General features: G+C 45.0%; 1 protein-coding gene across 2 annotated transcripts; it reads right to left on the minus strand.

Annotated features, from left to right (window-relative positions):
- Positions 1-1,545: 1,545 nt before the first annotated feature.
- LOC120917044 (tumor necrosis factor receptor superfamily member 5-like) lies at positions 1,546-50,588 on the minus strand. Of its 2 annotated transcripts, XM_040328041.1 has the most exons (14): positions 50,382-50,586; positions 26,877-27,018; positions 23,366-23,497; positions 23,164-23,275; positions 21,435-21,553; positions 17,360-17,401; positions 17,217-17,252; positions 14,922-14,957; positions 11,564-11,668; positions 8,733-8,752; positions 8,401-8,529; positions 4,799-4,933; positions 4,633-4,672; positions 1,546-2,749 (listed from the first exon to the last, which is right to left on the minus strand). In XM_040328041.1, exons 1-14 carry the CDS (start codon positions 50,424-50,426, stop codon positions 2,463-2,465), a joined length of 1,380 nt encoding a protein of 459 aa, XP_040183975.1. In that variant the 5' UTR covers positions 50,427-50,586; the 3' UTR covers positions 1,546-2,462. The 2 variants fall into 2 exon arrangements, with proteins under 2 accessions (XP_040183975.1, XP_040183976.1); XM_040328042.1 differs by lacking the exon at positions 17,217-17,252 and having other exon boundaries at positions 50,382-50,588.
- Positions 50,589-72,089: the final 21,501 nt, after the last annotated feature.

Below are 72,089 nucleotides of genomic sequence, written 5' to 3' on the forward strand. Positions count from 1 at the left end.
CTCTTCATTTCCAATTTTATTCCATTCTCATTGGAGATGGAACCAACATGCCACATTCTTCATAGCCGCATTTGCCACCGTCCTATTGACTTCAATGAGCAAGTTTGACAGGCAGCGCCACCTGTCAAACTCGACATGCCAAATTTAAAATCGACAATGTAAACAGAAATGAGCAACTGCTATCTTGAATTCCAGTTTTATTTTCCATATCATTGTAGATTTTACAACGAACAAACAAACCACAACTACCATAGCCGTGTTCGGCATGTAGTTGCGGCGCTGTCCCATTAAATTCAATAGGTGAGTTTGACAGTCATTGCCACCTATCAAACTTAAAATGTTGAGTTACAATTCTGTAAACAGAACTGAGCCATCCCCAATCGTGACTTCCAGTTTTTTTCAACCTCATTGTAGATTTTACAACGAACTAACAAACCACAACTACCATAGCCGTGTTCGGCATGTGGTTGCGGCGCTGTCCCATTGAATTCAATAGGTGAGTTTGACAGTCATTGCCACCTATCAAACTTAAAATGTTGAGTTACAATTCTGTAAACAGAACTGAGCCATCGCCAATCGTGACTTCCAGTTTTTTTCAACCTCATTGGAGATTTTACATTGAACTGCCACACAACAACCACAATAGCCCTGTTTGGCCAATGATTGCAGTGCTGTCCCATTGATTTTACTAGGTGAGATTGATAGGTAATGCCTCCTGTCAAACTCAACACGTTGAGTTACAATTGCCGCTGCACAATGTAAACAGAACTGAGCAATCGCCATCGTGACTTCCAGTTTTTTTCAATCCCAGTGGAGGTTTTGCATTGAATTACAACTACCGTAGTCATGTTTGGCACGTGGTTGCGGTGCTGTCCCATTGACTTTAATAGGGCGAAATTGCCTGTCAAACGCAACAGGCCAATTTAAAATTGTGGAATCATTTTAGCCGTGGCAATGTTAAAAGAATCGAGCAGCCGCCATTTTGAATTCCAATTTTTTTTCCAATCACATTCGTGATTTTTACAGTGAACTACTGCGCCAAAACAGCCATGGCCATGTTTGGCACATGATTGCAATGCTGTTCTATTGACTTTAATAGGAAAAGTCAAACTCGACATATCAAGTACATATTGTGGTCCCGCGAGTCATTTTAGGCTATCACCTGCCCGCTATCTATTGATTAGCACGCCTGTGCTCCTCTTTAGAAGGCTTTAAAAATCATAGCCAGGACTGCAGAACACAGAGTGCCTTGACGTTTGGTCTGCAGCTTACCAGGTATTTGCAAATACATGCAACTAAACCTCTGTTTTTAATTGCATACAGTTAGACAGATCAATTTGGTTTAGTGCTTTTTTGGTTGGTAACTTTGAGCCTGGTCATTATGAAAGCATTTTTTATATTCCATATATATACTTAATCGCATATTGCTAAAAACGCATCTCATTTAAAGTCCCAACCTTTTTTTTTAAAGTCCCGCGATTCATTGTAGCCGAGGCAATGTTAAAATAACAAAGCAGCCGCCATCTTGAATTCAATTTTTTTTTCCAATCACATTTGTGATTTTACAGTGAACTACCGCACCAAAAAACAGCCGTGGCCATGTTTGGCTCGTGATTGCTGTGCTGTCCCATTGACTTCAATGGGCAAGCTTGACAGGGGGGGCAGCAATGTAAACAGAACTAAGCAGCTGCCATATCCACTTGTAGGTAAGGAGTGGTAAAAAATTGGGGATCAACCCTCTATTTTTTCACCACCGCCAGTGTAAATTAGGTCCTTAACCCGTCATAGGCAAAGCATACGTTTGCTTTAGCCGAATCCTAAAGTACAAAATAGCATTCTGTTATATAGTACAGTATATAATTCATGAAGAAAGTAATAAAAACCATACAAAAGTAGCCCAGTAAACTGTATCATAAAAGCAGCTTGATACAAAAAAAACATAAATATTCTGCTACTTTCCACAGCTGGCTTTTGTAAGTTGGCTTTAAACTTTGACACACATTTTATCCTTCGTTTTAAATACAAAAAAGAAAATAAGGCGACTTCCTCTCCGGAAGCTGAATTATAAAACGAAATACTGTATATTATATGCGACGCATGTTAGCTGGTTATCAGCAATCCATCCAGGTACCTTTTTTAACTAGAGACATTCTCTAGTTTTACCGTAATACCGTATTGGCCTGAAAGACATAGACATAGAAAATCTAATATCCAACTTTCAGTTCCCCTTATTTTGTGGCCATTGTACAGAAAAGACAATAGAAGGGGCGTCTCCCCCCCCCCCCTCCCCATCTCAAAAGTTAAAAACCACAATGGAACCCCGAAGTGTTCTCTTTAAGAAACACCCTCAAGAGATTCCGTAATTAGATGGCCTCCAATGGGCAAAAATGGCCTTCAAGAGGTCAAGTTTTAACGCCACAGAAATATCCAACAAAATCGTGGCCGTTCCAGACGCCAGGACCCTAAACGTTTGGAATGTTTTTACTCCTTATAGAATTTATAATGTTTTCAACACACCCGCCCAACTCCATGTTCCGGAGGGCGCTAAAGATGGTCTCCATAGAGGCTTGCTTGCCCGTCAGGGTCCGCCAGCGTTCCAGCAGTTTATAACATTGTTCATAAGTATTGTTAGGATTGTCTTTAATTATACAGTCTATGGTGTTATTGGGCACACGCAGGTCTCTCACAAGGCGAACGATGTATTCCATGCGGACACTGTCAATGATACTGTGGAAGCAAGGCGTCCAATCTGTTGGGAAAAAACAAAAAAAACAATGAATGGGATTAATCAGGTTCACTTAATTTTAAAGGGGTGTAAACCCCAAAAAAGTTAGAAACCTAAGACCCCATACACACTATGGGCCAGATTCACGTAGGAGAGCGTATCTTTGTGCGGGCGTAGCGTATCCTATTTACGCTACGCCTCCGCAACTTAGACAGGCAAGTGCAGTATTCACAAAGCACTTGCTCCGTAAGTTGCGGCAGCGTAGCGTAAATCGACCGGCCTAAGCCCGCGTAATTCAAATGTGGAAGAGGTGGGCGTGTTTTATTAAAATGAGCCGTGACCCCATGCAAATGAAGCGCCGATCGTACGGCGCATGCGCGCGCATGCCCAGTATCACGTCAAATTTACTCCCTAAGATACGCCAGCTCAATGCCTGTGATGTGAACGTAACCTACGCACATCCCCATTCACGTACGACTTACGTAAAAGACGTAAAAAGATACGCTTGTTCCGACGTCCGTACTTTGCATTGGCTGCGCCTCATATAGCAGGGGTAACTTTACGCCGGACGTAAGCCTAACGTAAACGGCGTAGCGGGCGCAAGTACGTTCGTGAATCGGCGTATCTACCTAATTTACATATTCAACGCGTAAATCTACGGAAGCGCCCCTTGCGGCCAGCGTAAATATGCACCCAAGATACGACGGCATAGGAGACTTACGCCGCTCGTATCTTGGCCAAATGTATGCGTAACTGATTCTAAGAATCAGGCGCATAGATACGACGGGTCAGATTCGGACTTACGACGGCGTACGTGGAGATACGCCGTCGTAAGTCCTTTGAGAATCTGGCCCTATTAGATTTTCTGCAGATTTTTGTCTTCAGATTTACCAAAACCATATAATATGAGGTCAAACCTTAAGAGTTTCAATTTGTATGCAATCAGACAGGCCCTTGCACTACATGGGGGGATAGAGATCGGGGAAGGGGCCGGTAAATGTGTAATTTACCGTCTCCTTTCCTTGTCTCAATGAATAAAGTCAGTGACATGTACGACCATATTTGGTGGGGGGGATTTCTGCTTATAGGGATGATTGGAGAGGATTTGATCTGGGGAGGGGAAAAGATTTGTGTTGGGTGGGGGGAATTTCAGAAGGGGGGGAAAATTGTACGGGAAGGAGAGGGAATTTATGCTTAGGAATGGGCATGCAAGTTGGTGCTCAATTTTTTTGGAGGGGAATTTTGCTGACACATAATGCTTATACATCTTGGGGGGCGGGGGACAGTTTGGCATGTTCACCCGGGCTCTAAATGCCCTTGTCCCGGCACTGCCTGTAGGTACTGTGAATACCTCCTAACCTCCTGCACAGTTTAGGACAGGGGTAGGCAACATTGGCCCTCCAGCTGTTTTGAAGCTACAAGTCCCATGAGACATTGCAAGACCCTGACAATCACAGGCATGACTCCTCGATGCAGAGGCATGATGGGATTTGTAGTTTCACCACAGCTGGAAGGCCGAGGTTGCCTACCCATGGTTTAGGAGATATTCAGAGTGCATGCAGCCAATGACATCATCGGCGCATGTGCTCTGTAAGCCGGACCCTCAGAGCTCGTCTCGGAAACAGCAGCTCCTGTCCGCATGCGTGACGTCATCGCGCCCCGGCCACTTATGTAGCCAGAAGCCGCAAACCTGGAAGAACGCATTGTATTCTTCTCAATGTATGCAAAACAGTTTTCTGATTTGATAAGTTGGACATCATCCCCCGATTTCTCCACTCTGTCCAGTCGGAGAATCCTTGCATTCATTGAGAAAATTGGGAATGGATGTGTGTGGTATCAGAGAACAAGACATCTGATTAGCTACAACAATGTATCTAAATTCAACATGGGGTGTAAACAATACTTACAGCAGTCACAAGGCTGAAGCAGACCACAGTAAGTACAGGGCTGTTGAAGAAAATAAACATTACATTAGAGAACCATAAGCTGGAAAAAGTTAAAAAAAAAAAACTGTGATGACTCCGGCTACTAATATAGTCAACTCTAAAGGATAATGAAATCTAAAAAACTTACTTCGTTGTCCTGAGCGGCTCCTCCTCCCCCTCCTCCTCTGTCATCTCCGCCAGGCCCAGGATCTTCACTGCCTTGGGGTCCCTGTGTGTTGGAAGGTTCTGTGGGCTCGGTCACCCCATTAGACGGGTCCATAGCCTAATGCGGGAAGAAGAGAGAAGTATGGGTTGGGTAAATGGTTGGATACAAAGAGTAGGTGTGGCAGAGGGGGGGGCACCGAAGCGCCAAAGTGCTCCCCTCCCTCCTCTTTGTTTGTGTCCAGAGGCGGAGCGCATGTAGCAGGTGCTGCGGTTCCCCATCCCGCTTGCTCTCTCCGCTGGCAACTGACAAGAGCGCATACCTCCCGCTGTCCCCGGAATCCGGGTTGGGTACCGCAGCGGAGTCTAGTACCGGAACACATTCCGGTACTAGGCTCCACTAATTAATTCTGTCCAGTGCGTATGGAGCAGTCTCCTGTCTGCCCCACCCCCTCTGCGTGTGTCTCTCTGCTCTTCTCCCATAGGCGATGTGATAAGAGGCTTCTGGGTTGGCCGGAGCTGCTGCCAATTATCCCGCGCACTCCCAGAAATGCTCTCCGAGTGCCACCCTCCAAGTAACCAAAGATGCCATGTATGCCCCGCCCCCTGTAATGTGCTTTTGCTCCCAGCGCGCCCGAGCTACAGGGATCTATTGGACAAGTACTGACCTATGGGGACACCTGATGTAGGGGGCTCTGATTGGGACACCTGATGTGGGGGAGCTCTGATGGGGGACACCTGCTGGGGGGCTCTGATGGGGGACACCTGCTGTGGGGGGGCTCTGATAAGGGAAAACCTGCTGTGGGGGGGCTCTGATGGGGGACACCTGCTGGGGGACACCTGCTGTGGGGGGGCTCTGATGGGGGACACCTGCTGGGGGGGCTCTGATGGGGGACACCTGCTGGGGGGACTCTGATGAGGGACACTAATGAAGACTTCATAGGCCTCGTACACACGACCGAACATGTCCGCTGAAACTGGTCTGCGGACCAGTTTCCGGACATGTCCGACCGTGTGTAGGGCTGACCGGACAGTTTTCCGGCCTAGCGGACAGGTTTCCAGCGGACAAAAGTTTCTTAGCATGCTAAGAAACTTGTCCGGTGGAAACCTGTCCGTCGGACATGTCCGATGGTTAGTACACCTAACCATCGTACCGAAATCCCCCGCATGCGTTGAAGTGATTTGTCGCATGCGTGGAAGCATTGTCACGCGTTTTCTGTCCGCGGGGATTTGGGTCTGATGGTGTGTACACACATCAGACCAAAATCTCCCAGCAGACATGTCCAAAGAAAACGGTCCGCGGACCGTTTTCATCGGACATGTCTGGTCGTGTGTACGAGGCCTCAGGGAAGCATCTCTGTGTTTGAGTCGTAGCCATAGAAACATTTGTAAAGGGGAGGAGTTAGTAAGATGACCACACCCATGTGGGGGCGCCAGAAATATTTCTGCACCCAGGAGTCTGTGACCCTAGGATCGGCCCTGTTTGTATACCGTGTTTCCCCGAAAATAAGCCTGGGTCTTATATTAATTATGCCAACAAAAGACACAGTAGGGCTTATTTTTGGGGTAGGTCTTACCATGTAATGTGCTGTCTTCACTCCCTCCCTGCCTGTCAGGAACCCCAAGTGTGAACTGAGTTAAAATGCTTGTACAATCCTATAATCCACTATTACAGTAGTATATAATGTACAATGTGTGCGTTTCTGTAATATAATTGTGCCAAATACATTTGTTATAGCGCCGCTCTGCACTTCTGTTACCCGCCGGAGCTCTCTTCCCCACAATTATATTACAGAAACACACACATTGTACATTATAAACTACTGTAATATAGTGGATTATAGGAATTTACAAGCATTTTTAACTAGGCCTTATTTTCGGGGTAGGGCTTATATTGCAGACCTCCTGGAAAATAACGCTAGGTCTTATTTTCAGGGTAGGTCTTATTTTTGGGGAAACAGGGTACCTGGTACAAATTGGCAGTGGATGGGGCCATACATAAAGAAATGCTAAGATAAGAAGACAAACGACTAAAACAAATAACACATTGTGATTGTGATCCAGAAAAATTCCCCATTACCCCATTCTCCGGCAAATAATACTCCACTTCCCTGCTGTACGGACTTACCAGGAGTAATTACTTGGATAGACAGGAGCCAAGAGTACTCTATAGTGGAAGGAGGGAGTTTTTATACTGAACGTGCCTTATCATCTCGCCTGGCTTCAACTATAAAGCCTGCAGGACGGCACACCTTGATTCTGTCTTGGCAGGTAATGGTTGCGTCAAGCCAATTTCAAAGGTCACATGCTAAGTAAAAATATTCTGCGTGGTAAGCTGAGCAACCAATAAAATGAAGACACATAGATATCAGTCTAAAAAAGCATTTTTTAGGAGTGAAATGATTAATACTAGGCTACGCATAAACTTGTCACAAGTATAAGGCTAGGCTCACAATATTGTGACAAGCATTCTGCGTGTAAGCAGCCCATTCATTTCAATAGGCTGCCCTACCCACAAAGAAGTCGTCCCCAACCCCCCCCCCCCCTTTTTTTATTATGCTGCACCAAACTGCATGATGCTGTGGATCAGGTAAGTAAAGGCAGTGATGTAGCGTGGGTTGTCAGCACCTGGGGCAAGGCAGGTCATTTTCACCCCTAATCCATGAGTCCCTTCCAGTTACAGTATTAAACCCCTTATGGTATATTTTAGGATTATTCATACATTTATATATGGGTTTTGTAGTTTATTTCATAAATATACTATATATTTATTATTATTTACTGAACATACTAAAGGGGAAAAATAATCGGCAGCCTGCAGCCCACAACCTTTAATTATTGGATGAATATGAGAAGATATCTCATTAAAATTAAAAAAAATATATATATATATATATATATATATATATATATATATATATATATATATATATATATATAAAAAAAACTTTTTTGTAGTTTATTTAAAATATATACTATATATTTATTATTATTTACTGAATATACTAAAAGAAAATAAATATATATATTATATATACACATATATATATATATATATATATATATATATATATATATATATATATATATATATATATATATATATATATATATATATTTTTTTTTTTAATCTTTTAATTTTAATGAGATATCTTCTCATATTCATCCAATAATTAAAGGTTGTGGGCTGCAGGCTGCCGATTAGAGGCTCAGGTTATAAAAAGCGAGGCGCCCTTATATACAGCGGTGCAGGCAGACAATAATAACCCCAACGTAAGGTAAGGGGAATTAAAGAAGAGGCAACCCAGGATGGGAGGAGGGGAGGGATGTTCCTGCTTTCCTCATATTTTTTTTACCCCCCCCCCTCACCTGGAGACACGGAGAAAGGCATTTAGAAAAGCTGGGCAAATGCTTAGTGTGCACAGGGCCTTAACATTTCCTGGAGTTGGGCTTTAAAAAGAGGTCCTAACACTTTTCCCCCTATATAACTGTAAAAAAAAAAAAAAAAATATATATATATATATATATATATATATATATTGTCTGGGGGTCCACTTTAATAAAAACAACCAAAAAAAAATATCTTACATTGCAGCTTCTCAGTAGTGACACTGTCTCCGGAGGTGGTTGTGGTACCCCTTGATTGGCCCTGTCAGCTATCGGCGTGGACTGTATGGAAGAGTTGGCGCTGGGATCGGTGCTGTTAGCGAGCAAAGTCTAGGTGAAAAATAATAAACCAAGAACAATTACAACATTACACACATATAAAAGATATATATATATATATAGACACAATATAAATATATAAATATAAGTATAACACATACACTCTATATAAATATATTTATATACATTTGTTTATTTATTTTATTTAAAACCAAATTGAGAACAGCATTACAATTTTAGAAAACTGATCTTACCTGGTTGGGGTTTTGCTTTTCTAATAAAAAAGAAAAAAAAAAAAGAGAAACAAATACTCATTATAAATAGTGGAAACCATTACACACATTTTTATAAACATTTTGACTTTTTTTTTTATTTGTTTAAACAAAGCAGAAAGTAATATAGGCTTCAGATTGATCTACATTGTGAATCATTATGAATGAAAGCAGACTTAGGCCCCTTTCACATTGAGGAGTTTTTCAGGCGGTAAAGCGCTAAAAATAGCGCTGCTATCCCGCCTGAAAAACTCCTGCACTGCAGACTCAATGTGAAAGCCTGAGGGCTTTCACACTGAGGCGATGCGCTGGCGGGAGACAAAAAAATCTCCTGTCAGCAGCATCTTTGGAGCGGTGAGAGGAGCGGCATGTATACCGCTCCTTCACCGCTCCTTCCCATTGAAAACAATGGGAACCGCGGCAATACCGCCCGCAATGCGCCTCTATAGAGGCGCATTGCGGGCGGTATTAACTCTTTATCGGCCGCTAGCGGGGGTTAATACCGCACCGCTAGCGGCCGAATCCCGTGGTAATCCCGGCGGTATAGCGCCGCTATATTTAGCGGCGTTATACCGCAACCGCAGCTCCTGCCTCAGTCTGAAAGGGGCCTAATAAACTAGTATACAAAGGTCCCATATGTGTTTAATGACGTAGGAAACCTTCTACACCCAGGTGTACGTTTATCAAACGGTGATAATTTATCTCATTTCAGTTCTCAGCAGTTCTCAGAAAAAAATCTTCTCCTCTGGCACCCTGTTTATGAAGCTGAGAACATTTGTTCTCAGAATGAGAATAGATGAGAAGTTTTTCCTCTGAGAACACTTGAGATCTGAGTAGAAGAGGGAGGGGCTGCCTGTGATCTCCTCATACACCTGTGTGATTACAGAGCAGCTGAGTTTTTAAAGTGAAACCAAAGTTAAAAAGACTGTTATTACATAAAAATAATAAGTGCTTTTTTAACTCAGTTTTTTTACACACATTTTGGCACATTGTTTAAATGTGTGTTTTTAATTGCTCACTGTAATCTCGTGTGATATAGCGGGATTACAGTATGAGGAAGTAAAAAATACAAAAGTTGAACACGAATCAGCACACATTATACACCACATATTAATAAAATAATAAAGTTACATTCCTACCAAACAATATACATTAACCTAATTATTAAAATACATTGTTTTTATCAATATTTAAAGCTCACACATGTGCCTATTTAAATGTGAATGGTGTATAGTATATGAACGGAAATCCACATATGTAATGCAGCTATACACCATTCATATAAATGAAAAATACATTTATGATCTTTCATTTTTAATAACGTATACAAATATAAACCCTGTATAACTGTAATAGAACAGTCTATGGGTAAAACCATATTCTAGGGTTTACAATTTTTTTTTTACTAATAAATAAAAAAATTATATAAAAATGACTTTAATAATAGCATTTTAATGCAGGTAGAATTTATATATATATATATATATATATATATATATATATATATATATATATATGCTATATGATGGTGTGTGTGTGTGTATGTATATATATATATATATATATATATATATATATATATATATATATATATATATATATATATATATATATGCAGGGCCCTCTGATCATTCCTGTATTAAATTGTATTGTAACTATAATGTCTTCCCTGATGTTGTAAAGCGCTGCGTAAACTGTTGGCGCAATATAAATCCTGTATAATAATAATAATATATACACTATAAATTCCTAACCTGCTAATTTTGGGGGTGTGTAATAAGTGGAGAAGATGTGATCTGATTGTATGGCTGCTCGTGTGTGAAGCATGGAAGTCAAAAGACTTCCTTCTTCCTCCACAATACTCAGCCAGCTTCACGCTTCTCACTCTGATTCTCCACCTCAGAGATGGTGAATCAGAAAGTGAGAATTCTGTCACAGATCGCCAGTGAGGTGCTGAGATCACACCTTCATAAACTGGCCGTTTCTGTGACAGTGAGTTACAGATTCTCACTGTGGTGAGATAATCAGTGAAGAACATGTTCTCAACTGATTACCTCAGCTTCATAAACTGTGTATGACCTGAGATCAGCAGTGAGAATCGGGATCACCGCTGATCTCACTTTCATAAAAGGACACCCCAATCACATTTCCTAATTTCTAAAAATTAGCAGTGTCTTTACTGACCCTTGTACTGGGCTATGGTTCCTCCTCTTTTTCTTACTGCTATATGAGGGGTAGCTAATGTTAAGTATGGCCGTCGTTCCCGCGCCGAGATTCAAATTTTTACGTCGTTTGCGTAAGTCGATCGGGAATATGGATGGCCGGAATTTACGTAGCCGCCGAAAACAAGCGACGTCATTTGGAGCATGCGCACTGGGAAATTTCGCCGGCGGCGCATGCGCAGTTAAATCGGCGCAGGAACGCGCCTGATTTAAATTGTACACTCCCCCTAGCCGCGGAATTTGAATTCCGCCGGGGGAGTTACAACCCGACGGTGCAATTTTTGAGGTAAGTGCTTTGTGAATACTGCACTAGCCTCGATAAATTGCACCGGCGGATCGTAAATCACATAGATTATGCGGATCTAAAGATACGCTAATCTATGTGAATCTAGCCCAGGGTCTGTGTTGATGGGGGAATTGAGCAAATTTCTTTCCAGCAACCCGTACACCGTGCACACCTTGTCACACTCTAGTAGCATTGGAGAAAGTAGAAAGGATGTAAAAGTCTATGCTAAGATATTTCACACAATATAAACAACATTATACAAATACAGTGCATACAAAGACAATTTTACCATACTTAATTCTTACTTGTTTTTTTGTGGATGCACCAAACACCAATGACTACGATAATTAATGATGATATTACCGATAAGACAATGAATGCCACCAAAAAGACATTTGTAGGTTGGTTATCTGGGGTGAAAGAAGAAATAGATTGGTCAAGGCATATATGAAAAGGCCATTCTGGCAAAAAAAATATTATGGGTAGATGCTGCAGATCTGCACCAGATATTGTCTTGCAGGTGTGCCCCACTGGCATCAGCTGGTGTGTAGGTAGGTAGATAGAAGTATTAAGTCAAACAAGAGCTTGATAAGTAAGCAGACTATGAGGTTGATATACTAAAGGCAAATAGACTGTGCAGTTTGGAAGCAGGGCTGTCTTTAACGCAGAGCAAAAGGGACAGCTGCCCCGGGCCCAGGCATTGTTGTGGGGCCCATGGCAGCTTCCCCTTGAGCCCGTACTGCCCTCAAATAGTTGATAAGTGAATTCGAGAGGGCCCAAGAAAATGTTATCCCAGGGTCCAATCGATATTAAAGATGGCCCTGTTTGCAAGTACGGTTGCACTCTGCAAGGGAAATTGTCCCAGAGCTCAGCAAATGAAGGGAAACTCTTCTGACCTCCATCGTCCAATCATGCGCAAGCAAAAATTATGTGTTTTTTTAACCACTTCCCATCCTGGCTATTGACATATGATGTCCACCCAGGTGGCTCTGCAGGGCGTGGCAGCTATAATCTTGTGATTTTTTTTTAAAACACAGATTTTTACATACTGTCCCTGGTTTTACTGAGGCTGGCAACCCTCATGGGGCCCCCTAGTGGCATGGGGCCCTCAGGCAGTGCCCGAGTGCCCGAATGGTCAGTCCACCCCTGGGCTACACTGAGCACAAACCTCTGTTGCCTACCTGCACACATTTCATTTGACTTGTTTGGGAAGAAAACAGTCCTAATAATACACTTTTTAAACAACCTGAAATCTGTGTCAGGGGTGTATGTACAGAGGTCACAAGGGTAGCAATCGTGACCCGGCCCCTTGAGTCCCCCCTGTACGCCTTGATAGAAGAGCCAATCCCATTACTTTCCTAATGCAGCCTTTCAGCGGGAAGAAAATGGATGGGATCAGTTCTTCTACATGCCGCCCTGCTGCCCCTCCAATCCACCTCCTTCTGTCCCGGGCTCCCTGCCTGCCCCCCCCCCCTATCCCCTACAATGCTGCTGGGTTCCCCCCTCCCCTCTCCCACCAGGGATCTGTCAGGATAGGGAGCGGGGATGGGGGGCCAGATTCACATACATTTCCGCTACGCAGCGGCGGCGTATTGTAATCCATTTACGTTACACCGCCGCAAGTTTGCAGCGTAAGTGCCTGATTCACAAAGCACTTACCTGTAAACTTGCGGCGGTGTAATGTAAATGCGCTCGGCGCAAGCCCGCCCAATTTAAATTAGGGTGTTCCCGCGCCGAGCGTTGTGCGCATGCTCCGTGTTCAAATTTCCTGACAAGCATTGCGCGAAATTACGGCACCCCGAAGTTTTTTTTTAAATGTGACGTGCGTTACGGCGTTTCGTATTCCCGGACGTCTTACGCAAAAAATTCGAAATTCGACGCGGGAACGACGGCCATACTTTAACATGGCTGATCTAAAGATAAGCCATGTTAAAGCAGGTGTAACTTTGCGATGGGTAAAAACGACTAGCGACGACGTACGGGATTGCGACAAACGAATCTTCGTGGATCGCCGTAACTAGTCATTTGCATATTCTACGCCGACCGCAATGGCCTCGCCACCTAGTGGCCGGCATAGTATTGCATCCTTAAGATACGACAGTGTAAGTCAATTAAACCTGTCGGATCTTAGGGCTATCTATGCGTAACTGATTCTATGAATCAGCCGCATAGTTAGGACGGGCGGATCACAGAGATACGACGGCGTATCAGGAGATACGCATTCGTATCTCTTTTGTGAATCTGGCCCGGGGTCGGTAAATGTGTCATTTTCCAGCCCCTTCCTTGTCATAATGAATACCGATCACTTACTCTGTTTTTTTATTTTTATTTAGTCATAGCTGAGGTATAGTAATCTGTGTTTACTATGCTTCAGTTTGTGAATAAACGGTAAGCTCTGTGCTGAGCTATGCCTGTCCATTCATTCTGTGCAGCTGAGGCTGCAAAGATGGAGATTGAGGGTTGTGTCCTCATTCCCCTTTCTCTGTCTCAAAGGTGAAACATCAGAGGTCTCATAGGTGTGCGCAGCCTATTGCATTAGGGTGTGCACCCCAAAGCCCAAACACACCCTACCGATCGCTCATGGTGCTCATTCAGAAAGGGAAGGGACCAGTAAATTACATATTTACTGGCCCCTTCCCCACTTCTAAAACATTTCAGCAGCAACAGCCGATAGGAGAGGAGGGAAGCTGGCAGCACTGCGGGGGGAAAGATGGGAGCCAGGGCAGTAGAGGAAATCTGTGCTGCACAGGGTGATTAGGGTGTGCCTGGGCACACCTGGCACACCCTGGCCCAGATTCACAAAGACTTACGACGGCGTATCTCCAGATACGCCGTCGTAAGTCCGAATGGCCGCTGTCGTATCTATGCGCCTGATTCATAGAATCAGTTACGCATAGATTTGGCCAAGATACGAGCGGCGTAAGTCTCCTACGCCGTCGTATCTTGGGGTGTATATTTCCGCTGGCCGCTAGGTGGCGCTTCTGTTGATTTCCGCGTCGAATATGTAAATGAGCAAGATACGCCGATTCACGAACGTACGTACGTACGCCCGCCGCAATTAGTTACGCTGTTTACATAAGACATACGCCGGCGTAAAGATAAAGCTGGTCTCTAGGTGGCACAGCCCATGCAAGGTATGGACGTCGGAACAGGCGTATCTTTTTACGTCATTCAGCGAATAGGGCTGTGCGTAAGCTATTTTCACGTCGTAGGCAGTGTTCGACGTATCTTAGGCATTCTATCCGACGCAAGCGCACTGGGATATGTCCATGGACGGTGCATGCACCGTTCGTTCAAAACGCCAATCACGTCGGGTCACGATTCATTAGCATAAAACACGCCCACCTCTTCACAATTTGAATTACGCGCGCTTACGCCGGCACATTTACGCTACGCCACCGTAACTTAGGACGCAAGTGCTTTGTGAATACAGCACTTGCCTTTCTAAGTTGCGGCGGCGTAGCGTAAATACGATACGCTTCGCCCGCCCACACTTGCGCCGCTCTACGTGAATCTAGGCCCCTGTGCGCAGCACGCCTATGAGAGGTCAATTTAGACCCCTGATATCTCACCAAAGCCCCCCAACCTGGCTTTCTAAAAATAAATAAATAAAGAAAACCAGGGCCATGAAGGTTCTAGTTACACCTCTGGTCTGTGTCTTACCATTTTCGTTTTTGGGGTCGGGATCCTTTGGGACATCTAAAAAGTAATACAGACATGTCAGTATAGTAGAGGACCTCTGGAGTCATTAACCTGCAACACCATATTACATGCCAGTCTACCTGACACAGAAGACGTCCTATTAGACTTATGAGCCAATCAGCACTCTTCATAGCAAGCTGACACTCCTACTTTGGTTGCTTGCTTGTTATAAGGGAGCGGTTGATATGCAGGACCAGCACCCGACACCCTCACATACTGGGCCGGATTCAGGTAGCCCTGCGTAATCTTGTGCGGGCGTAACGTATCTCCGATACGTCATGCCGCCGTAAATTAGGGCGCAAGTTCCGTATTCAGAAAGAACTTGCGCCCTAAGTTACGACGGCGTAACGTATGTGCTCCGGCGTAAGCCCGCCTAATTCAAATTTGGATGATGTGGGCGTGTTTTATTAAAATTTAGTGTGACCCCACGTATTTGACGTTTTTTTACGAACGACGCATGCGCCGTTCGTAAAAGAATCCCAGTGCGCATTCACGAAATTCCGCTGCAAATCGTCAATGCTTTAGACGTGAACGTAACTTACGTACAGCCCTATTCGCGAACGACTTACGCAAACGACGTAAAAATTTCAAAATTCGACGCGGGAACGACATCCATACTTAACATTGCGTACGCCTCATCATAGCAGGAGCAACCTTACGCCGAAAAAGCTTAACGTAAACGAAGTAAAAAATAGCGCCGGGCGTACGTACGTTTTGAGAATCGGCGTATCTAGCTCATTACCATATTCACGGAAGCGCCACCTAGCGGCCAGCGTAAATATGCAGCATAAGATACGACGGTGTAAGACACTTACGCCAGTCGGATCTTAGGGAAATCTATGCGTAACTGATTCTAACTGACGCCGCAACTCAGAGATACGACGGCGTATCTGGCGATACGCCGTCGTATTTCCTATCTGAATCTGGCCCACTGTTTTTTTGGCAATGCCCTCCAAATAATATGATCCGAATGTAAATCGATTTGTTAAACTCGTAGATGGAATCTTTTCCGTTATTTCAGATTTTTATTTTATCTTCGGATTTCAAATTTTGGGATTTTCGTTCCTTCTGAAAATTTGTTTTCGTATGCATTCATTAGAAATAGTCTATCCAGGGCCGCCATCAGGGGGGTACAGGCAGTACACCTGTAAGGGGCCCGGAGGTCTCCAGGGGCATGGATCGCAACCCCCCCCTTTTTTTTTTTGTAAGGGGCCGGGAGGTCCCCCGGACCCCGGATGTCAACCCCCCCTTTTTTTATATATATATATATATATATATATATATATATATATATATATTTTTATTTATTAAAGGGACCAGAGGTCCCCAGGGCCCCGGATGGCAGCCCTCCTTTTTTTTATACGTTTTTATTATTTTTTTGTTTTTTTTGTAAGGGGCCCAGAGGTCCCCAGGGGAACCCAACCGCTTCTCAATCCCCGCCCCCTGCTTCTCAATAAGCGGCAGAACCCCCCCCATTTCTCAATTTGAGGCAGCAGCACCCCCCCCCCATGCCTGAAGCTGTGTAAGGGGCCCCATAATCCCTGATGGTGGCCCTGAGTCTATCGTTCCTCCAAATAAACGAATATGCCGTATTTCGTCCGAAAACAAATTCGGAACGGAACTAATTGCACACAGGGCAGCCATCAGAAATTTTGGGGCCCCTTACAAAGCTTTAGGTCCTAGTGCGAGCTGAGAACCGGGGGGGGGGGCGGGGTTGGAGTGCTGTCGAATCATCTATCTCACCTCTCCTCTCTCCAGCCGAGCCCACTGAGAACCAGGGGGGTTTGGGGGCAGGAATTATGGAGCCCCTTACACAGCTTCAGGCATGGGCCCCCTGGAGCAGAGAACCGGGGGGTGCTGCTGCCTCAAATTGAGAAGTGGGAGGTTCCGCTGCTAATTGAGAAGCGGGGGGGGCGTGGATGATTGTTGAGAAGCGGGGGGTTGCCCTGGGGAGCTCTGGGCCCCTTACAAAAAAATAATAAAAAATAAAAACGTATAAAAAAAAGGGGGGTAGCCATCTTACCTCTTCTCTCACCAGCCGAGCCCGCTGAGAACCAGGGGGGGGGGGTTTTGCGGAAGAAAGAGTCATCTCTCCTCTCCTCTCTCCAGCCGTGAGCTGGCGACTGGGCCCCTGGGGACATTCGGGCCCCTTACAGGTGTAATGTCTGTACCCCCCTGATGGCGGCCCTGATTGCGCATGTCTATTATATTGTTACTTTTTTCTGTGGTCTTAATCCTCTGTGAAATTATCCGTACCTTTTTCAGGTGTTGAGTTGAGGGGTTTTATGGCATCTAAAAAAAAAAAAGTAATATGGAGATTAAAAGGAGAGATATAAACATAAATAGAGGACCAATGGTATGCCACAGCTGCCGATGGCATTACCAACCAATCATCTTACCTGTTTCAGGGGTTGAACTGACAATCTTAGACAAAGTTAGATCTAAAAAAAAAAAAAACATCAAAGTTAAAATATATTAGTGAGATCTTTGTAGCAACAGTCACAGTTTTAATCCTCATAAACACAATGGGGCAGACCCACAAAGAAATTACGCCGGCGTATCTATTGATACGCCGCGTAATTTCTAAGTTCCCCCGTCGTATCTTTGTTTTGTATCCACAAAACAAGATACGCCTGAAGCTGGGCTCGATCCGACTGGCGTACGTCTCAGTACGCCGTCGGATCTTAGGTGCATATTTACACTGGCCGCTAGGTGGCGCTTCCGTCGATTTCCCACGTAGAGTATGCAAATTAACTAGATACGCCAATCCACAAACGTACGTCCGCCCGGCGCTTTTTTTTTACGTCGTTTACGTAAGGCTTTTTTCGGCGTAACGTTACCCCTGCTCTATGAGGCGCACGCAATGTTAAGTATGGACGTCGGGCCAGCATAAAATTTTCTGTTGCGTACGTCGTTTGCGTAAAACGTTCGCGAATAGGGCTTTGCGTAAATTACGTTCACGTCGTCTAGGCATTGAGCGGGCGTAATTTAATTTGAAATTCCGACGTGATACCGTGCATGCGCCGTACGAAAAAAGCGTCATTTACGTGGGGTCAAGCTTGTTTTACATAAAAAATGCCCCCCTTGTTCATCATTTGAATTCCGCGCCTTTACGCCAGGAGATTTACGCTACGCCGCCGTAAATTTAGAGGCAAGTGCTTTGTGAATACAGCACTTGCCTCTCAAAGTAGCGGCGGCGTAGCGTAACTACAATACGCTACGCCTGCCTAAAAAAGCGCCGCCCTACGTGGATCTGGCCCAATACATTTCTCCAGATTTTTCAGCAAATAAATGTCAAGGATAATTGACTGGGACAAATAAAATAAATACACTTTTTACCCAAAGTTCTTTTAAATTGGGTAATCTGTAAGATATATGAATAAAAATATATGCCCAGATCCTCGTATCTGGGCGTAAAACTGTGCGGGCGTAACGTATCTGGTTTACGTTACGCCGCCGCAAGTTTTACAGGCAAGTACTTTGTTCACAAAGAACTTGCCTGTAAAGTTGCGGCGGCGTAGCGTAAATCTCCCGGCGCAAGCCCGCCTAATTCAAATGAGCCGGGTAGGGGGCGTGGAGCTTTTAAATCAGGCGCGTTCCCGCGCCGAACGTACTGCGCATGCGCCGTCCTGAAAATATCCCAGGGTGCATTGCTCCAAATGACGTCGCAAGGACGTCATTGGTTTCGACGTGAACGTAAATGGCGTCCAGCCCCATTCACGGACGACTTACGCAAACAACGTACATTTTTAAATTTCGACGCGGGAACGACGGCCATACTTAACATTGGTTGCCCCTCATATAGCAGGGGCAACTTTACGCGTCACAAACCTAATGTAAACGTCGTAACTTCACTGCGTCGACTGCGCGTACGTTTCGGGAATTCGCGTATTTTGCTAATTTGCATACTCGATCGGGAAAACGACCGAGGCGACACCTAGCGGCGAAAAAAAAAAATGCATTTAAGATCCGACAGCGTAAGAGCCTCGGATCTAATGGTTATCTATGCGTAACTGATTCTAAGAATCATTCGCATAGATACGACAGCCCAGATTAGGACTTACGACGGCGTACATGGCTTTGCGCCGTCGTAAGCCCTTTGAGAATCTGGGCCATAGAAGACAAACCAAAATGATTGGTAAGAAACCTTTTGACCTAACAAAGTAAAATTATAAATCAATATCTATTTTTTCATTGAAAACATACATCGATATAAGAGAGAATCACAACATTCTTGCCTTAAAGCGGTATTAAACCCCAAAAACAAACATTCATTATATTGCAGCTTTCCAATTCTTAGATGTGATGGCTGCATTTGTTTTCTTTTTTAGGCTTTCTTTCTTCTATTTTCATCTGGTGATCCAGCCAGCAAGTCTGTTGTGTTTTTTTTTTAAAAAAAAGAACAAGCTCTCTTCCAGAGGTAGTATATTACAGGGATGAGGCAAACCAATTACCACTGACAGGGGTGCTTACAAGGATCTGTTTTTATTTATTTATATAAAATCTCAAAGGGAACACAACTGTTTGCTGTTAGTGATTGCCGTAGGAAATATTTGAAGTTTTGATTTGAATAATAAAAGATATTTTAACTAACAAATTACGATAACGTATGTATTATGTTCCTTGTTGGAAGGCTCTGATATTCATTAAACAGCATCCCCTGAGGAAGCCCCATTATAAGACGAAACATGTTGGGAACCACACCATTGTGTTGTACCTTAAAGGACTCTATGTATAAGTCGTCTTTACTGCAATTGCATTGGTTTTTATGTATTAATAAAATAATTGCATTGTTTTTATGTATTAATAAAATAATTGCATTGTTTTTATGTATTAATAAAATAAATAATAAAATAATAATTTTAAATATTTATTTTAGTTGATTCAACCACTTAAGACCCGGACCAAAATGCAGCTAAAGCACCCGGCCCCTTTTTGCGATTCGGCACTGCGTCGCTTTAACAGACAATTGCGCGGTGGTGCGACGTGGCTCCCAAACAAAATTGGCGTCCTTTTTTTCCCACAAATAGAGCTTTCTTTTGGTGGTATTTGATCACCTCTGCGGTTTTTATTTTTTGCGTTATAAACAAAAATAGAGCGACAATTTTGAAAAAAATGCAATATTTTTTACTTGTTGCTATAATAAATATCCCCGAAAAATATATAATTTTTTTTTTCCTCAGTTTAGGCCGATACGTATTCTTCTACCTATTTTTGGTAAAAAAAATCGCAATAAGCGTTTATAGATTGGTTTTGAGCAAAATTTATAGCGTTTACAAAATAGGGGATAGTTTTATTGCATTTTTATTAATAATTTTTTTTTTTACTACTAACGGCGGCGATCAGCGATTTTTTTTGTGACAGCGACATAATGGCGGACACTTTGGACAATTTTGACACATTTTTGGGACCATTGTCATTTGTATAGCACAAAATGCATTAAAAATGCATTGATTACTGTGAAAATTAAAATTGCAGTTTGGAAGTTAACCACAAGGGGGCGATGAAGGGGTTATGTATGACCTCACCTGTGTTTCTAACTGTAGGGGGGTGTGGCTGTAGGTGTGACGTCATTGATCGTGTTTCCCTATATCAGGGAACACACGATCGATGACGGCGCCACAGTGAAGAACGGGGAAGGTGTGTTTACACACAGCTCTCCCCGTTCTTCAGCTCCGGGGACCGATCGCGGGACTCCAGCGGGGATCGGGTCCGCGAGTACCGCGGCCGCGGTCACGGAGCTTCGGACCGGGTCGCGCCCGCAACCCACGGCTGGGCATTATACAATCACGTACAGGTACGTGATTGTGCCCAGCCGTGCCATTCTGCCGACGTATATCGGCGCTAGGCGGTCCTTAAGTGGTTAATATGCACCTTAAAAATCCCATAAACCTCCTATCTATCAAATAACTAAGAGATGCAGTGCTATACTGTTGGTATATTGTCCAAAAGCTACGTTTTTTTTTACTGCAGGACTGCTGTTAGAAATCACAGGGCCCCCTTCCCTCAGTCGTAAAGTAATTTATCAGTCTCTTTCTCTGTAACCTCAGCTGCATAAAAGGAATGAATAGGAAGTACTCCAAGCTTTATTGCTCATTCACAAACTGAATCATAGTAAATACAGTTCCTTATGCTTCAGTGATGAATGGACACGGGAGTGATTGGTACCGGTCGCTCACTGTGTTCATTCAGGAATTGAAGGGGTCAGTAAATGAAATATTAACCAGCCCCTTCCCCCTGCTCTGCATCCTGAAACATCCCCCTGCCTCTTTCCCCAGCTGGCAGCGCTGCTGGGGAAAGAGGCACAAACGAAAATAAAGCATTTGTTTATGTCGGATCTTTCGGTTTTAGTTCTCTGCGCTTTCGTTACCGTTTGTTAAAACGATAACGAAAATACCTGAAATTAGGACAAAAACGAATGAACATGTCTTTTATTTATATGAATTGTACATGTATAATTTCCAGGAGACCTACCTTTTGGCAGGAGGTATGAGCTGGTCGTGTTTGAGGTAGGTCGTGTTATCGGAATATCTTCACATACGGTATTCTTTGTGGCGGTGCATTCCTCCTTAACGCGCTTTCCTTTGCCACATCTGAAGAAGATCAGAAACAACTTTCATATTGCAGGACAATCAGCAGGGAGCATGAGGAGCTTTACTCTTTGGAAAACTTTAGGCTTGACTCATCATGTGGGTCTGTTGGACCTCTGCAGAGAGACTACTGCTTTCATCCAGAGGGCAAAGGCCCTTCTCTACAGTATGCTGGCAAGGGGACAGGCTTTTCTATCCATGCTGTGGCTGCTTCCAAAGGGCCCATTCATACCTCTTGCATTGCATTAAGTGGTAAGAGGAAAGAAAGGAGGGGGGGGGGGGGGTAGGAATAAGTAAGAAAGTTAATGGAAGGAAAAGGAAAGGGGAAGAAGAGAGAAAGGGAAGGGGGACTGGGCTTTAAAGAACTGCTTGCTTTTGTCTAGAGGTGAGGAGAGTGGAGATATACTTACCTAATTGACCAATCCTTCAAGCGCAAGACCTGTCCCCACCGCTCCTGACCCCACACGCTAGCGGTCTTGTGAATGGATTGTTCCTGACGTCATCACGCCCATAGACCAGCTCTGGATGTGAGGACGGCAGGAACAGTCCACCGCTGGACTAGGGGGAGAGCTTGTTTCCGGAGGCTCGAAGGATCGGGTAAGTATAGACTTTCCTTGAGCCCCTGGACAAAACAAGCAGTTAACCCGAACATTGCGGGCACAGCCCCGCTGCATGGGAAAATAAAAGTTTTGCCCATCATTTTTCTTTAACAAATATACAGTATATATAATTGTTGGAGATGCAACAAACCTACAGCTTAGCCTATTGGGCTGGATGCAGTTTAGAAAAAGGACACAAGATGTCGCTAATGTTCAGTGATATGCTATGCTATGTATTTTTCTATGGTGTGTTGTATTTCCTATCCACAGTGATCTACTTGTTGGTTTCTTTTTCCTGCCTTGTTGTCTCTGGGCTAGATTCAGGTACATTTTCCGCTTTTTTTACGGAGGCGCAGGGCAACGTTTTTGCCCTGCGCCCCCGCAAATTTTCTGCGCTACCCGCGATTCACGGAGCAGTAGCTCCGTAAATTGCGCGTGCGCTCTTTAAAATTGCCCGGCGTAAGCGCGCGCAATTTAAATGATCCCGTAGGGGGCGGGAATCATTTAAATTAGGCGCGTTCCCGCGCCGAGCGTAGTGCGCATGCTCCGTCGGGAAACTTTCCCGACGTGCATTGCGGCAAATGACGTCGCAAGGACGTCATTTGCTTCAAAGTGAACGTGAATGGCGTCCAGCGCCATTCACGATTCACTTACGCAAAATACGTAAATTTTAAATTTCGCGACGCGGGAACGACGGGTATACGTAACATTGGCTGCCCCTGCTAATAGCAGGGGCAGCCTTACGCGAAAAACCGCCGTACGCAAACGACGTAAACTGCGTACGCAGGGCTCGCGTAACGTTGTGAATCGGCGTTAGTATGCAATTTGCATACTATACGCTGAGCACAACGGGAACGCCACCTAGCGGCCATCGCAAGAATGCAGCCTAAGATATGCGGGCATAAAAGCCTTATGCCACGCATATCTTAGGCTGCAGTCGGCGTAACGAGGTTCCTGAATCAAATTAGACTCTGCTGCACCTATCAATCGTACTTTGCAACAATAATAAATTACCTTGAGCACTTATTGCAGATTTCGCATACGTCTCCAGGGATGCAGTAAGTCCCGGGTTTGCATTGGCAGGCTGTGTCGCTTTTCGGGGTACACGCGGACACCTGGACTTGATCTGCAACACAAAAGGTCAATCAGTAGGTTGTCCTTCTGGTGGGAATGACCCCCCGTGCTCCGCACAGATAACCCCGGCTGCTGCACTTACCTAGTCTACACATCAAGCAGGTCAAGCATGCTTCGAATCCACTGGGGCTTGCCAAATAATCCTGTCCGGCAGAACAAGGCCGGCATGATCCGCGTCGGTGGTTCTCGGTGCAATGATCAGCGACGTGTGTACCTAGTATAGGAGCGATACATCACATTACACATTCCATAACATGACATGTAAATAGATTAATTTCAGGATTTAAATAAGTAGGCCCGGATTCACAAAGCACTTACGCCGATGTATCTCGAGATACGCCGCGTAAGTGTAACTATGCGCCGTCGTATCTGTACGCCGTGCCCACAAAACTAGATACGCCTGAAAATAGGCTTCATCCGACCGACCTAACTTGCCTACGCCGGCGTATCGTGGGCGCATATTTACGCCGGGCGCATTTGCCGCTCCCATAGATTTTCTATGCACATATGCAAATGAGGGAGATACGCCGATTCACAAACGTAGTTGCGCCCGGCGCATAATATACGCGGTTTGCGTAAGTCGTACGTCCGGCGTAAAGTTATTCTCCATATAGGAGGCGCAACTCATGCAAAGGTATGGACCAGGGAACACAAGCCGTCGTATTTTACGTCGTTTACGTAGTACGTGAATAGGGCTGGGCGTAGGTTACGTTCACGTCGTAGGTAGTGAGTCGACGTATCTTAGGGAGTAGTTCCGACGTGATTCTGAGGCCCCATACACACGAGAGGATTTATCCGCGGATACGGTCCACCGGACCGTTTCCGCGGATAAATCCTCTCGAGGATTTTGATCCGATGGAGTGTACTCACCATCGGATCAAAATCCGCGCCGAAATCCCATCGCGATGACGTGTCGCGCCGTCGCCGCGATGATGACGCGGCGACGTGCGCGACGTTGTCATATAAGGAATTCCACGCATGCGTCGAACCCCCCTTTTTTTTATAATTTTTTTTTTGTTATATTATTTTCTTTCTTTTTTTTATATATATAAAGGGCTCAGAGGTCCCCAGGGCCCCATGTGGCAAACCCCCTTTTTTTTTATTTTTTATAAATTTTTATTTTTGTTTATATATATATATATATATATATATATATTTAATTAAAGGACCCAGAGGTCCCCAGAGCTCTGGGATGCGTCCACGGGACGACGCATGCGCCGTTCGTTTTAAGTACTTCTATGGCGCTTGGCCCATCATTTGCATGGGGTCACGCCTCATTAGCATGGCTCACGCCCACTTCCACCTACCCTGGCTTACGCCGAGGAAACCCAGCGTATCTTTAACAGCGAGTGGGAGCGAGTGCTTTGTGAATCCAGTGCTTGCCTCTCTGCGCTGCACCGGCGTAGCGTGAAAGAGATACGCTACGGCGGCATAAATATGCGCCGATGTCTGTGAATCCGGGCCGTAATATTTTTAGCTTTGCTACAGGGAATTATCTGACAGCTCATATTGTGAATCATTGTTGCTGTGTATGTGGTGTGGCGTTGCCCCGGCGATCAGGGATTTAAAATGGTCGTTCTTTAGGTGGGCAGTTGGGGGGCATACATGCCTGCCCACAAAGACAACTGTCACTGGAACACTGGAAAATTATCTCTTTGTTCCTATTCCAGGAATAACTGTTACATTTTTTATTTCCCATCATGCTGCACTCAGGGCCGGTGCTACCACTAGGCAAACTAGGCAGCCGCCCAGGGCACTTCTTCTGCCTGGGGGCGCCCGGCCACTGGGGTTCCTACTCTCTTTTCTCTCTAACAAGCAACTAAGTCTCAGCATCAGCAGGCAGCAGCCAATCCATTCGCACATCGTGTCAGAGGCGCAGAGGAGGACTGTGTCCCAACTCCCGAATGATTGGAAGCAAGCAAACATTCATTGATGGGCACTGGTGAGGCTGCATTGATGGGCGCTGGGGAGGCTGCATTGATGGACGCTGGGGAGGCTGCATTGATGGACGCTGGTGAGGTTGCATTGATGAGCGGTTGAGGCTGCATTGATGGGTGCTGTTGAGGCTGCACTGATGGGCGCTGGTGAGGCTGCATTGATGGGTGCTGTTGAGGCTGCATTGATGGGCGCTGGTGAGGCTGCATTCATGGGCGCTGGTGAGGCTGCATTCATGGGCGCTGGTGAGGCTGCATTCATGGGCGCTGGTGAGGCTGCATTTGGGCACTTCATTAAAAAGGTGGGGTATACATGGGCAGGGGAAAGGGGGTGGGGTCAGGGGTGGAGCCAGGGGGTGTGGAAAAATTAGGTTTCGCCTAGGGCAGTGGTCTCCAAACTGCGGCCCGGGGGCCAGATGCGTCCCTTTGCTTGCATTTATCTGGCCCTTGGGGCACCATTTCATCCACTGATACTAACTGTGGGGCATAATCCCTCCCAATGACACCAATGATGGGACCCGATTTCTACCATTGGCACCAATAATAGGGCCCGATGACACCAATGATGGAGCCCAATTCTTTCCTATGACGCCAATGATGGGGCTCTATTCCTCCCAATGACATCAACAAAGGGGCACAATTTCTTCCACTGACACCAAAGAAAGGGCATTGGGCTGGATTCAGGTAGGAATTGCGCCCTCTTACGGAGGCGCAGCGTACCGTTTTAACGCTGCGCCTCCGTAAATTACCTGCGCTACGCTTCATTCACGAAGCAGTAGCTACGTAATTTGCGCGGGCGCTCCTTAAAACTGCCCAGCGTAAGGGCGTGTAATTTAAATGATCCCGTAGGGGGCGTGGATCATTTAAATTAGGCGTGTTCCCGCGCCGAACGTAGTGCGCATGCTCCATCGGGAAACTTTCCCGACGTGCATTGCGGCAAATGACGTCGCAAGGACGTCATTTGCTTCAAGGTGAACGTAAATGGCGTCCAGCGCCATTCACGATTCACTTATGCAAATGACGTAATTTTCAAACATCGCGACGCGGGAACGACGGGTATACTTAGCATTGGCTGCCCCTGCTAATAGCATGTGCAGCCTTACACGGAACCCGACGAACGTAGACGACGTAAACTGCGTACGTAAGGCGCGCGTACGGTTGTGAATCGGCGTTAGTATGCAATTTGCATACTCTACGCTGACCACTACGGGAACGCCACCTAGCGGCCATCGTAAGAATGCAGCCTACGATACGACGGCATAAGAGCCTTATGCCAGTCATATCTTAGGCTGCAGTCGGCGTAACGAGCTTTCTGAATACAGAAAAGTCGTTACGCCGGCGCAACTAAGCAATTGCTCTGCGTAACTATGGTTACGCAGACGCAATTGCTTATTGAATCCAGCCCACTGTTTTTTCCCACTGACATCAGGACCTGTTCTACCCCCAGTGATCACAGTCCGGCCCCCCTAATGTCTGAAGGACCGTAAACTGGCCCTTTGTTTCAAAAGTTTGGAGACCCCTGTCCTAGGGTGTCAATAAACCCCTTGCACCAGCCCTGGCTGCACTGTAAAGTCCAAAGAATATCAAAAATTCTGCAACGCAAATATGGACATTTGATGACAAAAGGTAAAAAAATAAAATCTTAGATAAACTTCTCACCTGCTGGGCATTTGTGACAACACATTTCTTGGAATGAATACTCGTCGTCCTCGTGGCACTGCGTTTCCCGGAGTGTCCGGTTATGGGATGGCAGATTCTCCAGGACTTTCGGCTGTACAGGAAAACACAGCGTCCCACTAACCTGTGAGAGGAAATACAGGAAATAATGTTAAATGTTTGTAAGTAAAAACACCTTCATCAAAGCGCAGGAATCCACCGCTCAGGATGGACTTGGAAAATGCGTTACGGCTTTTCCCGGGAAGAATTTTAGGAGAGCCACTGAATTTATTTTCATGCAGAGAATCTACAGAGCGGCCATGCCAGATGTTCCTTGAGTTGTGTGTGATTGACCTTCCATCATCCGACCTTGGGCAGCGGTCAGTGATAGTCCGCCCCTGGGTGGGGCCCCGGACACAAGACAGAGGGCCATATTCTTGTACATATCCGGCGGCGTAACGTATGTCCTTTACGTTACTCCGCCGCAAGTTTAACGGGCAAGTGCCTGATTCCCAAACCACTTACCTGTAAACTTGCGGCGGCGTCGCGTAAAGTCCACCCGCGCAAGCATTCCTAATTCAAATGATCCTGGTAGGGGGCGTGGATCATTTAAATTAGGCGCGCTCCTGCGCTGATCGTAATGCGCATGCTCCATTGGGTAAATTACCCGCCAGGCATTGCGCTAAATGACGTCTCATTTGTTTTGACGGTAACGTAAATGGCGTCCAGCGCCGTTCACGGACGACTTACGCAAACGACGTTAAATTTTCAAATTTCGACGCGGGAACGACGGCCATACTTAACATTGAGTACGCCACCTAGGGGGCATGTTTATCTTTACGCCGCGTATTGCTTACGGAAACAACGTAAAATCACTACGACGGGCAAGCGTACGTTCGAGAATCGGCGTGACTAGTCATTTGCATATTCTACGCTGACCGCAAAGGAAACGCCACCTAGCGGTCAGCGTAGATATTGCAGCCTAAGATACAACGGCGCTGACCGTCGTATCTTAGGCATGTTTAAGTGTATCTCAGTTTGAGAATACACTTAAACATAGGGCGGCCTTAGATTCGGACTTACGTCGGCGTATCTGCTGATACGCCGGCGTAATTCTACGATAATATGGCCCAGAGACACCAAACGGAGATATTGACAGAAACACTTGTCCATGGGAGGACGTCATATGACGTCCTCGGCTTTGTGCAGGGATATCTGAATGATGGGTGCAACTACAGGCATCATTCAGATATCACCGTCTTCAGCCGGCGATTCTCTGCACGATAAGAACGATCAAAGCGACAGTTCCACCACTTGATCGTTCTTATAGGCAGCGGGAGGGGACGTCCCCCCCTCCCGCCGCCATCCGGTGCTTCTCCGCGCTCTCCCGTGCCATCGGGGGCCCGGAGAGCGAATCGGTCGGCGCTACCTGGAAATAATAGAGATGACTAGTGACCAGATGGTCACCAGTCATCTCTACGACCGTCGGAGGCCCGGGCGCGACGCTATGACGTCACGCCCGGTACCCGGAAGTAAACAAAGCCGCAATCGCGGCTGTCGGCATGTGATCGGTGATATTTTTTTTTTGTTCACCGATTTCATGCTTGTAAGCCTGGAGGAGAGATGTGAGGTCTTATTGACCCCACATCTCTCCATAAAGAGGACCTGTCACACTGATTCCTATTACAAGGGATGTTTACATTCCTTGTAATAGGAATAAAAGCGATCAAAGAAAAAAAATGTAAAAAAAAGTGTAAAAATAAAAAAAATTAAGTAAAATAAAAATAAAAATATTTTTTTTTTCAAAACGCCCCTGTCCCCTTTATCTCGGGCACAGAAGCGAACACGCACGCAAGTCCCGCCCACATATGTAAACACCGTTCAAACCCGCATGTGAGGTATCGTTGCGTGCGTTAGAGCGTGTGCAACAATTCTAGCACTAGATCTCCTCTGTAACTCGAAAATTGTAACCTGTAAAAAATGTTAAAGCGTCACCTATGGAGATTTTTAAGTACCGAAGTTTGGCGCCATTCCATGAGTGTACGCAATTTTAAAGCGTGACATGTTAGGTATCTATTTACTCGGCGTAACATCATCTTTCACATTATACGAAAAAATTGGGCTAACTTTACTACTTTGTTATTTTTTAATTCATGAAACTGTTTCCCCCCCCCCCCCAAAAAAAGGCGCTTGAAAAATTATTGCGCAAATACCGTGCGAGAAAAAAAGTTGCAATGACCGCCATTTTATTCCCTAGGGTGTCTGCTAAAAATATATATATATATAATGTTTGGGGGGTTCTGATTAATTTTCTAGCAAAAAATTTTTGATTTTTAAATGAAGGAGAGAAGTGCCAGAATAAGCACCGAAGGACAAGTGGTTAATTCAGAAGTATCAATGGTTACATTGTATCATTACATAATCCATGTGTACATTTCCGTGTTCTCAGTTTAATATCTAAGTAGATAAGCAGGATCCAGATTATGACATCACCAAACGAGTGTCTCCACATTTCTGGAATGCGGTCTGCCTGTCACCAGTCAAGCGCCCTGTACACACGATCAGTCCATCGGATAACCGATGAAGCTGACTGATGGTCTGATGTGCCTACACACCATCAGTTAAAAAAACGATCGAGTCCAACGCGCTGACGAAAAACACAACGGCGTGCAGATAAAAATGAAGTTCAATGCTTCTAAGCATGCGTCGACTTGATTCTGAGCATGCGCAGGCTTTTAACTGATGCTTTTGCGTACTAACCATCGGTTTTGACCTATCGGTTAGGCGTCCATCGGTTGACTTTTAAAGCAAGTTCTAAATTTTTGGACCGAAGGATAACGGACCGATGGGGCCCACACACGGTCGGTTTGGACCGATGAAACGGACCTTCAGTCTGTTTCCATCGGTTTTGACCGACCGCGTGTACGCGGCCTCAGGGGCGAGCAACTCTGTGGCCATGAAGTGGTTATTGTCAGTGATTATAAAACTGTTTTTAATGAATGACATGTGGCGGGAGTTCAGGGCGGAGGCGGCGGTGGAAAGTATGCAATGTGGTCAGCTCTGAAAATTCATTTCGTGAAAAAAAAAAAAAACATCATTCCTGATACACAAAGTGCTCAGAAGTCATTTCTGGTATTTAAATATAATGTTTACAAAGCCAATGCATTTCAAGAGTTTTAACTCCACCCCCCTTTATCAGGAATTAAAGGGGTATTCAACCCACAAACACAAATTTAAACTAGCACAGCTTATCAATCCATACATATAGTGGCTGCATTCGTTTTCTTTTATTTTTTCCCTTTATTTTCACCTGATGAAAATCAGTAACACACTTCCTAAGAGGAGCGGACTGACCATTTGGTGCACTCGGGCACTGCCCAAGGGCCCCATTCCACTAGGGGGCCCAATCAAGGTTGCTAGCCTCAATAAAACCAGGGACAGTATGTAAAAATCTTTATTTTTACATCTGTCCCTGAAATGTCCCTTACCGACATCCTTTTGGTCTAAAAATCCCAAGATTATAACTGCCCCGCCTCTCCAGTACCTTCTCAGTGTGTGTATGTATACTGTGTGTGTATATTGTGTATCTGTGTGTGTATACTGTATGTGTGTGTATACTGTGTGGCCCCATAATCTATTGCCTGGGGGCCCCATAATCTCCTATTGCCGGGTGCCCCATAATCTACTATTGCCGGGGGCCCCATAATCTACTATTGCCGGGGGCCCCATGAGTTGTCAGTCCGCCCCTGCTTCCTATAATAGGGTGGCTCTGCTCTGGATGGAGAAACAAAGGAGACACCCTTAGGCCTTGTACAGACGAGCGAACCTGTCCGATGAAAACGGTCCGCGGACCGTTTTCATCGGACATGTCCGCTCTGAGATTTTGGTCTGATGGTTGTACACACCATCAAACCAAAATCCCCGCGGACAGACAGCGCGGTGACGTGGCGGTGACGTTGACCCGGAAGTTCAATGCTTCCACGCATGCGTCGAATCACTTCGACGCCATGCGCAGGTTCTCGGGCCAGCGGACATGTCCGATGAGTCGTACTGACCATCGGACATGTCCGACGGACATGCTTCCAGCGGACAAGTTGCTTAGCATGCTAAGAAACTTTTGTCCGCTGGAAACCTGTCCGCTAGGATGGAAAATTGTCCGGTCGGCCCTACACACGACCGAACATGTCCGCGGACACTGGTCCGCAGACCAGTTTCAGCGGACATGTTCGGTCGTGTGTACGAGGCCTTACAGACAACAGCGTTGGCAGTCTGGAGAGAGGGTCTGTTACAAAATTTTAAGGGGGACCCAATGCAAAAACAAACAAAAAAAAACAAACACACCAGGTCCCCACAAGTTCTATACCAGAAATCCACATTAGACCCAAATTCGAGCAAGCAGCTTGGCTGACTAGAAAAGGGAACAATTCTGTGCCCCCCCCCCCCTTTCCTGAACCATACCAAGCCACATGCCCTCAACATGGAGTCCCTGGCTGGCAAAGAACCTTGTCCCCATGTTGATGAGGATAAGGGCCTCTTCCCCACAACCCTCGACTCGATGTCCGCCGGGGGCCCGAGATTGTCTCGCGGAGCGGCAGAACAGGGAGATGCCTATGTAAACAAGCCATTTCCCTGTTCTGCCGAGCGACATGACAGTGATCTACTGTTCCCCCTCATCGGGAGGAGTGATCAGTGTCGTGTCACTAGTAGCCCACCCCCCCACCGTTAGAATCACTCCCTGGGACACACTTAACCCCTTGATCGCCCCCTATTGTTTAACCCCTTCCCTGCCAGTGTCATTTACACAGTAATCAGTGCATTTTTATAGCCACAAAATAGCAAAATAGCGCCAAAAGCGACCGACGTGTCCGCCATAATGCCGCCGTCGCGATAAAAATCGCTGATCGCCGCCATTACTGGTAAAAAAGAAATAATAATAAAAAATGCCAAAAATCAGGGCAAAATCGTGGGTGTGCGATATACGCCGATACCCGCTTCCCACTCCGAGTTTGAACCACTGCGCCGGCATATACCGAGAGCAGTACACTCGGGTATAGTCGGGCAGGCTCAGCTCCTCTCGCGGTCACATCCTGGACTGCGCTCTGTATATGCCGGCGCAGTGGTTCAAACTCAGCGCGGGAAGCGGGTATCGAGCGGGGAGGACACCGCAGAAGGACGCCGGACCCAACGAGGAGGACACCACCGAAGCCGCAGACGGACGCCGGACCCGACGAGCCCGCCGATGGACGCCGCGCAAGACACCAAAACTGTAGGTACTAAAATGTTTTTTTTACAGGAATGCGGGTCCACATTAGGGGTGCGCGCTATACGCCGGAGCGCGCAATACCCCGATAAATACGGTACATCTATTTAGATCAGACCAAAATGAGGATCAAATGAGGAGGAAATAGGGACAGGGGGACATTGCACCAAATCAGGGACAGTCTCTTGAAATCAGGGACAGTTGCGAGCTGGCGGTGTGAAATAGCTCTTGAGATAATTCAGCTTCACTCCATGCCCATATAAATATGGCCTAGAGAATGTACAGACCCCCCTTCAGCACAGACCCCCCTCCCATTCAGCACAGATGGATCCCCCCTTCAGCACAGATCCCCCTATTCTGCACAGACCCCTGCATTCAGCACAGACCCCTCCATTTAACACAGATGGACCCCACCTTCAGCACAGGACCCCCCCCCTTTAGCACAGATCCCCCCATTCCGCATAGACCGTTCCATTTAGCACAGATGGACCCTCCCTTCAGCACAGATGGACCCCCCTTCAGTAAAGACCCCCCCCCATTCCGCATAGACCCCTCCATTCAGCACAGATGGACCCCCTTTAAGTACAGACCCCCCTTCAGCACAGATGGACCCCCCCCTTCAGTACAGACCCCCCCTTCAGCACAGACGGACCCCCCATCCCATTCAGTACCTCAGATCAGCCATCAGGCACAGCATGTTCCCTCCCCCTGTGTACACATAAACACTGGAGGGGGAGGGGGCTTCACTCTGCTCACTGTGCATGTGTGACATCCGGCCTCAGACTGCCTGCGGCTGCGAGACTCTTTCACACCTTCTCGATTTTCCAGGGGGGGGGGGGTAAATTGCCTCCCCCCTTGCCCCATGGAGCGGACAGATTGCGGTATATGTATTGTATACCCAGAGAATCCGCCGGGGTGTCCTACGTGCTTAGAAGAAAAGTTCTCTTGGCCCAGATATTATTTCATAAATTCAACAACCATTATTATATCTAATTACAAACATGTGTTTTCACCGGGTTCACCTAAAATGTGATTTCCTGCAATGCATTTTATAGGCTTCAATAGAAACCACATGAAAAACGACTGTGAAACTGACGTCCGCCCGCCCGCCCCCACCTCCCTTTTATCACTAGAGATATATATCGGCCGTAGGTTAGCGGTATGGCTGGCAGCCTGCCATAGATCCCCAGGTGTATAATATCACTGAGTCATCTGACGTTTGCTTTTTATGAATAGCTAAAAAACAACAAGTGCAAATAAACATCCCTATGTATGTACACTCCTGTGAAAGAGTCAATACTCCGTGGAAATTTCCTTTTTCAGATTATTTAACTGCAAACATTAGATCTTAGGGCCAGATTCACAAAAGGGATACGACGGCGTTTCTCCTGATACGCCGTCGTATCCCTGTTTCTATCTATGCGACTGATTCATAGAATCAGTTACGCATAGATAGGCAGAAGATCCGACAGGTGTAATTGTTTTACACTGTCGGATCTTAAGATGCAATACCGCGGCCGCCGCTGGGGGGGGTTTGCGTCGTAAACCAGCGTCGGGTATGCAAATTAGGAGTTACGGCCGATCCACAACGGTTTTTCGCGTTCGCTACGTCGCCGCTAGTCTAGTTTCCCGTCGCATAGTTACACTTTTTTTTTGGTGCCTTAACTTTAGTCAGCAAGTGTATTGCTGTCTAAAGTATGGCCGTCGTTCCCGCGTCGAAATTTAAAAATCAACGTCGTTTGCGTAAGCCGTCCGGGAATACGGAAGTACGCTACGCGCGCCGCCGTTCAAAAAAATGACGTCACGGCGCGCAAAGCACGGCGGGAGTTCGGAAACGGAGCATGCGCGGTAAGTCCGGCACGGGAGCGCGCCTAATTTAAATGGCACACGCCCCTTTTGAATTGGCCCGCCTTGCGCCAGAGGCCGCGGGCGTAGTTTTCATCGCAAGTGCTTGGTGAATCAGGCACTTGCGATGAAAAATTGCGGCGGTGTAACTTATCTAGGATAAGTTACGCCGCCGCGATTCTACGTGAATCTGGCCCTTTATTCCTATACCTTGGACATGACTACAGATAAAAGGTGATATACAAATGACACAAAAAGAACAAGCTGTATTTATTCTCATAAGCTAAATGAATAAAAATGCAGGGAGAAAAGCTTTATGATCACGGGCGAAACCAACTTAGTATTCGCACCACATCCCCTGATTTATTAGATGGAATTGGGATTTTTAAGGTGCGGAGTATATTGAAATAGTATCAACTATATTGTATTTTTTCTTTTAGAGAACAAAATAAAAAAAAATATTAAAAACATAACAATTGGCAAAGTACATATCAACAGAGTTTTGTGGATACAGCACTAAAAGATGGAATTACCAACATGTTTTGCCCGTGTATCGGGCATTTTCAGGGGTAGCTGTCCAATTAAAAGGTACAAGCCTTGAAAACAGAAGAAAAAGGAACACATACGTGTGATGATTACATCAAGGCTTGTACCTTTAATTGGACAGCTACCCCTGAAGAAGCCTGGTATATGGGCGAAACATGTTGGGAATTCCATCTTCTAGTGCTGTATCCTGTTGATATTTACTTGCCAATTGTTATGTTTTAACACATTTTTATTTTGTTCTTTAACTAGTTGCCGACCAGCCGCCGTCGTTTTACAGCGGCAGGTCGGCTCCCCTGTGCGAGAGCTCGTAGCTATACGTCGGCTCTCGCGCAGGCCCCCACCCCCCGCTCTCTTGTGCGTGCCCGGCGGGCGCGATCAGCCACCGGGCACACGCGATCGCTCGTTACAGAGCGAGGACCGGGAGAGAAATGCTGATCTTCTGTTCATACAATGTATGAACAGAAGATCAGTCATTTCCCTATTTCAGTCCCACCCCCCCTTCAGTTAGAACACACCCAGGGACATACTTAACCCCTTCCTTGCCAGTGGCATTTTTATAGTAATCCAATGCATTTTTATAGCACTGATCGCTATAAAAATGTCAATGGTCCCAAAAATGTGTCCGAAGTGTCCGCCATAATGTCGCAGTACCGAAAAAAAATCGCTGATCGCCGCCATTACTAGTAAAAAAAAAAAATTAATAAAAATGCCATAAAAATACCCCCTATTTTGTAAACGCTATAACTTTTGCGCAAACCAATCAATAAATGCTTATTGCGAGTGGGAAGGGGGGGGGGACAGAATAGGCGCCGGAAGTGGCGTAGATCACAGAGGTGATCTATGCCCAGAAGTGGGAGCAAATACTTGTATTAGACAGGTATTTGCTCCCTCCTCCCCCTGAAAGGTGCCAAATGTGACACCGGAGAGGGGGGGGGGGGGTTCCAAAAAGTTTTATTTTTTTGGGTGGAACTCCACTTTCATTACAAGATCAGGTGAACTGATTCATAATGTATATACTTGATGGAAAATTTGGACAAACGGCACAAACATGCGCTCCTGGCTTCTATTTTTAGAATCAGTTTGTTGCAATGTATCAAAATGTATCAAAGTCCAACGTAACACACATCCCATAAATAGTCATGACATCGTCACTAGCCAATCAGAGCGCTCAATCATGTAATCAGCATGCTGGTAATGATAAAGGATCCGCTTGTTTTATCAGAGGCACATACTGTACACAATCATTCCCAATATCTGCAGATAACACCCATTTTATATATAGGATAATAAAGAGGTTGTAAACCGCTGCAGTAAAAAAATAAAAATAAAATCCCCTGTAGGAAAATTGCATAATATGCCAGTACATACTAGCACATTATGAAATATTTACTTTGGAACGCAGCCTTCCAGCACGCGCGGTGACCGCTGATTTTACAAGCATTTAAACTAGGGCTTATTTCCGGGGTAGGTCTTATATTGCAGCCCTCCAGGAAAATAACGATGGGTCTTATTCGATAGACGTCCTCCCCTTTGCGCGAGCCCAGCGCACCCCTGCAGAGCGCGCGCTGTGATCACCCGAGTCACTGAGACTCGGGTGATCACAGATTCGAGTAAGGGGCCGGTCCCGACCCCTTACCATGTGATCAGCTATCAGCCAATGACAGCTGATCATGTGGTGTAAACAAAAGCCAATCACTGGCTTATGTGTAAGGGACATCGGTCCCGAGGAGGAAGAGGCAATTCTGCCTCCTCTGTGCAGTCAGTACCCCCTGCCAGTGCCACCTGCTATTGCCACCTGCAAGTGCCCACCAGTGCCACCTATCAATGCCCACAAGTGCCACCTATCAATGCCCACAAGTGGTGCCAATCAGTGCCTCATCAGTGCTACCTAGCAGTGCTGCCTATCAGTGTCCATCACTGCCACCCATCAGTGCCCATTACTGCCACCCATCAGTGTCCATCACTGCCACACATCAGTGTCCATCACTGCCAGCTATCAGTGGCACCTATCAATGCCACCTATCAGTGCCACTTCTCAGTGCCCACCAGTGCCACCTATCAATGCCCTTCAGTGCCACCCATCAGTGCCACCTCTCAGTGCCCACCAGTGCCGCCTATCAGTGCCCACCAGTGCAGCCCATCGGTGTCCATCAGTGCACCATCAGTGCCCATCAGTGTACATCAATGAAGGAGAAATATTACCCGTTTGCAAAATTTTATAACAAAATATAAAAAAAATATAATAAAAGAAAAACAGTATTTTTTATTTTTTTTCAACAAAAAATAAAAACCGAAAAGGTGATCAATATCACCATTTGTGTACAGTGTTGTATGACCGCGCAATTGTCATTCAAAGTGCGTCAGCGCTGAAAGCTGAAAATTGGTCTGGGCAGGAGGGGGGTTTAAGTGCCCGGTAAGCAAGTGGTTAAAATCGCACAACGTAGCATCAATGTGAACCGGGGCTTAGGCCCCATTCCCACTATGACACACAATGGCGGATGGGCGCATTTCCGCAGATTTGTTTGCGTTTATGCACTACACACACACAGGGCTGCACATGCATTTTCAATGGGGCTGCCCTATGCACGACAAATGCGCCAAAGTAAGCTCATGTCGCTTTTTGAAGCCTTGAGCTTTGTGCGTTTCTTGCTGTGCGTTTTGACACATTTGTAGCGTTGGCTTCCCCCGTTCGGGATTGCCATTATCAATGAAGGGTAGCCCTTCCCTACTCTCTCCATGAATGTGTTGGCTTTCTATACACATGTCATGTTGTGATCACTTCCCGCACACAATGTAACAATTCATCCGATGTTTACATAACACACATAATAAATCTCACATCGCTACATCCTCTCTATTGTCTTTGTCAGCAATGGCTATAAAAAGAGCAGGAATGAATTGCTGGCTTCATAAACAATCTTATTAGCCCCGCCCAGAAAAAAAGCAAACCAGCGGGTTCAACATCGACCCCGATCTGTATGATGCAACTCAACATACCATCTATGGAGACAACTTAACCACTTAAGACCCGGACCTTTAGGCAGGTAAAGGACCTGGCCAGTTTTTGCGATTCGCCACTGCGTCGCTTTAACTGACAATTACGCGACGTGGCTCCCAAACAAAATTGGCGTCCTTTTTCCCCCCACAAATAGAGCTTTCTTTTGGTGGTATTTGATCACCTCTGCGGTTTTTATTTTTTGCGCTATAAACAAAAATAGAGCAACAATTTTGAAAAAAATGCATTATTTTTTACTTTTTGCTATATTAAATATCCCCCAAAAACATATAAACAAAATATTTTTCCTCAGTTTAGGCCGATATGTATTCTTCTACCTATTTTTGGAAAAAAAATTGCAATAAGCGTTTATCGATTGGTTTGTGCAAAATTTAGAGCGTTTACAAAATAGGGGATAGTTTTATTTTTATTAATAATTTTTTTTTTTTTACTACTAATGGAGGCGATCATCGATTTTTTTCGTGACTGCGACATTATGGCGGACACATCGGACAATTTTGACACATTTTTGGGACCATTGCCGTTTTCACAGCGAAAAGTGCTATACAAATGCATTGATTACTATGAAAATGACAATTGCAGTTTGGAAGTTAACCACAAGGGGGCGCTGAAGGGGTTAAGTGTGACCTCATGTGTGTTTCTAACTGTAGGGGGGCGGGGCTGGACATGTGACGTCATCGATCGCCTTTCCCTATATCAGGGAACAGACGATCACTGACAGCGCCAAAGTGAAGAACGGGGAAGCTGTGTTTACACTCACCTCTCCCCGTTCTTCAGCTCCGGGGACCGATTGCGGGATCGCGGCCACGGTCACGGAGCTTCGGACCGGGTCGCGCGCCGCGACCGACGGCTGGGCATTTAACAATCACGTACAGGTACGTGATTGTGCCCAGCCGTGCCATTCTGCCGACGTATATCGGCGTTAGGCGGTCCTTAAATGGTTAATATAATAGTGTTATGACTTTCTTACACTTTGAAGCAGTAATAAACCCCAAAGCAACTATTTATTATATTGCAGCTCAGATAGGAGGGGTGGGAAGGAACATTTTTATGAATAGTTGTAGTTGGGGACTTTTTGTTTTCTACCACTTTAACCTTAAGTGACACAAATTGTGATTTCCATGGTCAGAGACGTTCTCTGTTACAGACAAATGAACTGCAGACGATTGTACTTCTGTGATTTTTTTTTTTCATTTTTGTAAGAATGACGCAAGCCTCTATTTCCTCATAACATCGCTGGTCGGTGACGAATCTTGTACAGCGCTTAATAACAACTTCACCTCCTGGGCAATTTTTTTTAAATTTCACATTCATGTTACTAATTAGTGTTGAGCAGAATACGCCATATTCGATTTTGCGATATTTCTCGAATATATAGCCGAATATTCGAGAAATATTCGCTAAATTCGAATATTCGTGATATTTTATCGAAATTACATTTTTGCGAAATTTCGCTATTGTGAATGCGAAAATAATTGCGAAATTTCGACAACAGCGGAAGGAGCACTCTGATTGGCTCAGAATATTCGTGATATTTTGCACTCTGATTGGCTCAGAATATTCGTGATATTGTATCGAAATTTCGCAAAATGCAAATGCGATATTGATGGCGAAATTTCGGAAGGAGCACTCTGATTGGCTCAGAATATTCGTGATATTTTACAATACAAAATAATTGCGAAATTTCGACAAATGCGGAAGGAGCACTCTGATTGGCTCAGAATATTCTTGATATTTTACAATACAAAATAATTGCGAATATTCGGCAAATGCGGAAGGAGCACTCTGATTGGCTCAGAATATTCGTGATATTTTACAATAGAAAATAAAAAGTGTTTTGCATTGGTGGTGATTCTTTACTCTATCCATCTGTCACAGCCGTTTGTCAATCAAACACCTTGAAGATTGAACACGTTCATGCTGCATGCTTTGGACTTTTTTTCACTTCACATATCAAAGACATTTTTATGAAAGATTATTTTTCTATTATTGGGACTATATTTCTTTATATATTTGTTTCACTGTGTATTTCACAAGTTATTTGCGCTTGCTTATTGTATAATTTGCCCACATGTCTTGTCACTAGACATATTTTTTATTCTTGTAGAGCGACTCCATTTTCTGTCTTGTATTAATTTATGTTGTATAACATTTTTGAGTTGCTGCTGTATTCTCCCCTTTTTTTAAGGTATGCGCAATTTTTTCCTTCTTACAAAAAAAAATAATATCAAACATACAAATATTCATAACATACACATACACAAAGCCCCCCCCTTTTGCATCAGAGACAATCAGAGTTCTCCTACCACAGTTATCGAAAATTCGCAATCATTTTCGCATTCGCATTAGCGAAAATTCGCAATTTTTTTTTTTTAAATTCGGCAACATAAAAGGATCGCCTCAGCTTAGCTACTCGGCCCAGGGTCTCTAATCATACCAGCAATGCTTTTAGACGTCGATAGGATGTGATCTGTTTTAAAAATAAAATAGAAAAAATGCGAATATTCGGAATAGCGAATATTCACCGCGAAATTCGAAATATATCGCGAATACTCGAATATGCCATATTCGAGCCGAATATTCGCAATACGAATATTCGTGAGCAACACTATTACTAATCAGCATTTTTTGCTAGAAAATGACGTCGTGGGCTCTATGATGGTCATAGGCGTGCGCACAGGGTGTGCCAGGTGTGCCTGGGCACACCCTAATCACCCCATGTGCTACACATTCCCCCTAATTTTCAAAAATGATAAAAAAAATAAAAATGAAACAAATAAAATTGTAAAAAAGAATACAAAATAACATAATACAAATAAAAACTACTGACACCATCCACTACCCTACTGACACCGATTTCTACCCTACTGACACTGTCCACACACATACACACGAACATGTGTTTGAGCTTTGGGGTGCACACCCTAATGCAATGGGCTGCGCACACCTATGGTGGTGGTATATCTGAAGGGGACCACCCACCTAATATTGAGTATGGTCCCCTTTTGCTAAAACAGCCCTGACCCATTGAGGCATGGACAGGGCCGCTGATGGGGGGGGGTCAACCACCAGTCCTCCTGTAGAGGGCCCGGGCACACAGAGGGGCATGAACAGCAGGAGGAATCGGTGTGGTCGGGGCAATTACAGAAAGATACCCTGTGCGACTCTCTGCAGAAGCTGAAAGCCAGTTTCTCTCCCTCCCGTCGGCTTTCAGCTGCTGCAGGGAGAGGAACAGACACAGGGCATCATTCCTGTAATGGCTTCCCCCGCACCAATCCCCTTTCCTGTTCTGCCTACTTCTGTTCCCACCAGTGTGCCCAGGTAACGAGTAATTTTCTAGCAAAAAACACTGGGGCAGATCCACAGAGATCTGCACCCGCGCAGCGTATCAGAGATACGCTACGCCGCCGTATCTTACCTGGCTTTAGTTCGAATCCTGGAAGAATTCGCGCCGTAAGTTAAGGCGCCGTAGTATATCTCTGGCGGCGGAATTCAAATCAGCGATTAGGGGGCGTGTTTCATTTAAATGAAGCGCGTCCCTGCGCTGAATGAACTGCGCATGCTCCGTTTCTAAATTTCCCGCCGTGCATTGCGCTAAATGACGTCGCAACGACGTCATTTTTTTTAACTTAGACGTGAATTACGTCCATCCCGATTCACGAACAACTTACGCAAAAAAAAAATCAAAATAAACGCGGGAACGACGGCCATACTTAACATGGCACGTCTAACTATACGCGACGAAATACCAGCTTTAACTATACGCCGGAAAAAGCCGACTAGAGACGTCATAAAAAAATGCGCCGGCCGCTCGAACGTTCGTGGATCGACGGAAATAGCTAATTTGCATACCCGACGCGGAAAACGACGTGAACGCCACCCAGCGGACGCCGAAGTATTGCATCTTAGATCCCGAAGGCGTACGAGGACGTATACCTGTATACCCGGTTCTAACCCAGATGCCGTTGTATCTTGGTTTGAGGATTCAAACCAAAGATACGACGCGGGTAATTTGAAAGTACGCCGGCGTATCAGTAGATACGCCGGCGTACTAGCTCTGCCCCACTGATTTTAACTTGTACGGTAAGACTTGTTCTTAACCACTTGCCATTCTGCGGCCAACTATTTATGGCTGCAAGGTGGCTCTGATCTGCCGGAAGGCCGTCAATATACGGCCTCCGGTCGCGAGCCAATGGAGGTCACGCGCGCACCGCCGGAGGCACCCGCCGCGTGACAGAGGTGCCGATGCGCGTGCCTGGCGGCCGCGATGTCCTCCTGGCACCCGCGATCGGCAGTCACAGAGCCAGGGACGTGGAGCTCTGTGTGTGTAAACACAGAGCATCACATCCTGTTAGGGAGAGGAGACCAATGGTGTGTCCCTTGTACAAAGGGACAACCATCGGTCACCTCCCCCAGTCAGTCCCCTCCCCCCACAGTAAGGATCACTCCCAGGGTACATATTTAACCCCTTGATGCCCCCTAGTGTTAACCCCTTCCCTGCCAGTCACATTTACAGAGTAATCAGTGCATTTTTATAGCACTGTTCGCTGTATAAATGTGAATGGTGTCAAATGTGTCCGCCGTAATATCACAGTCGTGACAAAAATCGCAGATCGCCGCCATTACTAGTAAAAAGTAAAAAAAAAAAAAAAAAGTAATAATTCTATCCTCTATTTTGCAGGCGTTATAACATTTGCGCAAACCAATCACTATACGCTTATTGCGTTTTTTTTTACCAAAAATATGTAGAAGAATACGTATCGAACTAAACTTAAAAAATATATATATATTTTTTTTAAATGGGATATTTATTATAGCAAAAGGTAAAAAATATTGTCCCGGATTCTTGAAACACTTACGCAGACGTATCTACAGATACGCCGCGTAAGTGCACGGATGCGCCGTGGTATCTATGCGCCTGATTCTGCAAGAAAGATACGCCTGAAATTTGGCTTCATACGACCGACGTAAGTTTTCTACGCCGTCGTATCTTGGGCGCATATATACGCTGGCCGCAAGGGGCGCTTCCATTGATTTCCGTGCCGAATATGTAAATGACCAAGATACGCCTATTCACAAACGTCCTTGCGCCCGTCACTGTAATCTACGCCGTTTACGTAAGGCGTACATCCGGCTTAAAGTTATTCCACCTAAAGGAGGCGCATCCCATGCAAAGGTATGGACGACAGAACAGCCGTCGAATTTTACGTTGTTTACGTAGGACTGCGTGAATAGGGCTGGGCGTAGCTTACGTCACGTTGTAGGCAGTGATTCGACGGATCTTATGGAGTATTTTAGACGTGATTGTGAGCATGCGCACTGGGATGCGTCCACGGTACGGCGCATGCGCCGTTCGCTCGGACCCTCATTTGCATGGGGTCACGGTTCATTATAATGTATCAGGCCCACTTCCTTCCTAATTTGAATTAAACAGGCTTACGCCGACCAATTTACGCTACGCCGGCGCAACTTAGGGAGCAAGTGCTTTGTGAATACTGTTCTTGCCTCTCTATGTTACGTTGGCGTAGCGCAAATGAGATGCGCTACGCCCGCACAAATGTACGTCGCTCTACGTGAATCCGGGCCATTGTGGTTTTTTCAAAATTGTCGCTCTATTTTTGTTTATAGCGCAAAAAATAAAAACCGCAGAGGTGATCAAATACCACCAAAAGAAAGCTCTATTTGTGGGAAAAAAAGGACACCAATTTTGTTTGTGAAACCACGTCGCACGACCGCACAATTGTCATTCAAAGCGTGACAGTGCCGAAAGCTGAAATTTCGCCTGGGCAGGAAGGGGGTGTATGTGCCCAGTAAGCAAGCGGTTAAAGTGGTTAATCTGAGAATTCTGAGTTTAATACTCAGAATTGTGTGTAATACATTTTAGGATTGGCCCCAGACTCTTTCATCATTTTCCAAGCACGGAGTAAAGTTGTTTTATAAAGATCTGAATATTTTGGTATAGAAGTCCTTGCTGCGAATGACTTTTTGCTACATTGTTTCATCTGTACATGGTTGGGTATTTATAGTGAACGCCGCTACAATGTATCGAGTGAAGATTCTCAACTTGTTTAGTAAATCAACCCACCAGGGGCGGACTGACCATTGGGGCTCTCGGGCACTACCCGAGGGCCGCATGCCACTAGGGGGCCCCATCAGGGTTGCCAGGTTCAATAAAACCAGGGACAGTATGTAAAAATCTGTGTTTTTTTTTTACATCTGTCCCTGAAATGTCTGAAACCGACATGCTTTTGATGTGAAAATCCAGAGATTTTAGCTGCCCTGCCTCTGCACTGCCTCCTGGCGTGGTGGCCCGGGGGCCCCATAATCTTCTATTGCCCGGGGGCCCCATGAGTTGTCAGTCCGCCCCTGCCGTCCACCTCCAGTTATAGCGTCATGTCTTTTTATATGGACTATAAACTGAAGGACTTATGAATAAATGGTTGTAGAACGAATCAGTTGAGTTCCCATTATTTCTTATGGGGAAATTTGCTTTGATATACAAGTGTTTTGGATTACAAGCATGTTTCTGGAACTAATTATGCTCGCAATCCAAGGTTTTATTGTATTACTAGACCGGTGATGGTGAACCTCTGCACCCCGGATGTTTTGGAACTACATTTCCCATGATCCTCATGCACTAGTTCCAAAACATCCGGTGTGCCAAGATTCACCATCACTGGCTCTAGGCTGTCATTCTAGCAAGTCTTAAAGACAAGCATAGGTGTGCGCACAGGGTGTGCCAGGTGTGCCCTAATCATCCTGTGTGGTGCAGATTGCACCAAAATATACGACGTTAAATGTGCACTAATGCACAGAAAAATACAGCATTAAATAGCACATAACACACTGAAATATACAATGTTAAACATGCAGTAATGCACAGAAATATACTGCGTTAAACATGCAGTAACGCACAGAAATATACTGCATTAAACGTGCAGTAATGCACAGAAATATACTGCATTAAACATGCAGTAACGCACAGAAATATACTGCATTAAACGTGCAGTAATGCACAGAAATATACTTCGTTAAACATGCAGCACTGAAATAGACCCCTGATATTTCAAAGTCCCTAATGTGGCTCCTAAAATAATAAAATATAATAAAAATAAAAACTTCTGACACTGTCCACTACTCTGCTGACACCATCAGTATACTGTATATGCACATGCAAACACATGCAAATATGTTTGAGCTTTGGGGTGCACACCCTAATGCTATAGGCTGTGCACGCCTATGAAGACAAGCCACCGGCAACCTTTATCATTTTCAGGTATTTCACTAGAACAGGAATGTTTGAAAAGATAGAAACAAAACCAGATACACACTGATAAACGTACGTGCAACCAACAATAACTGGAAACCAGCCAGCCCAGCGCCCATCTACGTCTCTACAGAAGGCGGGGTCAAGTCTATGGGCACATACTGCTGGAAGTTCTGATTGGACGGGAAGAGGCAGCAGAATGACGGATTGCTTAAGCTGCCTCTTAGAAGTCCGACCTGCAGATGACGTAAACCCGGGACTGTTTTTGATTTGTTTACTCGGCCAGCCATATTGGCACCGATTTACAGAAAATAAAATACAATATATTTGCATAGTACAGCACAGGTGATTTTATTTTATTTCAGTTGTTCGCTCATCCTTCAAGTAAGATCATCACTGTAACATATTTCAAGAGAACCTGTCAGTAGACTCTAAAGCTGGCTATACACGGTTAGAAAATAATAAAAAAAAGCATTCGATGCGCTCAATCGTTTGACGTTCGAAACGTTAGTGGGCTAATTTTGACTCTCAAAATGCAAAAATGATGCAAAAAAAAAAAAAAAGTCTGGGCCAGATTCACAAAAGAGATACGACGGCGTATCTCCTGATACGCCGTCGTATCTCTGAGATACAATTGTCGTATCTATGCGGCTGATTCATAGAATCAGTTACGCATAGATAGCCCTAAGATCCGACAGGTGTAAGTGACTTACACCGTCGGATCTTAGGCTGCAATTCTAGGCCGGCCGCTAGGTGGCGATTCCATTGCGGTCGGCGTAGAATATGCAAATGACTATTTACGCCGATTCACGAACGTCCGCTTTGCCCGTCGCTGTAAATTTACGTTGTTTCCGTAGAGATACGCCGCGTAAAACGAAAGCTGCCCTCTAGGTGGTCTAGCCAATGTTAAGTATGGCCGTCGTTCCCGCGTCGAAATTTTAAATTTCACGTCGTTTGCGTAAGTCGTCCGTGAATGGCGCTGGACGCCATTTACGTTAACGTCGAAACCAATGATGTCCTTGCGACGTCATTTAGCGCAATGCACGTCGGGAAATTTTAGGGACGGAGCATTTAAATGGTCCCCGCCCCATTTGAATTAGGCGGGCTTGCGCCGGGCGGATTTACGTTGAAAACTTGCGGCGGTGTAACGTAAATGTAATACGTTACGCCGCCGCAGCGTAGGGCGATTCTACGTGAATCTGGCCCTATGTTGGATTTTTTGCACCGAAACAAATGATTTTCTAAACATTAGTAGTGGAATTGATCGAAAAAAGTTTGAACAAATCTACAGCGCATGCGCGTGTTAAAATGTAACCCTAGATCGCGTAATTGATCGTGGAAAAAGCTACCGTTTTTGTTGTTATCGATCGATAATAAATGTCGATAATTGGGCGACATCTATTGATACAATAATGGCGTTAATATTCAAAGGATATTTAAAAGATATTTCGATATCTGACCATTTTTTCCCGAACGATTTTCCAACTGTGTATTGCCAGCATAACAAGGAGATTTACTAAAACCGGAGCACACAGAATCTGGTGCAGGCGTGCATAGTAACCAATCAGCGTCCAGGTTTTATCATCAAGGCTTAACCCTCCTAGCGGTATTCCTGAGCGTGACTCGGGGTGGATTTTTTGTGCTAAAATCAGTAACCCCGAGTCACGCTCGGGGTAGCTATGCAGAGCCTGCAGCGCGCGCTGGCTTACCTTGTTCCTGGATCCAGCGATGTCACCGCGCTGTGTGAGCGAGCGGGACCTCGCTCGATTCACACAGTGTCCCCGTGTGCCGCCGATCTCCGTTCCCTGCGACGTTACCACGCACGGGGGCGGAGATCGGCGCCAAATTAAAAAAGGTAAACAAACACATTACATACAGTATACTGTAATCTTATAGATTACAGTACTGTATGTAAAAAATACACACCCCCCCTTGTCCCTAGTGGTCTGTCCAGTGTCGTACTTTTATATAATAAAAACGTTTCTTTCTCCCTGCAAACTGTAGATTGTCCATAGCAACCAAAAGTGTCCCTTTATGTCAAAAATGGTTTTAGAGCAGCTAGAAAACAACGATAATAATTTATAATCACTTGCAGAATTGTGCGATAGCGATTTGTGGGGAAATTCGTCATTAAAAAAAAAAAAATAATGACAGCGACAATTCTGCAACTGAGCAAATTTCAGTGATTTTGAGTTGATTACATTATTGAATAATTTTTATTAGAATTATATTATTATTTGTTATAATTATTTATAATTATTTATTATATTATAATTTATAATTTTGTTTTTAAAAAAATGTCATACCCGGGATGCCTATTAGACTCTGGTTTGGTCAGATTTAAGTGAGTTATTCCTAAAAATTACAGACCTACAATATAAAACGCCAAATTTCCTTGCAAATAATTGTACCGCTTTCAGCACCTTTTTTCTGAAAGAATCATACCGCCAGGGAGGTTAAATGAACAAGCTAAAGTTAGACGCTGATTTGTTACTTACAACACAGAGCTGCACCAGATTCTGGGTGCATCAATTTTAGTAAATTGCCCCCTAAGGCTCCATTCACACCCATGCACGTGTCAATGCTGTGTGCGGGTTTTGGCTCGTTGAATGTAGGACAGACTGTTCATTTAAAAAGAAGTTTGTGCATCTTTTATTTTTATTGCATTGCACTACAATGCATGGTAGTGTACGTGTGTTGGTTGCCACATTTGGGGTGCCTTTAAAAATTAATGGCACTGAGCCACAATTGCCAGAACATGGAGCATTTTCATGTGCTGTGGAAAAGGCGTGCAATATCACGTGAACGGAGCCTTAGTGTGCTGTGTGCTCACACCCCGTCTGTGCCGGAGGAGAGGTATGCAAAATGGGACCAAAAGACATTAAAATACTCCCTCCCTCTCTCTCATCCTCTTTCACTCTCTCTCTCTGTGCCCCCTCTCCCCTGCTCTCTCTCCCCCTCCCCCTCTTCCCTCCTCTCTCTCTCCCCCTTTCTCTCCTCGCTCTCTCTCCCCCTCTCTCTATCCCCCTCTCTCTCTCTCCCCTCTCCCTCGCTCTCTCTCTCCCCCTCTCTCCCCCTTTCCCTCTCTCTCTCCCCTACTCTCTTTCCCTCTCCCCTTCTCCCTCCCTCTCCCCTCCTTTCTCTTTCTCCCCCCCCACTCTCTCTCTCCCCTTCTCTCTCCCTCTCCTCTCTCTCCTTCCCTCTCCCCCACTCTCTCTCCCCCTCTCCCCTCCTCTCTCTCTTCCCCTCTCTCCTCGCTCTCTCTTTCCCTCTCTCTCTTTATCCCCCCTCCTCTCCCCCTCTCTCTCTCCCCCCTCTCTCCCCCCTCCCCCCCTTTCCCTCTCTCTCTCCCTCTCCCCCACTCTCTCTCCCTCTCCCCTTCTCCCTCTCCGCTCCCCTCTCTCCCTCCCTCTCCCCTCCTCTCTCTCTCCCCCTCTCTCCTCGCTCTCGCTTTCCCTCTCTCTTTATCCCCCCTCTCTCTCTCCCCCTCCCCCTCTCCCCCTTTCCCTCTCTCTCTCTCTCTCTCCCCCCTCTCTCTCTCCCTCTCCTCTCTCTCCCTCCCTCTCCCCTCTCTCCCTCCCTCTCCCCTCTCTCCACCTCTCTCCCCCTTCCCCTTACTTTCTCTCTCCTTGCTTTCTCTCTGCCCCTCTCCTCTCTCTCCCCCACTCCCTCTTGTTCTCCCCTCCCCTCTCTCCCCCTCCCCCTCCCCCTCTCTGTGTTTATCTCTCTCGTGCAATTGACAGAAGATAGCTAAATACACATTATTATATTTAATTTATCATTTATTAAACCACAAACGCCACATTGTAACAGTCATTAAAAAAATTACGATTCCAGAAAGACACTTTGTTACCACTTTGTAATGATATCACAATGGCGGTTGCACCACACAGTCATTTGTTCTATACAGCCAGTGCAAACATAGCAAGACTTTTGAAAACATCAGTGCAATCAAATCCGCTGTGGAACTACAAGTACCAGCAATCCAAAAAGATATTCTTATTGCCTTTTTTGCATCCTCTATCCTTCCAATCAACTGACGTTCTTCCCATTCATCGCCAGCCATGCAAACCTAGTACCCCAGATGCATTTTTTTTCCAGTGCACTCCATATAGGTGAAACGCAGCATCCCGATTCCCCACCCTGTGCAAAGTTCTGTAGAAGCCACGTGACGGTGAGAGGATCGGGATGAGGGATCGGGATACAAGAGCATTCTGAATCAGAAAAGACCGAACCTGTCATTTGCTCCCCCTCTAAGGCTCACCATACACTATACCAGGGATCCTCAAACTACGGCCCTCCAGCTGTTGCGGAACTACACATCCCAGGAGGCATTGTAAAACTCTGACATTCACAGACATGATGGGAATTGTAGTTCCTGAACAACTGGAGGGCCGTCGTTTGAAGACCCATGCACTATACAATCTGATTGTACAATCTCCTTTGGGTCTACCATCAACTATGTAGCAACAAGGTTCCACAGGATTCGAATACTTATTGAATGGATTGTTTGGAGATTATACAATGTATGGACGGCTTTTTTGGGGCAACACGTGACTGCAGATTTTTCTTTGCAGGTCTCAAAAAACACAATCCCTCGACTTTAGGTGCAGGGGGTGGGGGGGGGGGCAATTTACTAAAACTGGAGAGTGCAAAATCTGGTGCATCTCTGCAGAGCAACCAATCAGCTTCCAGGTTTTATTGTCAAAGCTTACTTGAACAAGCTGAAGTAAGAAGCTGATTGGCTCCCATGCACAACTGCACCAGATTCTGAGCGCTCCGGTTTTAGTAAATCTTCCCCACAGTTTTTAGAAGTCACTTCATGCCCGTTCATGTAAGTGCACAAACATGGGCACACGGCAAACATGGGCACACGGCAAACATGGGCACACGGCAAACATGGGCACACGGCAAACATGGGGACACGGCAAACATGGGCACACGACAAACATGGGCACACGACAAACATGGGCACACGGCAAACATGGGCACACGGCAAACATGGGCACACGGCAAACATGGGCACACGACAAACATGGGCATGCGGAAAACATGGGCACACGAGAAACATGGGCACACGGCAAACATGGGCACACGGCAAACATGGGCACACGACAAACATGGGCACACGACAAACATGGGGACACGGCAAACATGGGCACGCGACAAACATGGGCACACGGCAAACATGGGCACACGACAAACATGGGCACACGACAAACATGGGCACACGACAAACATGGGCACACGGCAAACATGGGCACACGGCAAACATGGGGACACGGCAAACATGGGCACACGACAAACATGGGGACACGGCAAACATGGGCACACGGCCGCCCCAGTCCACGCACAATTGCCCATGCCCCTTTCTATGGCACCGGTCCAGGCACCAGACTCCATTCACACACCTATATCCCCAGGATCTTCATTGGATCACGTGACTAGGACCTTCAGATCCCATTGGACTCGGCTGAAAATAACTGCCACTTTTTGGGAAAACAAGGATCATTGATTTGAGCCTACTGTACACAGAATGACTCATTCCAGTATTATTTGATGTGCTTGACTCACCCATAACACCGACAATCCAAATACAATCCAACACATCTTCTCCATAATGGAAAAAGTTTGGACTAAGTTAAAAAAAATAATAATAATGTTTTGCTCCAGAAAAAAAAATAAAAAGTTTTGCAGGATTTAGCGAGCGACTTTCCTTGTGCTATAGAAGTCATGTTCTGAGCTTCGTTTAGGGAAATACCAGGCTTGTGACCGATCTCCCCACCCCCCACCGACTGACATCATACACACACCCTATTGGCCCAGTTCACAGGTGGGAGGGGTGAAGGCCGGAGTAGCATGTGACAGTAGCAGAGCGTTGTACTGTGTTAGCTTTGAAAGAAGTAAAAGTTTGGATTCAGGGCGATATCATTTAATGGCTAACTCAATAGATTGGATTGCGAGCTTTCAAAGCACGCTGGCCGAAAATAAACGCTAAACGCCGCCCCTGGCAACATTCTGTGCTATGGCCACAAAAAACAAAGGGAAGACATAGGGGGTTATTTCCGAAAAGACAAATCCACTTTGCATTACAAGTGCAAAGTGCAAACTACAAGTGCAAAGTGCAAACTGCAAGTGCAAACTGCAAGTGCAAAGTGCACTTGGAAGTGCAGTCGCTGTAAATCTGAGGGGAAGATCTGAAATGAGGGGAAGCTCTGCTGATTTTATCATCCAATCATGTGGAAGCTAAAATGCTGTTTTTTATTTTTCTTGCATGTCCCCCTCGGATCTACAGCGACTGCACTTCCAAGTGCACTTTGCATTAGTAGTTTGCACTGTAGTACAAAGTGGATTTGCCTTTAGTGAATAGCCCCCATACTGCCAAATACAATATCAGTGAATAAGTATCAATAATCCCAAAATTAGAAATAAACAGATAATAATAAGGCCCCTTTCACGCGGGGGCGGATCCGCTCAGCGGCCTCCGCTAGCTCAGCAGGTGGATGATAGACATGTGCATTATTTTTTCGTCTGAATGCATTTTCGTCTAAATTTTCTGGGATTTTCCCTTTCCTTTTAACAAACGATAACGAACGCCCAGAGTGCGAAATCTGAAAGATCCGAAATAAAAAATGGTTTATTTTTGTTTCGTTGCGACAACAGTTCGATATAGATAGAAGATTCGGCATGGCGGTGACAATAGCGATCTGTGTCTATCGAACCTGCGGTTGAATGTGCCTAACCGAACTCTATTAGTCCGAGATTATTCGACATAGAGAGAAAAGATTTGACATAGAGAGAAAAGATTCGACATTAGAGAGACATGAAGATTCGACATAGAGAGAAAAGATTCGACATTAGAGAGAAAAGATTTGACATAGAGAGAAAAGATTTGACATAGAGAGAAAAGATTTGACATAGAGAGAAAAGATTCGACATTAGAGAGACATGAAGATTCTACATAGAGAGAAAAGATTTGACATAGAGAGAAAAGATTTGACATTAGAGAGACATGAAGATTTGACATAGAGAGAAAAGATTCGACATTAGAGAGACATGAAGATTCCACATAGAGAGAAAAGATTCGACATTATAGAGAAAAGATTCGACATAGAGAGAAAAGATTCGACATAGAGAGACATGAAGATTCAACATAGAGAGAAAAGATTTGACATTAGAGAGAAAAGATTCGACATTAGAGAGAAAAGATTCAACATTAGAGAGACATGAAGATTCCACATAGAGAAAAGATTCGACATTATAGAGAAAAGATTCGACATAGAGAGAAAAGATTTGACATTAGAAAAAAGATTCGACATTAGAGAGAAAAGATTTGACATAGAGAGAAAAGATTCGAAATTAGAGAGACATGAAGATTCCACATAGAGAGAAAAGATTAGACATTATAGAGAAAAGATTCGACATAGAGAGAAAAGATTCGACATAGAGACATGAAGATTTCACCTAGAGAGAAAAAATGTGACATTATAGAGAAAAGATTCGATATAGAGAGAAAAGATTCGACATTAGAGAGACATGAAGATTCGACATAGAGAGAAAAGATTTGACATAGAGAGAAAATATTCGACATAGAGAGAAAAGATTCGACATTAGAGAGACATGAAGATTCCACATAGAAAGAAAAGATTCGACATCAGAGAGAAAAGATTCGACATTAGAGAGACATGAAGATTCGACATAGAGAGAAAAGATTTGACATAGAGAGAAAAGATTCCACATAGAGAGAAAAGATTCCACATATAGAGACATGAAGATCTGACATAGAGAGAAAAGATTCGACATAGAGAGAAAAGATTCGACATAGAGAGAAAAGATTCGACATTAGAGAGAAAAGATTCGACATAGAGAGAAAAGATTCAACTTTATAGAGAAAAGATTTGACAAAACAGAGAAATATGTAGAGAGGTGTGAGGATTACTTTATTGAAAAAACATTCAATTTTTAAAAACAGCAACAACTTTATTAGGTCCCCCTTGCTAGTAGCGGGTTGGACCCCTTTTGCCTTCATTCTTAGTGGAATAGATACAACAAGGTGTTGGGAACGTTCCTCAGAGATTTTCCTCCATAGTGACATCACAACATCACACAGTTGCTACAGATTTGTCAGCTGCACATCCATGATGTGAATCTCCTGTTCCACCACATCCCAAAGGTTCTCTATTGGATGAGATCTGGTGAGTGTGGGGAGGTCATTGGAGTCCAGGGACCTCGTTGTCCAGTGGTGAGATGATTGGATCTTTGTGACATGGTGACATTATCCTGCTGGGAGGAGCCATCAGAAGATGGGGACACTGTAGTCCTAAAGGGATGGACATGGTCAGCAACAATCCTCAGGTAGGCCGTGGTGTGTAAATGATGCTCAATTGGTACTAAGGGGTCCAAAGTGTGCCAAGAAAATATCCCCCCCACCATTACAACCCCACCACCAGCCTGATCCGGTGATACCCCATCCCCCCACCATTACACCCCCACCACCAGCCTGATCCGGTGATACCCCATCCCCCCACCATTACAACCCCACCACCAGCCTGATCCGGTGACACCCCATCCCCCACATCATTACACCCCCACCACCAGCCTGATCCGGTGATACCCCATCCCCCACACCATGACACCCCCACCACCAGCCTGATCCGGTGATACCCCATCCCCCCACCATTACACCCCCACCACCAGCCTGATCCAGTGATACCCCATCCCCCACCATTACACCCCCACCACCAGCCTGATCCGGTGATACCCCATCCCCCACACCATGACACCCCCACCACCAGCCTGATCCAGTGATACCCCATCCCCCACCATTACACCCCCACCACCAGCCTGATCCAGTGATACCCCATCCCCCACACCATTACACCCCCACCACCAGCCTGATCCAGTGATACCCCATCCCCCCACCATTACACCCCCACCAACAGCCTGATACAGTGATACCCCATCCCCCACACCATTACACCCCCACCACCAGCCTGATCCAGTGATACCCCATCCCCCCCACCATTACACCCCCACCACCAGCCTGACCCGGTGACACAAGGCAGGATGCGTCCATGCGCCAAATTCTGACCCCACCATCTGAATGTCGCAGCTGAAATCCAGACTCATCAGACCAGACAACGTTTTCCAATCTTCTATTGTCCTATTTTGGTGATCCTGTGCCAATAGTAGCCTCAGTTTCCTGTTTTTAGCTGACAGGAGTGGCCCCCGGTGTGGTCTTCTGCTGCTGTAGCCCATCTGCCAGTAAATCAGCAGGTTTTGAAACACTCAGACCAACCCGTCTGGCACTAACAACCATGCCGTGTTCAAAGTCCCTTAAATCCCCTTTTCTTCCCCACTATGATGCTCGGTTTGAACTTCGGCAAGTCGTGTTCACCACGTCTAGAGGCCTAAATGCATTGAGTTGCTGCCATGTGATTGGCTGATTAGCAATTTGTGTTACAGTAGCAAGCAATTAGTGCCAATGAGTGTATATATCTAATTATATTATATTACAAAATATATAATATATTATATAAAAAACATTGTATAAATATATATATTATATTTGTTTTTTATTTGGCAACAAACTATTGGAAAATAGTTGTATTTAATGTCTATTACATCCTCCTGCTTTTCCTGTCAGGCTTGTAAGTCACAAGACCGCCACCGGAGGAATTTCCACAGGCTGGAGATCTGGGAGTAGAGGGAACAATCTTCGGAAGTGAAAGCAACTCACTGTGATAAGAAGATGAAGTACTCACACTTTACTCTAAATACCCAGCATGGTCCTTCTGACCTTCACTGCCGCTTACTGAGCCGCCTGTACTCACTGTACTCACTGTACTCACTGTATTCACTGTATTCACTGTACTCACTGCCTTCACTGTACTCACTGTACTCACTGTACTCACTGTACTCACTGTATTCACTATACTCACTGTCTTCACTGTACTCACTGTACTCACTGTATTCACTGTACTCACTATACTCATTGTATTCACTATACTCACTATACTCACTGTCTTCACTGTACTCACTATACTCACTGTCTTCACTGTACTCACTGCCTTCACTGTACTCACTATACTCACTATACTCACTGTCTTCACTGTACTCACTGTACTCACTGTATTCACTGTACTCACTGTACTCACTGTACTCACTATACTCACTATACTCACTGTACTCACTGTACTCACTGTATTCACTATATTCACTGTACTCACTATACTCACTGTCTTCACTGTACTCACTGTACTCACTGTACTCACTATACTCACTGTACTCACTGTGATAAGAAGATGAAGTACTCACACTTTACTCTAAATACCCAGCATGGTCCTTAAGACCATCACTGCCTTCACTGTACTCACTATACTCACTGTCTTCACTGTACTCACTGTCTTCACTGTACTCACTGTACTCACTGTATTCACTGTACTCACTGTATTCACTGTACTCACTATACTCACTGTACTCACTGTATTAACTGTACTCACTATACTCACTGTACTCACTGTACTCACTGTACTCACTATACTCACTGTACTCACTGTATTCACTATACTCACTATATTCACTGTACTCACTATACTCACTGTACTCACTGTACTCACTATACTCACTGTACTCACTGTGATAAGAAGATGAAGTACTCACACTTTACTCTAAATACCCAGCATGGTCCTAAAGACCATCACTGCGCTTACTGAGCCGCCTGTACTCACTGTACTCACTGTCTTCACTATACTCACTGTCTTCACTGTACTCACTGTCTTCACTGTACTCACTGTACTCACTGTATTCACTGTACTCACTGTATTCACTGTACTCACTATACTCACTGTACTCACTGTATTAACTGTACTCACTATACTCACTATACTCACTGTACTCACTGTACTCACTGTACTCACTATACTCACTGTACTCACTGTATTCACTATACTCACTATATTCACTGTACTCACTATACTCACTGTACTCACTGTACTCACTATACTCACTGTACTCACTGTGATAAGAAGATGAAGTACTCACACTTTACTCTAAATACCCAGCATGGTCCTAAAGACCATCACTGCGCTTACTGAGCCGCCTGTACTCACTGTACTCACTGTCTTCACTATACTCACTGTCTTCACTGTACTCACTGTTTTCACTGTACTCACTGTACTCACTGTATTCTCTGTACTCACTCTATTCACTGTACTCACTGTACTCACTGTACTCACTGTACTCACTGTCTTCACTGTACTCACTGTACTCACTGTGATAAGAAGATGAAGTAGAATAAAGAAAAGACCCAAACCAAGGAATGAGTAAAGGTCGGACTTTTGAGGCAAGCGGAAGTATATAAAAAGATATATAGTTTATTACAAAAATAGAAAAAATACATTTGCATAATAATAATGGTATATTGAGAAATAAATAAATATAATCAACATAAAACCATCTGGATTTAGAGAGTCGTGGGTGGTAAATGAATCCCATGAAGTCGCCTATGCGTTTCGCCGTGGGGCTTCTTCAGGACGAGACAAGTAGGATTTTTTGATAATAATTAAATATTGTTTCAAAATCTGGAACAATGGGGTAGATTCAGGTAGGGGCGTGCACTGCTACGGCGGCGCAGCGTACCGTTTTTACGCTACGCCTCCGTAAATTACTGGAGCTATGCTTCATTCACCAAGCATTTGCTCCGTAATTTGCGGCGGCGTTTTCGTAAAAGGGGCCGGCGTAAGCGTGCGTAATTTAAATGATCCCGTAGGGGGCGTGGATCATTTAAATTAGGCGCGTTCCCGCGCCGAACGTACTGCACAAGCTCCGTCGGGAAAATTTTCCGACGTGCATTGCGGTAAATGACGTCGCAAGGACGTCATTTGCTTCGACGTGAACGTAAATGGCGTCCAGCGCCATTCACGATCCACTTACGCAAACGACGTAAATTTCGAAAATCGCGACGCGGGAACGACGTCTATACTTACCATTGGCTGCGCCTCCTAATAGCAGGAGCAGCCTTACGACGAAAGCGACGAACGCAAACGACGTAAAACACGACCGCCGGGCGCGCGTACGTTTGTGAATCGGCGTGAGTATGCAATTTGCATACTCTACGCTGACAACTACGGGAACGCCACCTAGCGGCCTGCGTCAGAATGCAGCCTAAGATACGACGGCATAAGAGCCTTATGCCAGTCGTATCTTAGGCTACAGTCGGTGTATCGAGCTCTCTGAATACAGAAAGTTAATACGCCGGCGCTACTTAGCAATTACGCTGCTTATCTATGGATACGCAGGCGTAATTGCTACCTGAATCTACCCCAATATATATAACATTAGTACAACATAAAAACAATGAAAATGATTTTGCAAGAGGAAAAATAAACTTGTTGATTTGTTCAAGATCAAGGAAGATAAGCAGACAGAAGTTACATCACGTAATTACGTCACCTGATGCATCGCGGTAGGTGCATCCATCCGAGACACTCCGATCATATAGGGAGTACGCACAATTATTGTGGAAATATTTAAATGTCGCATTTAATGGCGCCAAAAGTGGTCATCTATCAAAGATATATAGAAAGACATATAAATAAAAATATATATATGAATCTCAAAAAAGTACTACATATATAAATAGAGAAAAAATATGTATCCCCCTGCTACATGAAAAGTAAAAGAGATTGGAATAAAAAATAGATGTGAAAAGCAAGAGTTAAGATAGAAAAAGAAAAAGAAAAAGCAAGAAATAGGTAATTGAACGCCCCTATTTGCCTTTTCATCGCCCGTCACTCGATAATTCCTACAGTGGTCCAGGTATAAATATTTGGACAAAAGCTCTATAGTTCTGGGATGCACCCAATATTTTTGAAATATTTTTGAAATATGTTTGAATTATGTGAGAAAAAAATCGAACCCAGTACAATATGAATATCACTTGGGGGTTTTTCACCTCCATTTTTGTATACAGATATTACTATAACATCACTATATTGGTGTTACACCAATTAGGAAGTATTTTAATCTAGTATGTTTTAACCACTTAAAGACCTTAGGTGTTTTTCAGATTTGGTGTTTGCAAGACTAAAACAGTTTTTTCTGCTAGAAAATTACTTAAAACCCCCAAACATTATATATATATTTTTTTCTAACACCCTAGAGAATAAAATGGCGGTCATCGCAATACTTTTTGTCACACCGTATTTGAGCAGCGGTCTTACAAGCGCACTTTTTTTGGAAAAAATTAACTTTTTTGAATTAAAAAATAAGACAACAATAAATTTGGCCCAATTTTTTTATATATTGTGAAAGATAATGTTACGCCGAGTAAAATGATACCCAACATGTCATGCTTTAAAATTGCGCCCGCTCGTGGCATGGCGTCAAACTTTTACCCTTAAAAATCTAGATCGGCGACGTTTAAAAAATTCTATAAGTTGCATTTTTTGAGCTACAGAGTAGCTCTAGGGCTATAATTATTGCTCTCGCTCTAACAATCGCGGCGATACCTCACTTGTGTGATTTGAACACCGTTTTCATATGCGGGCGCTACTCGCGTATGCGTTCGCTTCTGCGCGCGAGCTCGTCGGGACGGGGCGCTTTAAAAACATTTTTTTTTTGTTTTCTTATTTAATTTTATTGATTTTATTATTTTTTACACTAAAATATAAAAAAAAAAAATGATCACTTTTATTCCTATTACAAGGAATGTAAACATCCCTTGTAATAGAAAAAAGCATGACAGGTCCTCTTAAATATGAGATCTGGGGTCAAAAAGACCTCACATCTCATATTTGGGCTTAAATGCAAGAAAAAAAAAAAAAAAGGAAAATTTGTTATTTTTAAAAAATGACAAAAAAAAAATTGTCTCTTTAAGACGCTGGGCGGGACTGACGTTTTGACGTCACTTCCGCCCAGCAGAGCTATGAGGACGGGTGGGGGCCATCTTGCCCTCACTCAAGTCCTCACTCTCCAGGCGGCAGCATCGGATCTCCTCCGCCGCTACCGACGGCTCCGGTAAGCGGCGGAGGGCGCGGAAAAGCGGCGGGAGGGGGGGGCCCTCTCCCGCCACCGATAACGGCGATCTCGCGGCGAATCCGCCGCAGAGACCACCGTTATCGTTTACACGGCCGCCCGCTGAAAACATGGATATCTCAGTTGTGGCAGCAGCTGCTGCCGTTACTGAGATATCCATGTTTAAAAAGAGGACGTACATTTACAATACGCGGGTCGGGAAGTGGTTAAATTACCGTATTTATTGGGGTATAGCGCGCTCCCGCGTATAGTGCGCACCCCTAAAATTGCAGCGGATTCCTGTGGCGACATTTAAAACTTTCCACAATAATTGTGCATACTCCCTATATGATCGGAGTGTCTCGGATGGATGCAGCTACCGCGATGCATCAGGTGACGTAATTACGTGATGTAACTTCTGTCTGCTTATCTTCCTTGTTCTTGAACAAATCAACAAGTTTATTTTTCCTCTTGCAAAATCATTTTCATTGTCTTTATGTTGTACTAATGTTATATATATATATTGTTCCAGATTTTGAAACAATATTTTATTATTGTCAAAAAAACCCTACTTGTCTCGTCCTGAAGAAGCCCCACGACTTCATAGGATTCATTTGCCACCCACGACTCTCTAAATCCAGATGGTTTTATGTTGATTATATTTCTCAATATACCATTATTATTATGTAAATGTATTTTTTCTATTTTTGTAATAAACTATATATATTTTGATATACTTCCGCTTGCCTCAAAAGTCCGACCTTTACTCATTCCTTGGTTTGGGTTTTTTCTTTATTCTATATAATTTACGGATGTGGCTAATGTGAGTGCTTTCCTTATGTGTCCAGTATTTTTCCTTTCTTTTCTCCTTTTATTTTTCCCTTTCCTCTTCTTTCTCCCCCTCCTGTTTTTTTCCTTTTTTCTTTTCCTTTATTGTCTTCGTCTCAGCCCTATTCCCTCCCCCTTCCCCCCTCTTCCCTGTTCAAATCAAGAAGATGAAGTACTCACACTTTACTCTAAATACCCAGCATGGTCCTTCTGCCCTTCACTGCCGCTTACTGAGCCGCCTGTACTCACTGTACTCACTGTATTCACTGTACTCACTGTACTCACTGTACTCACTGTATTCACTGTACTCACTGTATTCACTATACTCACTGTCCTCACTATACTCACTGTATTCACTGTATTCACGGTATGCACTGTACTCACTATACTCACTGTACTCACTGTACTCACTGTATTCACTGCACTCACTGTACTCACTGTATTCGCTGTACTCACTGTATTCACTATACTCACTGTATTCACTATACTCCCTGTAGTGTATTTACTGTACTCACTGTATTCACTATACTCACTATACTTACTTACTGTATTCACTATACTCACTGTACTCACTGTATTCACTATACTCACTGTACTCACTATACTCACTGTACTTACTGTATTCACTGTACTCACTGTATTCACTATACTCACTGTACTCACTATACTGACTGTACTCACTGTATTCACTATACTCACTATACTCACTGTACTCACTATACTCACTGTACTCACTGTATTCACTGTACTCACTGTATTCACTATACTCACTGTATTCACTGTATTCGATATACGCCGATACTGCTGTTTCCGGGCGCCGCCGAAATAGACCGAGCCAAGCCGAGTGTACTGTGCACTCGGCTAGGCTCTGCCACGCTCGGCTCTGCCCACAGCCACGCGAGAGGAGCCGAGAGAAGCCGAGACAAGTCGAGCGCCGCAGCCTAGAGCCGAGCCGAGCCGAGTGTACTGCGCACTCGGCTAGGCTCTGCCACGCTCGGCTCCACCCGCAGCCACGCGAGAGGAGCCGAGACAAGCCGAGAGAAGCCGAGCGCCGCAGCCTAGAGCCGAGCCGAGTGTACTGCGCACTCGGCTAGGCTCTGCCACGCTCGGCTCTGCCCACAGCCACGCGAGAGGAGCCTAGAGAAGCCGAGACAAGCCGAGCGCCGCAGCCTAGAGCCGAGCCCAGCCGAGTGTACTGCGCACTCGGCTAGGCTCGGCCACGCTCGGCTCCGCCCGCAGCTACGCGAGAGGAGCCGAGACAAGCCGAACACACAGGAAATCCGGCTACTCTCGGCGCCAAATGCAAAAACAAACACCGCTGCAACCCCGGGAAAGGTGTGGATGGACGGACCCTGCGAGAAAGCCGCAGACGGACACGTCCAAAGCTGCAGATGGACACCCACAAGGCTGGACGGTCCCCACGCAAGGAAGCCGCAGACGGACACCCAAAAGGCTGGACGGACCCCGCGCAAGGCCGCAGACGGACGCCGGACAAGGCCGCCGATGGACACAGGGAAAAAAATGTAAGTTTTTTTTTCCCTTAAACTACCTTTCTAGGTTTGGGGTGCGCGTTATACCCCGGCGCGCGGTATACCCCGATAAATACGGTAATTTTAATTTCCATCAAATGATGTGGCAATCTTTCATTCCTTGCATTACCCCGTCCATATCAGTATAGATATCCAGCATGAGATTTTGCCCCATTCAGATCATTTTTAGGAGATTTTTGAGCAGTGATTATATATATATAAATATGCTCTTCAGGAGTATATGCAAATGGTAATGTGAACAGAGATCAGTTACTGTATGCTGTTTTGATAAGGAAATATATTTCACATCACTTCACTCTTTCTGATGTTTTAGCCAAAGCCAACACAGCTATAAATAGATGAGGGCTGAATTATTAGGTTTATAAACCGTCTTGTAAGCCCCGCCCTTTCAAAATCCTGCAATCAGGTTCAACATGACCCATGACGTCAGTTATGATGAAACTCTCAATAAGCGCAATACCATCAAAAGAGCGTATTTAATCCCACGTGGCATACAGCGCCATCCACAGTTTAGTCTTCTTTTTTTTTTTTTCATTACACTTCCTGTTATAAAAAAAACAGTCACTTTTTTTTAGTTTTGGATAAAGTGAAGAGGGATTTTTTTTTTTAACCACTTAACCCCCGGCCCATATTGCTGGTCAAAGACCAGAGCACTTTTTGCGATTCGGCACTGCGTCGCTTTAACTGACAATCGCGCGGTCGTGCGACTTGGCTCCCAAACAACATTGGCGTCCATTTTTCCCCACAAATAGAGCTTTCTTTTGGTGGTATTTGATCACCTCTGCGGTTTTTATTTTTTGTGCTATACACAAAAATAGAGCGACAATTTTGAAAAAAATTCAATATTTTTTACTTTTTTCTATAATAAATATCCCTCAAAAATATATAAAAAAAACGTTTTTTTCCTCCGTTTAGGCCGATACGTATTCGTCTACATATTTTTTGGTAAAAAAAAAACGCAATAAGCGTTTATCGGTTGGTTTGCGCAAAATGTATAGCGTCTACAAAATAGGGGATAGTTTTATTGCATTTTTATACATTTTTTTTTTTTTTACTACTAATGGCGGCGATCAGCGATTTTTTTCGTGACTGCGACATTATGGCGGACACTTCGGACAATTTTGACACATTTTTTGGACCATTGTCATTTTCACAGCAAAAAATGCATTTAAATGCATTGTTTACTGTGAAAATGACAATTGCAGTTTGGGAGTTAACCACAAGGGGGCGCTGAAGGGGTTAAGTGTGACCTCATTTGTGTTTATAACTGTAGGGGGGTGTGGCTGTAGGTGTGACGTCATCGATTGTGTTTCCCTATAAAAGGGAACACACGATCGATCACGGCGCCACAGTGAAGAACGGGGAGAGCTGTGTATACACACAGCTCTCCCCGTTCTTCAGCTCCGGGGACCGATCGCGGGACTCCAGCGGCGCTCTGGTCCACGGGTCCCGGAGCTTCGGACCGGGTCGCGGGCGCGCGCCCACGACCCACGGCTGGGCACTTAAAGAGGACGTACCTGTACGTACATGTGCCCAGCCGCGCCATTCTGTCGACGTAAATGTGCAGGAGGCGGTCCTTAAGTGGTTAAACCCACAAGTGCTTTTTATTTCTTATTATTTATAGCAACCATTATTTGATTTATATGGGTTTTAGAAATGTATAAATGCAGCAATTTTTATTTGGATGAAAGGTTTAGCGCTGGGGAACACTTTTTGAAACATAAATTGCGCATTTTATATACAACTATAGAGATCAGATCAAAATGAGGGACAAATGAGGAGGAAAGAGGGATCTCATACACTGTACTCTGCACTCTGTAGTAAAGCCCCTCCCTGTTTATGGGGAGGCGTGGTCCCAGTGACCACAGGATACATTGTTACACATGTCACTTCTATGATATTGATACAATGTGCATCGTAGGCAAAGGCTGACATTGTATCGGCGTCACATCATTCTGTGTTTTGAAGAGGAGAAAGTGACCCGTAACCACAAAATAGGACATATGCAAAACTTTATTTTTCAATTCATTCCAAAAGTCAGCTAGTAGTGCGTCACTAAGTGCAGATGCAGGTAACTCCGCCTCCTTCCTGAGGCACCAACACGTCATCGCCTCCGGGGGGAATTAACTCTTATCACCGTCCATGAGAAATACAATTGTGTGATGAGAACAGCAAGAAGCCTGACCAGGTGTGCGACCGCATGCAAAGGGGGAGACTTACATCATGGCATTGTAAGAAAGGCAAAATAAAGTACCATCAATAAATAAATCAAATTACGTGAAATAAAATACAATACAATAAAAATGAAATGAGAAAAAAAAATAGAATAGATTTAATTAAAATAACAAAAAAATGAAATGAGATAAAATAGAATAAAGTACATTAAAATAACATAAAAATCTTTTTTTCCCCTCATTTCATTTTTATTGCATTTTATTTCACTTCATTTTATTTATTGTATTTTATTTATTTATTTATTAATTTTTATTTATTTATTCTATTTGATTTCATTGTATGTATTCTATTTAATTTTATTCAATATGTATTTAATTTTATTCTATTTTATTTGATTAGATTTTTACACAGCACCCTGCACCTCTGGACCCCTTTGCATTACACAGCCCCCCACACCTCTGGACCCCTTTATATTACACAGCCCCCCACACCTCTGGACCCCTTTATATTACACAGCCCCCCACACCTCTGTACCCCTTTGCATTACACAGCCCCCCACACCTCTGGACCCCTTTATATTACACAGCCCCCCACACCTCTGTACCCCTTTGCATTACTCAGCCCCCCACACCTCTGGACCCCTTTATATTACACAGCCCCCCACACCTCTGTACCCCTTTGCATTACACAGCCCCCCACACCTCTGTACCCCTTTGCATTACTCAGCCCCCCACACCTCTGGACCCCTTTAAATTACACAGCCCCCGCACCTCTGGACCCCTTTACATTACACAGCCCCCGCACCTCTGGACCCCTTTACATTACACAGCCCCCGCACCTCTGGACCCCTTTACATTACACAGCCACCCTCACACCTCTGTACCCCTTTGATTAACTCATCCCCCCACACCTCTGGACCCCTTTGCATTACACAGCCCCTACCCCCCCACAGCTCTGCCCCTTCCTAACTTATTTGGGCATGCAGAGAGGGAGACACAGGAGAGCAGAGCAGGGAGCAGTGGACAGAACGGGAGAGAGAAACAGCAGCGCTGAATAGACAGTGAGAGCGCCCCTGACTGATGTGCGCTCTAGGCTTGCACCTACCTTGCCTATAGGTAGGGCCGGCCCTGTCTGTATTCCAAAGACTAGAAGCTCCTCCTGCCACTGTTTCCCTGCAGACAGGCTGGGAGAGAGCCGGGTCATGTGACAGCTGTATATCAATTAGAAAAAAGGTACTTCGATGTTTTTTTTTTTTAAATAAAATAATTACAGTGCCGTCATCCACATACAGAAGTAGAGGGGACCATGTACACTAACCAGTGTGTATTTCGTATCACTTTAACATGTTTGGCTGAACACCAGATAATCCGGCAGAGTGACGCCCCCATTGTGTTGTTATCGGTATTTATCTTCATGTAGAATTTTACTGCCAGCTGTACAAATGCTTTAGGAGAACTCGTGATTTGTCTTGTTTAGTTTAAGTTTTCCTGTTATACAAACATTTGTACCGACATTCACAGAGCCGCTGGAAATCCCGATTGAGAGGCTCTTAGGGCTGTTTAAAGGGATATTTTGTATTAGAAGGCTCCATGCACACTGAAGCTGATAAACTGCAGGTTATTGGCGTTTTGGGCTTTTTTTTTTTAAAAAGCCCATAAACTGAACTCTATGTTAGCCTATGTGCCCATGCCCACCTGGGGCGTTTTTTAGTGTTAATGAGCTTTGGAGTTTATTGTCTTTTTTCTGAACGCCCGAAATGTGCGTTCAAAGTGCAGTTTTTCAGCTATTGCAAAAACGCTAAAAAACGTTGAAAGACTCCCTGAAAAGCTACTGGCATTTTTTTATAGCATGCTAAGAAACATGTCCGCTGGAAGCCTGTCCGTCGGACATGTTTGGTCGTCTGTACGACTCACCGGACATGTCCGCTCGGCCGAAAAGCCCTCGCATGCGTCGAAGTGATTGGACGCATGCGTGGAAGCATTGACCTTCCAGGGTCGCGTACGTCGCTGCGTCATCGTAGCCGCGACGGCGCGGCCACGTCACCGCATTCGCTGTCCGCGGGAAATTTGGTCTGATGGTGTGTACAGCCATCAGACCAAAATCCGCCAGCGGACATGTCCGATGAAAACGGTCCGCGGACCGTTTTCATCGGACATGTCCCGTCGTGTGTACAAGGCCTTAATGTCATAATAACCCCTTTGCACCTAAGGGTAAAACAAATCTTGGAACGTTGACATCAGTGGCGGCTGGTGCTCAACATTTTTGGGGGGGCGCAAACAAACTGAAAAAAACATCAATTGCAGCCACTGTGCCCATCAACTGAAGCCACTGTGCCCATCAAACGCAGCCACTGTGCCCATCAAACACAGCCACTGTGCCCATCAAACACAGCCACTGTGCCTATCAAATGCAGCCAGTGTGCCCATCAAACGCAGCTACTATACCCATCAATTGCTGCCAGTGTGCTCATCAATTGCCACTGCTGTGCCCATCAATTGCTGCCAGTGTGCCCATCAATTACCGCCACTGTGCCATCAAATGCAGCCACTGTACCATCAATTGCCACCACTGTATCATCAAAAGCAGCCACTGTGCCCATCAAACGCAGCCACTGTGCCCATCAAATGCAGCCACTGTGCCCATCAAACGCAGCCACTGTGCCCATCAAATGCAGCTACTGCTCCCATCAATTTCTGCCAGTGTGCTCATCAATTGCCACTGCTGTGCCCATCAATTGCTGCCAGTGTGCCCATCAATTGCCGCCACTTCCCCATCAAATGCAGCCACTGTACCATCAATTGCCGCCACTGTGTCATCAAAAGCAGCCACTGTGCTCATCAAACGCAGCCACTGTACCCATCAATTGCTGCCAGTGTGCCCACCAATTGGCGCTGCTGTGCCCATCAATTGCTGCCAGTGTGCCCAACAATTGCAGCTACTGTGCCCATCAATTGCCGCCACTATGACCAACAATTGCTGCTATGGTGCCCATCAAATGCTGCCAGTGTGTATCCCATGCCCGCCTGTCACCTAAATGTCTCGGTGAGACAGCGGGTGGCGGTGACAGGCGGCGAGCGGTGTCCGGTGTCCTCCATGCTTCTCGATGTCTTCTCCTGTCCTCTCTTCCCGTCCTCTGCTTTTGGCGTCCAATCGCAGCGTCTGTTGTTTCAGCCAATCAGGTGACATGCAACAGAACCGAGCACCTGATTGGCTGAGAGGCGCCGGCGCCCGCTGTTCACCTTTTTAGATGCCTATTAGAACCTATGGCTCTAATGAGGTGCTTCCACAAAATACCCGCCGCTGTAATTCAGGCGCCCAAAAGGGGCCGGACACCTGAATAGGGGGTGGCAGCGGCAACCATAGATCGAATTATGGAATGCATGAATCGATCTATGGTGATAGAGGGGTGGCAGGAGAGAGGGGGTTTATGGACGCACCTCCTGGTTGACATGTGTTACTAAAACCGTGCATAACACACAGACACAATGATGGCTGGTGAGTTTTTTTTTGGGGGGGGGCTTCAAGCAACCAGCACTGCCCCCTACGACGGCGTGGCACGGCACTAACGGGGGGCTGTGGTGGTGTCTCCTGTGTGCAGGGCTGCGGGCAGTCTCCCCCGAGTCCTGTGTCTTGTGTGCAAGAAGCAGTGGAGGCGTCGCTCCAGCGTGTGTCTCTTCAGCGCATGTCTTGTTGATCCTATTGGATACTTGGCGCTTTGGCCAATTAGGAAACAGGTCTCCCTGACCTGCCTCCTGTTTGGACTAAAGGAACTTTAGTGTGAAAATAGCGAAAATTCATTCGCTATGGTCATACAATTGGGTGGGATCGGGGCGCACTTTCTGCGCCCCAAGCCCACCCTTTTTTGAAGCCTATTATAGCCCCCGGCTCTAATCAGGTGCTACAAAAGAAACCACCCCCTCCCACCCCGCCATAGGAATCCATGCACCCGGCGTCCTGAAAGGGGTCGGGCGCATTAATAGGGGGCCGTTGGAGAGAAAGGGGGGGGGGGAGCACAGTGGGCACCTTTGGACAGCTAGCATTATCAGCAGGAATTTTGGGGCCCCTTACACAGCTTCAGGCATGGGCCCCCTGGAGCAGAGAACCGGGGGGGGGCTGCCGCCTGAGAATTGAGAATTTACGATGTAAAGTGACGACATGAATACATTGAAACAAATGTTAGCGGAGTTTAGCCTTTGGCCAAAATATTTTCCCTCATTAAACATTAAATACCTGGCGATGATCCAACCGTCGCGCATCACCGGAGCGTCACTAAAGACGCAATTAGTAGAAGTCGGTCACGGCCGGGTGATTATCAGACTATGAAGATCTGACATGGACAGGATGTCTCCTGTCCTTCATAACCACTCCTGCTGGTATAACCAGTGTGTCTCTACGTGTAAGAAGGTCACCAGCCTGGGGAAATCCATCCGGACTGATCTAGTGCAGTGCTGAGTGTGGCCCCTGACATTGATAAAGGGCTGTACATAATGTTCAATATATGTATGCTAAATAACATGGTCAGAGACTGCAGACATACTACAAGAGATGGTCAGAGACTGCAGACATACTACAAGAGATGGTCAGAGACTGCAGACATACTACAAGAGATGACATACAAATAAGTAGCGCTGAAAATGTGATAAGAAGACACTGAGGGCCAGATTCTCGTATCCTGGCGTAAAACTATGCAGGCGTAACGTATCTCGTTTACGCTACACGGCCGCAAGTTTTACGGGCAAGTCCTTAATTCACAAAGCACTTGCCTGTAAAGTTGCGGCGGAGTAGCGTAAATCCTCCGGCGCAAGCCCGCCTAATTCAAATGATCCAGGTAGGGGGCGTGGATCATTAAAATTGGGCGCGTTCCTGCGCCGATCGTACTGCGCATGCTACGTCCCTAAAATTTCCCGACGTGCATTGCGCTAAATGACGTCGCAAGGACGTCATTGGTTTCGACGTTAACGTAAATGGCGTCCATTTCGCAAACAAAGTACATTTTTAAATTTCGACGCGGGAACGACGGCCATACTTAACATTGGTTGCCCCTCATATAGCAGGGGCAACTTTACGCGTCGCAAATGCTACGGAAACGTCGTAAATTCACTGCGTCGACCGCGCGTACGTTCGGGAATCTCGCGTAAATAGCTCATTTGCATAGACGACGGTGAAAACGACGTCGGCGAAAACCTAGCGGCGGGAAAAAAAACTTGCATCTAAGATCTGACAGCGTAAGAGCCTTACGCCTGTCAGATCTAATGGATATCTATGCGTAACTGATTCTAAGAATCAGTCGCATAGATACCCGGGGCCAGATTAGGACTTACGACGGCGCAAATGGCGTTGCGCCGTCGTAAGCCCTTTGAGAATCTGGCCCTTTATGTCTATATAACACCAGGTGACAAGTGTAAAAAGTAATAAAAAATATTAAAAAATGTATCTTTTTTTTTTTTGGAAAAGTCCAAATGGTGATGATGTGGTGAAAAACTTGGTGGATAAATGATAATAGGTGCCAAAAGTTCCAGGTAAACACTGATTCCCACTGAACTGAACGTGCAATGTGAAATACCCGCCACCAAAGGTATTGAACCCTAATGAGCCTACGCCCAGAGGGTCAATATAGCTCAGGGATATGCAATTAGCGGACCTCCAGCTGTTGCAAAACTACAAGTCCCATCATGCCTCTGCCTCTGGGTGTCATGCTTGTGGCTGTAAGAGTCTTGCTATGCCTCATGGGACTTGTAGTTCTGCAACAGCTGGAGGTCCGCTAATTGCATATCTCTGATATAGCTGAATGTGTAAATTAGAGGATGAACCGACCAGGAACCGAATATTCAACCAGCAGATTGCAATGAAGCCGTCACTCCAGAGAGGGTATCAATAACTTGGAGATGACTCACAGGTGATCAAACCATACCCAATATGCAAAGAGGAAAGGAAAGGCACATAGCGTGAATCCGTAAAACATCAGTCGTTTTAATGACGGTTAAAAACACTTAAGCCCCATACACACCATCAGATTATCTGCAGATTTTTTTCTGCAGATTTACCAAAACCATCTAATAGAAGGTCAAACCTTAAGAGTTTCAATTTGTATGCAATCAGGCAGGCCCTTGTACTACATGGTTTTGGTAAATCTGAAGACAAAAATCTGCAGATAATCTGATGGTGTGTATGGGGCTTTACAGTTAAGTAGATATAAAAGGACAATCAAATCAAGATGTGCATGGCAGCAGCAGGGTCCCGACGCGTTTCGCAAAATATTGCTTCATCTGGGGTAAACCTCCACTGATGCCATTCTGTTTAAATATACAATATGACCCCCAGCATGGGTACATCCCCCCGGAGTTCGTCCAATTAGGGACCACTTCCGGGCTAGCCCTCTTAAACATAAAACATGTCCCTAAGGTGAATAATTACCTGGATGCTAAAAAACAGGCAATAAGGGGGCACTTTCAATGATGCACGACAGGACAACTGTGACCGTTATTCAGATGTGGGCTAATGGACGATTCATCTGGGTATGTGGGTCAATCGCGATACAAGAGATGGTCAGAGACTGCAGACATGCTACAAGAGATGATCAGAGACGGCAGACATGATACAGGAGATGATCAGAGAATGCAGTCATGATACAGGAGATGGTCAGAGACTGCAGACATGATACAAGAGATGGTCAGAGACTGCAGGCGTTGTACAGGAGATGGTCAGAGAATACAGACATGATACAAGAGATGGTCAGAGACTGCAGACATACTACAAGAGATGATCAGAGACTGCAGACATGATACAAGAGATGGTCAGAGACTGCATACATGATACAAGAGATGATCAGAGACTGCAGACATGATACAAGAGATGATCAGAGAATGCAGTCATGATATAGGAGATGATCAGAGACTGCAGACATGATACAAGAGATGGTCAGAGACTGCAGACATACTACAAGAGATGGTCAGAGACTGCAGACATGATACAAGAGATGGTCAGAGACTGCAGACATGATACAGGAGATGATCAGAGAATGCAGTCATGATATAGGAGATGGTCAGAGACTGCAGACATGATACAAGAGATGGTCAGAGACTGCAGACATACTACAAGAGATGGTCAGAGACTGCAGACATGATACAAGAGATGGTCAGAGACTGCAGACATGATACAGGAGATGATCAGAGAATGCAGTCATGATATAGGAGATGGTCAGAGACTGCATACATGATACAAGATAGACAGGGGGATGTAGTGGCGCTTGCAAATACTAAAAACCGACAATAATTTAAAACAATAAAATATTCTAAACAATGATTCCTAAAGTATGAGAGTGAGTCCGTCCTCTACTGGGGTAAAAATGTGTAACACTCGAGGTCTATTCCCAAAGAATACCATCCAACATCAATAATTAGATGTGGAAGGAACTGCGAGTGAATAAATAATGAAATCCAATGGATAAAAGTGCCTGACTGGCCGCACAGTGTACATGGGATAATAATCCTTTTTTTAAAAAATATGTGTCATAAATCCTTAAAGTGCTTGATGAAAAACAAGTGCAAAGTGCTAATAATTAAAACAATAATAGCAGTGAATGAAAGCTCCAGCTCTCCTGGAAAGTGGTTAATTACTAATTAGCAAACACATGCAGGAAAAAGCAACAACTGAAAAGAAGTCCAAAAATGCAAGTGTCCTAAAAACCTAAACGGTTCAATCATAAAAATGTTGTTTTTCTGTGCAATGAAAAGGATATAATAATATAATAATAAAATAAAAAATAAAATAAAAAAAATAAAAAATAAAAAAATCATAAATAATAGTCCAAAAACAGATAGTGAATAAAACTATATCCAGTGCACAATCAAGTGATAATGAAAATATTAAAAATAAAGTCCAAAGTGCAAAGTGCATCTGTGCTCCATTCAACAATTCAGATGATCAGTGGTTAATTCAGTGAAGATTTGTTACATTGTGCTCATTCAATGAAGACTTGTTACATTGTGCTCATATGTCTGTGAATCAAACCAGCCCGATTTTCCTCAGTGTGGGGATTATTTTTACCAGCCTCTTACCTTCTTGAGGCTTTTACCAAGCCTGTAACAGGAGCTGCTCTGCAGTCACATAAATACAATCCAGGATCCAAAGACGGCTCACACTCCTCCCCATTCAGGCTCTCAAAAAGAAACACAGGAATGCCTCCATAGCATAAAACCACAGGATATCAGTTTAATAAAGAAAAACGAATACACTCACAAACATTGCTGTGTTAAACAGCGTGTGTACAATCGAGTGTCACCGCTCTGCGGCCGCAAAGCAGGTGACTTCACCAGCAAGCCCTCTGTGTCCTCCTCACGCGCCATGATACAAGAGATGATCAGAGACTGCAGACATGATACAAGAGATGATCAGAGACTGCAAACACAGTACAGTAGATGAGCAGGAACTAAAGATATAATACAGGAGATGGTCAGAGACTGCAGACATATTACAGGAGATGGTCAGAGACTGCAGACATACTACAGTAGATGAGCATGGACTACAGAAATACAGTGGCTATAAAAAGTCTACACACCCCTGTTAAAATGTCAAGTTTCTGTGATGTAAAAAAAAAAAAATGATACAAAGATAAATAATTTCAGAACTTTTTCCACCTTTAATGTGACCTATAAACTGTACAACTCAATTGAACAACAAACTGAAATATTTTAGGTGGAGGGAAGTAAAAATA

The sequence above is a fragment of the Rana temporaria genome, chromosome 11 (genome assembly GCF_905171775.1).
Source record: "Rana temporaria chromosome 11, aRanTem1.1, whole genome shotgun sequence".
NCBI lineage: Eukaryota > Metazoa > Chordata > Amphibia > Anura > Ranidae > Rana > Rana temporaria.

Coding starts and splice junctions, on each gene's coding strand:
- LOC120917044 (XM_040328041.1), bottom strand. CDS start 50,426: ATGGAGAAGATGTGTTGGATTGTATTTGGATTGTCGGTGTTATGG. Junction 11,669..14,921: donor CGACCCCAAAAACGAAAATG/GTAAGACACAGA, acceptor CTTTCACCCCAG/ATAACCAACCTACAAATGTC. Junction 4,673..4,798: donor GAGCCGCTCAGGACAACGAA/GTAAGTTTTTTA, acceptor TTTCTTCAACAG/CCCTGTACTTACTGTGGTCT.